Source organism: Passer domesticus, chromosome 32 (assembly GCF_036417665.1).
Source record: "Passer domesticus isolate bPasDom1 chromosome 32, bPasDom1.hap1, whole genome shotgun sequence".
Lineage (NCBI taxonomy): Eukaryota > Metazoa > Chordata > Aves > Passeriformes > Passeridae > Passer > Passer domesticus.
In genome coordinates, this window is record NC_087505.1 from 2,449,484 (window position 1) to 2,510,824 (window position 61,341).

At 59.6% G+C, this 61,341-nt stretch overlaps 5 protein-coding genes across 9 annotated transcripts in view; 4 read left to right on the plus strand and 1 right to left on the minus strand.

Annotated features, from left to right (window-relative positions):
• The window catches only part of LOC135288149 (death-associated protein kinase 2-like), an 11,697-nt gene extending 7,754 nt beyond the window's left edge, over nt 1–3,943 (plus strand). For 2 of the 5 annotated variants that reach the window (XM_064401468.1, XM_064401467.1), the window contains 10 exons: nt 208–429; nt 521–659; nt 806–935; nt 1,050–1,098; nt 1,225–1,251; nt 1,372–1,524; nt 3,000–3,045; nt 3,151–3,240; nt 3,364–3,429; nt 3,680–3,943. In XM_064401468.1, the coding sequence (XP_064257538.1) occupies nt 208–429; nt 521–659; nt 806–935; nt 1,050–1,098; nt 1,225–1,251; nt 1,372–1,524; nt 3,000–3,045; nt 3,151–3,240; nt 3,364–3,429; nt 3,680–3,760 (1,003 nt within the window). In that variant the 3' untranslated portion in view covers nt 3,761–3,943. The remainder of the gene's footprint in view (nt 1–207; nt 430–520; nt 660–805; nt 936–1,049; nt 1,099–1,224; nt 1,252–1,371; nt 1,525–2,999; nt 3,046–3,150; nt 3,241–3,363; nt 3,430–3,679) is intronic. The other 3 variants (XM_064401469.1, XM_064401470.1, XM_064401471.1) reach the window with 3 other exon arrangements.
• Nucleotides 3,944–4,492: 549 nt separating this feature from the next.
• INSRR (insulin receptor related receptor) lies at nt 4,493–16,672 on the plus strand. Its single transcript, XM_064401594.1, has 22 exons — nt 4,493–4,556; nt 6,059–6,610; nt 8,474–8,786; nt 8,872–9,014; nt 9,167–9,311; nt 9,395–9,609; nt 9,679–9,805; nt 9,909–10,147; nt 10,235–10,402; nt 10,509–10,698; nt 10,823–10,864; nt 11,001–11,266; nt 11,380–11,516; nt 11,779–11,944; nt 13,095–13,203; nt 13,315–13,385; nt 14,239–14,468; nt 14,547–14,657; nt 14,757–14,916; nt 15,930–16,059; nt 16,134–16,268; nt 16,402–16,672. The coding sequence occupies exons 1-22, from the start codon at nt 4,502–4,504 to the stop codon at nt 16,670–16,672; spliced, it is 3,975 nt and encodes a 1,324-aa protein (XP_064257664.1). The 5' UTR covers nt 4,493–4,501.
• A 1,598-nt stretch (nt 16,673–18,270) lies between these two features.
• Nucleotides 18,271–27,736, plus strand: NTRK1 (neurotrophic receptor tyrosine kinase 1). Its single transcript, XM_064401366.1, has 17 exons — nt 18,271–18,458; nt 20,192–20,266; nt 20,431–20,502; nt 20,881–20,949; nt 21,216–21,370; nt 21,476–21,627; nt 21,784–21,910; nt 21,991–22,320; nt 22,519–22,536; nt 22,673–22,731; nt 22,977–23,079; nt 23,413–23,559; nt 23,650–23,780; nt 23,853–24,025; nt 25,836–26,076; nt 26,397–26,555; nt 27,551–27,736. The coding sequence occupies exons 1-17, from the start codon at nt 18,271–18,273 to the stop codon at nt 27,734–27,736; spliced, it is 2,385 nt and encodes a 794-aa protein (XP_064257436.1).
• A 3,773-nt stretch (nt 27,737–31,509) lies between these two features.
• PEAR1 (platelet endothelial aggregation receptor 1) lies at nt 31,510–43,705 on the plus strand. Its single transcript, XM_064401682.1, has 22 exons — nt 31,510–31,607; nt 33,138–33,230; nt 33,319–33,423; nt 34,404–34,504; nt 34,586–34,678; nt 35,423–35,669; nt 35,754–35,868; nt 35,944–36,080; nt 36,492–36,704; nt 37,772–37,946; nt 38,890–39,010; nt 39,089–39,252; nt 39,342–39,444; nt 39,521–39,667; nt 39,746–39,874; nt 40,837–40,965; nt 41,043–41,258; nt 41,348–41,451; nt 41,535–41,646; nt 41,792–41,851; nt 42,601–42,789; nt 43,007–43,705. Exons 2-22 carry the CDS (start codon nt 33,139–33,141, stop codon nt 43,156–43,158), a joined length of 2,904 nt encoding a protein of 967 aa, XP_064257752.1. The 5' UTR covers nt 31,510–31,607; nt 33,138; the 3' UTR covers nt 43,159–43,705.
• Nucleotides 43,706–45,210: 1,505 nt separating this feature from the next.
• Nucleotides 45,211–60,583, minus strand: LOC135288331 (uncharacterized). The gene is made up of 31 exons (XM_064401688.1): nt 59,642–60,583; nt 57,479–57,649; nt 57,260–57,361; nt 56,967–57,164; nt 56,816–56,881; nt 56,072–56,285; nt 55,840–55,997; nt 55,601–55,765; nt 55,352–55,519; nt 55,155–55,255; nt 54,942–55,072; nt 54,733–54,848; nt 54,563–54,656; nt 54,290–54,481; nt 53,181–53,338; nt 52,983–53,108; nt 50,569–50,643; nt 50,345–50,473; nt 50,124–50,263; nt 49,476–49,653; nt 49,206–49,349; nt 48,991–49,112; nt 48,757–48,911; nt 48,433–48,532; nt 48,244–48,339; nt 48,043–48,169; nt 47,811–47,927; nt 47,595–47,737; nt 47,408–47,521; nt 47,065–47,318; nt 45,211–45,459 (listed from the first exon to the last, which is right to left on the minus strand). The coding sequence occupies exons 1-30, from the start codon at nt 60,135–60,137 to the stop codon at nt 47,067–47,069; spliced, it is 4,548 nt and encodes a 1,515-aa protein (XP_064257758.1). The 5' UTR covers nt 60,138–60,583; the 3' UTR covers nt 45,211–45,459; nt 47,065–47,066.
• Between the last annotated feature and the right edge of the window lie 758 nt (nt 60,584–61,341).

Sequence of the window (61,341 nt, forward strand, 5' to 3'; positions counted from 1 at the left end):
GGGGACAGCCTGGAGTGGGATCCAGGCAGGTGAGCAGGACCCACCACAGGTGAGCAGGTCGCAGGCAGGCGAGCACAGGGATCCAGGCAGGGGCTCAGGCAGGAGGGATCCCAGCTCCAGGGACCCCCAGGGCTGCCCAGGGATTTCTGGGCTCTTGCCCGGGCCCGGGGTCAGCCCAGCCGAGCCGCAGCCCCGCTCTCGCTGCAGCGGCCACTTCGGCGAGGTGAGGCTGTGCCGCGAGCGCAGCACCGGCGCCTTCTACGCCGCCAAATTCGTGAAGATGCGGCGGGGCCGGGGCGGCCGCCCGGGGCTGGAGCGGGCTCGGGTGCAGCGGGAGGTCTCCATCCTCCGCCAGCTCCAGCACCCCAACATCATCCAGCTCCACGAGCTCTTCTCCAGCACGGCCGAGGCGGTGCTCGTCCTGGAGCTGTGAGTGGGGTCCCGGTGGGGTGGGGGGGACACCCCCTTTTTGTGGCGCGTGTTGGAGGCGGCCGAGCTCCGCCGTCCCCGCCCCGCGCAGGATCCGCGGTGGGGAGCTCTTCGACTTCATTGCGGAGAAGGAGATGCTGTCGGAGGAGGAGGCCATCGAGTTCCTGGGGCAGATCCTGCGCGGGGTGGAATACCTGCACGCCCGCCTCATCGCTCACTTCGACCTCAAGGTGCCCGTGGGGACCCCCCAGCCTCACCCCCTGAGGATGCAAGGAGTGCCAGGCATCTCCAGAGCCCTGGTCCCACTCTTCTCAGCTTCCCGGGGTGCTGCTGTGACCCCCACCACCCCTCGGTCACCTCAGCCCTGTCCCCACAGCCTGAGAACATCATGCTGCAGGAGAAGGATGTCCCCAAGCCCTGGATCAAGATCATTGACTTCGGGCTGGCCCAGCAGCTGGAGCATGGCACCACCTACAAGAGCCTCTGTGGGACCCCCCAGTACATCGGTACGGGGCTGGGGGTCCCTGCACTGCTGGGCTGCTCAGCCAGGGTGGGGATGGGACCCCCAGGCATGCTCCTGTCCCCATGATGTCCCAGCCTGGCTCTGTGTTTGCCCCCAGCTCCTGAAGTGATCAATTATGAGCCGCTGAGCCCCGCGACCGACATGTGGTGAGGAGTCAGGACCTGGGGGGGGCACAACAGGGGGAGCTGGGGGTGGGTGGGACCCCCCTGGGTGCCACAGGGCATGGGGGGTCCCAGGGAGGGCAGCACCTGACCCCCACCTCTGCATTGCAGGAGCATCGGAGTCATCACCTACATTCTGTGAGTGTGGGGCAATGCTCTCTGTGGCTGGGGGAAACTGAGGCACAGCGACGCTGTGGGTGCTGGGGTGGCCGAGCCGGCGCTGTCCCGGCACTCAGCAGCTGTGTTGTGTCCCCACAGGCTCAGTGGCCTGTCCCCCTTCCAGGGTGAGACGGATGCTGAGACCCTCTCCAACGTGGTGGCTGGTGCCTACGAGTTTGAGCAGCGCTGCTTCAGCCAGACCTCGGACATGGCCAAGGACTTCATCCGCAGGCTGCTGGTGAAGGAGCCACAGTGAGGCCCCATCCCCTCCATCTCCTTCCCATCTCTGCCCTCACCTCCACCTCTGTTATCCCCATCCCCATCTCAATCTCATCCTGGGCCCAACCTCATCTTCATCCCCATCCCCACCTCCATCATCCCCATCTCTCTTTCCATCTCCATCTGAGTCTCCATCCCATCCCATCCCATCCCATCCCATCCCATCCCATCCCATCCCATCCCATCCCATCCCATCCCATCCCATCCCATCTCCATCCCATCATTATTTCCATCTCTATCTCATCCACATCTCCATCCTCACCATCTCCACCTCCATCTGGTTCCCTTCTCTGTCCCCACCAGCACCATCCTGAGACTGACCCCGACTGTAACACTATCCCTAAATTAATCTTGACACTAACACTAACCCTAACCCTAACCCTGACCCTGCCCCTGACTCTGACCCTGACCCAGACTCTGACCCTCACCCTAACCCAGATCCTGACCCCAACCCTACCCCTAACCCTGACCCGAACCCTGACTCTGACCCTAACCCTAACCCTAACCCTAACCCTAACCCTAACCCTAACCCTAACCCTAACCCTAACCCTCACCCTAACCCAGATCCTGACCCCAACCCTACCCCTAACCCTGACCCGAACCCTGACTCTGACCCTGACCCTAACCCTGACCCTAACCCTGACCCTGATCCTGACCCTAACCCTGACCCTAATCCTACTCCAAACCCTAACCCTGACTCAGACCGTGATCCTAACCCCAAACACTAACACTAACACTAACCCTAACCCTAACCCTAACCCTAACCCTAACCCTAACCCTAACCCTAACCTAACCCCAAACCCTAACCCTAACCCCAAACCCTGACCCTAACCCTGACCCTAACCTGACCCTGACCCTGACCCTGACCCTGACCCTGACCCTGACCCTAACCCTGACCCTGACCCAAACCCTAACCCACACCCTAACCCTAACCCTGACTTGACCCTGATCCTAACCCTGACCCTAACCTAACCTCAAACCCTAACCCCAAACCCTAACCCTAACCTGACCCTAAGCCTGACCCTAACCCTGACCCCAAACCCTGACCCAGACCGTGACCCCAAACCCTGACCCTGACCCTGACCCTAACCCCAAACCCTGACCCCTAACCCCTAACCTTGATCCTAACCCTAACCCCAAACCCTGACCCAGACCCTGACCCCAAACCCTGACCCTAACTCTGACTGTCACCCTAACCCTAACCCTGACCCTAACCCTAACCCTGACCCCTAACCCTAACCCCAAACCCTGACCCTGACCCTAACCCCAAACCCTGACCCAGACCGTGACCCCTAACACTGACCCTAACCCCAAACCCTGACCCCTAACCCCTAACCTTGATCCTAACCCTAACCCTAACCCCAAACCCTGACCCTGACCCCCTCCCCATCCCCGGTGGGTGTGTGGGGCCGGGACCCCCGACCCCAGCTCCTCCCTTTGTGCCGCAGGCGCCGCATGAGCGCGGCCGAGTGCCTGGTGCACCCCTGGATCAAGGTGAGCGGCACAGGCAGGGCCTGGCAGACCCTGGCAGCGGGGTGGGGACGCGGTGCCAGTGCCGGTGCCAGCGCCGGTGCTGGTGCCACGTCCCTGTCCCCGCAGCCCCTGAGCAGGAAGCAGGCGCTGAGCCGGAGCCGTTCCTCCATCAACATGAGAAACTTCCGCAAGTTCAACGCCCGCAGGAAGTGGAAGGTGCCCGGCTGTGGGGTCCCAGCAGCCCTGAGTCCCCTGGGGAGCCCCCCCTGTGGTGAGGGGGGGGGTTAGAGCTGGGGAGGGACCCCCACCTCGGACCCCCTCCCTTCTGTCCCCCTGTAGCTCTCCTACAACACCGTGTCCGCCTGCAACCGGCTGTGCCGTGTGAGGAGGGAGGATGAGGAGCTGGTGAGCCCCCAGAGCCCACCCAGCATGGGCTGGGGAGGGGGGAGAAGGGATTTGGGGGGGTCTCTCTATGGCAGTGCCCTCTGTGCTGCAGAACCCCCGTTTTGGGCATCCCCCCTATTGCTGGGATGGGATGAGGGGAGTGTGGTGGGGGGCTTGGCCAGAGATGTAGGGCGGGGTGCTGTGCAGTGAGGGGTACCCCCTCCTCTGGGGGAAGCCCTGTCCCTGCCCTGCAGCCCCCCTGTGCCCCCAGCGCTGCTGTGAGAGCGACCAAGAGGAGGAGAGGATCCCCCACGCCGTTCTGCTGCGCCGGCGGAGGAGCAGCTGCTCCTGAGCTCCTCCCAAAAAACACAGGACCTCTGCGAGAGGAGCCTTGGGGGTCCCCCCATGGCCCCATCCAAGGGGCAGGCGCGCTCTCCACTCCTTGTTCCGGGGTGTTGGAGGGTCACTGGGGCATCAGCCAGGGCTGGGACCCTCCTCCCTGCTTTGTCCTAATGAGAAAAATAAATGTCACCTCCTCCTCTGTCCTCTTCTCCTGCTTCTCCTTCCCCTTAAGGGTGGCTGCTCACAGCCAGGCCGGTGCTGCGTGCCCGCAGCTCCCTCCCTCACTGCTGCTGCTCTGTGGGGACCCCAAAGCCGTGGGCTCCCGGCACCCCAGAGTCACCCTGCGAGGCAGAGTCGCCCTTACATTGTCCCTTCTGTGCCGTCCCATGGCTGCTTTGCTGATGTCCCCCCTCCAGAGAAACCTGGAACCTCCTGCTCTCCTGGGGAAACTGAGGCAAGAGGCAGTTCTTGCTTCCCTCCCACTGCGGCGCGGGGGGGCCGCCCTGTTTTCCCCCTCTCTATTTCCCAAACATGCCCTGGCCCTGGCCCTGACAGTTGTCAGGCTAAATATTTTGTGTGCGGCAGCCGAAAACAAAAGTGAAGGGGCCGCAGGGTCCGGGCAGGGTCCGTGGGGCCCCCCCCAGTCCCGGCGCTCCCCCGGTACCGGCCGGACGCGGCGCGGCAGAGCCCGAGAGCGGCGGGGACGGGGCCCTGGGGGTCCCGCTCGAGGATGGGGCCGAGGCTGGGGGTGATGCTGCTGGTCCTTGGCCACCTCCCAGTGCCCCCCGTGTGGGCTCCCAGCGAAAGTAAGTGCTTGGGAGCGGGGTGGGGGGGTGCTTGCTTTGGGGGGCAGTTTTGGGGCGGGGGCTGCCTGTGCTCAGGGGTCTGCAAGAGAAAAACCCCGAGGCAAAGCTCTTGGGGTGTTCCCTGTCTGAGTTTGCCCCCCGGTGCTGCAGACCCCCCGTTTTGGGCAGGAGGGGCAGGGAGTGGCAGCCCCCTGCTGCTGGGGTGGGGTGAGGGGAGGGGAGCGGGGGGCTCGGCCGGGGATGGGTCCCTCAGCCCACCGGGATGGTGGGAAATTGTCACAGGAGTCGGGAGCGCTGCTCCCTGCGCAGCTGCTGCGGTGGGAAAGGTTGGGGAGGGGGTGCCATGGTGGGGAGGGGGGCAGCCGTTTTGGGTCTTATGGCCACAACAGGGGACAGCTGGGGGTACGACGAGGGTCTGTCGTTTGTCCTGCCTTCCCCTCTCCCTGCCACCCGTGCCTCAGTTTCCCTAGTCACCGAGGGGCTGGGGGATGGGAGCGGCGGAGGAAGAGGATGAAACACCAAGAGCTGCCCAAGGGACACACGACACTGTCCCTGCTCCCTCTGGGACCCCCGTCCTCTGTCTGTGCTCCCAGGGCACGGGGGACCCCTCCCCTTACAGGGGGACTTTGCGGGGTCAGGGAGGGATGGTGGCAGTGGGGATGGTAACTCTCACAGGGGGACAGAGGGACCCTCCTGTCCTCAGAGGGAGGGGACAGGGCTCCCAGTGAGGGGCTGAACTTGGGGTGAGGGGCTACGGGCACCTGCCAGAGCCACAGTGCCCACGGGGCCACAGTGCCCAGGGGGCCACGGTGCCCACGGTTCATGGGCGACACCAAAAGGGGAAAATTGCCACCAGACATGAGGTCACAAGGACATGGCCATGAGCCCGGGCTGGCAGCGGGCAGACAGGAGTGGACCATGCCCCTGGTCCCCTCCAGGACCTGGCCCTGGTTTCTGGCTGGGGATGCTGTCAGTGGGAAGCTCTGTGCTCAGTCTGGCTCTGCATCCCTGCCAGGATCAGGAAGCAGGAGGTGCTGGGGCTCGTGGTGTCCATTTCTGGGTGGAAAAGCCCCAGGACAGCCAGTGTGGGGCTGGGCAGTGCCAGTGGTAGCCTTGTGTGCCCCATTACCTTTCTGGGGACAAGGGGGCATTAATGGGGACAGCCTTGCTGGAGCTGCCACTGGGTAACCGTGGGGAAGGAGAAAAACCATCTGCACCCCCAGACAGCTTCCCCCAGGGCTGGGACATGATTGTGGGGCTGACAAGGGGCAGGGCAGCCTGCCAGGCCTCGTTAGCATCGCTGCTGACGGACGCGCCGTGCCCCGGAGAGCCACGGCGCGCCGGCTGCTGCCAGAGCTGCTCACATCTCCAATCCCAGCCACGCTTGACAGGCAGTACTGGGAAATTAAACCCCCCCGAGCATCACCTGGGGGTCCCCGGGTGGGAGCGGGGGCTGCCCCATCCCCGCTGCTGCCCATGGGGTCCCCCTCTCGCCACCCCAGTCTGCGGCAGCATGGACATCCGCAACGACGTGTCCCAGCTGCGGAAGCTGGAGAACTGCTCCATCATCGAAGGCAACCTGCAGATCCTGCTGATGTTCACCACGGGCGCCGAGGACTTCCGGGGGCTCAGCTTCCCTCGCCTGCTCATGATCACAGAGTACCTGCTCCTTTTCCGCGTCTACGGGCTGGAGAGCCTGCGGGACCTCTTCCCCAACCTCTCCGTCATCCGCGGCACCAACCTCTTCTTCAGCTACGCCTTGGTCATCTTCGAGATGCCGCACCTGCGGGACGTGGGGCTGCACAGCCTGGGCCACATCCTGCGCGGTTCCGTGCGCATCGAGCGCAACCAGGAGCTCTGCCACCTCTCCACCATCGACTGGGGGCTGCTGCTGCCCGACAGCGCCGACAGCACCTACATCGTGGGCAATAAGCTGGCCGAGGAGTGTGCCGATGTCTGCCCGGGCATCCTGGATGTGGAGAAGCCGTGCGTGCAGACCAGCGTCAACGGACAGCTGGATTATCGCTGCTGGACCTCCAGCTACTGCCAGAAAGGTGGGTGCTGCTGGCACGGGGCCTGCTTGGGCTGCTTTGCTGGGATGGTGCTGGTTTGCACTGCGGGGCAGACTGGGAGGGCGCTGGAGGAGGCTGCTGGGGCCACCTGGGAATGGCAGGCCCGGCGTGTGGCTCCCCTGCTGCTGTGCAGGCAGCACGGTGGGGTAACCAGATCCGTGCTGTATCATCCTCCGAGGAGAGGCCAGCTCCTGGCTGCTGTGTTTTCCCAGCGGCGAGGTAAATACAGGCCCCTCCTGAGCTCGTTTTCTGTAAACAGGAGAGCTGGTAATGAAATATGTACTATAAACACAGATCCTTATCAGGGCTGCAACCTCAGCTGTGGCCCCGGCCTGGCTGCACTGGGCAGATGGGGTTCAGCATGGGCCAAACCCCACCTTGTCCATCCATCTGTCCTGCTGTCCCTCCATGCAGCCCCTCATCCGCCCATCCAGCTGCTCACTCAGCCACCCACCAACCCACCTGCCCGGCCAGCCACTCATCACATGGCTGTCCATCCGTTCCTCCATCCCTTTGGGCACCCTTTCCATCAGTGCTGCCATGCCTCCATCCACTTCTCCATCAATCCATGCCTGTATTCCTCACTGCATACCTGCATCCTTCCCTTGCTCCCTCCGTTCTTGCATCCCCACATCCCAGCATCCCTCCTTCAGTCCCAGCATCACGTTCTGCCCTTCGTCACACCATCCCTCCCTCCATCACCACATCCCAGCATCCCTCCTTCTGTCCCTGCATCACATTCTGCCCTTTGTCCCTCCATCACCACATCCCAGCATCCCTCCTTCTGTCCCTGCATTGCATTTCTCTCTTAACTCCACCATCCCTCCCTCCCTCCCTCCCTCACCACATTCTTCCATCACCACATCCCAACATCCTTCCTTCTGTCCCTGCATCACATTCTTCCCTGCATCCCTCCCTCCATCCCTCCCTCCATCCCTCCATCCCTGCATCACATTCCTCCTTCATCCCACCATTCTTCCCTCCCTCCATCTCTGCATTCCTCCATCACCAAATCCATCCCCACCATCCCTCCCTCCCTGCATCCCTTCATCCCACAATCCATCCCTCCCTCCATCACCACATTCTTCCATCCCCACATCCCACCATCCCTCCCTCTGTCCCTGCATCACATTTCTCTCTTCATTTCACCATCCCTCCCTCTATCCCTTCATTCCTCCATCACCAAATCCATCCCCACATCCCTCCCTGCATCCCTTCATCCCATCATCCATCCCTCCCTGCATCCCTGCATCCCTCCCTCCATCCCTGCATCGCATTCCTCCCTCCGTCCCTTCATTCCTCCATCACCAAATCCATCCCCACATCCCTCCCTCCATCCCTGCATTGCTCTATCATTGAATCCCTCTGCCCCTGCATCCCTTCATCCCACCATCCATCCCTGCGTTCCTCTATCACCAAATCCATCCCTCCCTCCCTCCCTGCATCACATTCCCCCCTCCCTTCATCCCTCCCTCCATCCCTTCATCCCTCCCTCCCTCCCTGCATCACATTCCTCCCTCCCTCCCTCCCTCCCTCCCTCCCTCCCTCCCTCCCTCCCTCCCTCCCTCCCTCCCTCCCTCCCTCCATCCCTACATCCCTGCATCACGTTCCTCCCTCCTTGCATTCCTCCATCACCAAATCCATCCCCACATCCCTCCCTGCACCCCTTCATCCCACCATCCCTCCCTCCATCTCTCTCTCTACCCCACCCTCCCTCCCGTTTCCCCCCAGCCCTGGAGGACGCCAGCAGCCCCCCGAGCCCTTCCCAGCTCCCTCCTCTCCCCGCTGACCCCCATCCCAGGCCGGGCAGTGCCCCGTGCCCACACGCCGTGTCTCCCCTCGCAGTGTGCCCGTGCGGCGCGGGCTCGGCGTGCACGGCAGCGGGCGAGTGCTGCCACGCCGAGTGCCTGGGGGGCTGCGGCCGCCCCCACGACAGACGGGCCTGCGTGGCCTGCCGCCACTTCCACTTCAACGGGCACTGCCTGCCCTCGTGCCCGCCCCGCACCTACGAGTACGAGGGCTGGCGCTGCGTCACGGCCGAGTACTGCGCCAGCCTGCGCAAGGTCTCCCACAACCCCCGCGACGCCTCCAAGTTCGTCATCCACCAGCGGCAGTGCCTGTCCGAGTGCCCCTCGGGATACACCAGGAACGAGAGCAGGTGCGGGTGTCCCCGGTGCCCCGGCACGGGCGCGGTGGTGGCACGCTGGCTGGCTCACGTCCTGTCTCTGTCGCCCTGCCCGCAGCATGTTCTGTCACAAGTGTGAGGGGCTGTGTCCCAAGGAGTGCAAGGTGGGCACCAAGACCATCGACTCGATGCAGGCGGCGCAGGAGCTGGGGGGCTGCACCCTCGTCGAGGGGAACCTCATCCTCAACATCCGCCGGGGCTGTGAGTGCCTGAGCTGGCCCTGCCGAGCCCACCCCGTGTGGGAGAGCTGCTGTGGAGGGCAGGGGGTGGAGGAAGGGGGGTGTTTTGCCTCGCAGGGTGAATTAATGGGGAGGTTCCCCTCTCCCTGAGCTCATGCGGCGTGTCATTCCCAGATAACCTGGCCTCGGAGCTGCAGAGCAGCCTGGGGCTCATTGAGACCATCACAGGCTTCCTGAAGATCAAGCACTCCTTCGCCCTCGTCTCCTTGTCCTTCTTCAAGAACCTGAAACTGATCCGTGGTGACTCCATGGTGGATGGGTGAGGATGGTGTGGGTTTGGGGGGGACATGTGGCCCTGAGGGTGCCCTTGCCCACTGCCTCCATCCACACCTCCTCCCCCAGGAATTACACCCTGTACGTCCTGGACAACCAGAACCTGCAGCAGCTCTGGGACTGGAGCCACCACATCCTCTCCATCCCCGTGGGCAAGATGTACTTTGCGTTCAATCCCAAGCTGTGCCTGGCCGAGATCTATCGCATGGAGGAGGTGACGGGCACCAAGGGCCGGCAGAACAAGGCGGAGATCAACCCCCGCACCAACGGGGACCGGGCGTCCTGTGAGTACGGGCATGGGGACAGCCAGCAGTGCCACGACCCTCTGCCTGAGCCCTGCCTCCTCCCCACAGGCAAGACCCAGACCCTGCGCTTCATCTCCAACGTCACCGAGTCCGATCGCATCTTCCTCAAGTGGGAGCGGTACCGGCCCCCCGAGTACCGCGACCTCCTCAGCTTCATTGTCTACTACAAGGAGTCGTAAGTGCTGCCTCTTGTAGAGAGCTTGGGAATGCCAGCCTGTGGTGTCCTCTGTCCCTGCTGGACGCTGCCGGGACCGTCCCTGATGCCCGGTGTGGGGCAGACCCTTCCAGAACGTGTCGGAGTACGTGGGGCAGGATGCCTGCGGGGCCCAGAGCTGGAACGTGCTGGATGTGGATCTGCCCCTGAGCAGCGAGCAGGAGCCAGGCGTGACGCTGCTCAACCTCCGTCCCTGGACCCAATACGCCATCTTCGTGCGCGCCATCACCCTCACCACGGCCGAGGAAGGACGCAACTACGGGGCACAGAGCGAGGTGGTTTACATCCGCACCATGCCAGCGGGTAAGGGGCTGGCAGGGGGCTGGCAATGCCCGTGGTAGACCCCCCTTCCACCCCCAGGAAAGCCTGACCACCCCTGTGTCTTCCCAGCCCCGACGGTGCCCCGGGACGTCATCTCCATGTCCAACTCTTCGTCCCACATCGTGGTGCGTTGGAAGCCGCCCACGCAGCGCAACGGCAACATCGCCTACTACCTGGTGCTGTGGCAGCAGCTGGCCGAGGACATGGAGCTCTACATCAACGACTACTGCCACAAAGGTGAGGCCAGGCAGGGCAGGGGCAGCACGGCAGCCAGGAATGCCAGCGGGACATGGGTGGTGCCACTGAGCCAGGCTCTGCCAGCCCTGCCCGTTGCTTCCCACAGGACTGAAGCTGCCCACCAGCAGCGCAGACACGCGTTTCGGGTTTGGGGATGGTCCCGAGGGGGAGCAGGATGCCGAGGAGAGGTGCTGCCCCTGCCGCCCCACTGACGGGCAGCTCCGCATGGAGGGCGAGGCCGAGTCCTTCCAGAAGAAGTTTGAGAACTTCCTCCACAATTCCATCACCATCCCCAGGTGCCATCTGGGGGGGTTCCCTGCTTTGGGGGGCTCCCTCAAGCTGGGTGCGTGGGTCTGCCTGGGTGGGGGGGTCCAGTGGCTGCCCCTGGCAGACCCTTTAACTGATTTCCCGCTGTCTCAGGCCACCCTGGAAGGTGACGTCCATCAATAAGAACCCACAGAGGTGAGCTGGGACCTCCCAAAAAACTCACTTCTTTCTTAACCTACAACAACCAGCCTGGGGGATCTCCCCTCTGCTGACCAATTTTGGGGGACAACCCCCTGCCTCAACTCCCCACCACTTCCTGTCCCCAAAGCAGGACCCCAAAGCAGCGCAGGGACGTGGTGGCCGTCACACCCGCGGCCAACGCTTCCTCAGCGGAGCCGCTGGCCCCGAGCCGCCCGGGAGGCGAGCCCAAGCCTGACTTCCAGATCTTCGAGGACAAGGTGGTGCGTGACCGGGCGGTGCTGTCGCGGCTGCGCCACTTCACCGAGTACCGCATCGACATCCACGCCTGCAACCACGCCGCGCACACCGTGGGCTGCAGCGCCGCCACCTTCGTCTTCGCCAGGACCATGCCCGAGCGTGCGTCCCCAGCCCTTCCAAACGCCGCCCTGGCCGTGCTGGGATGTTGTTGAGATGGGGGTTGGCAGTGGGTGATGCCCCCAGGAGCTGACTCCCTCTGTGCCTCTATCCAGTGCAAGCTGACAACATTCCTGGGAATGTCACGTGGGAGCCGGCTGGCAAGAACAGTGTCCTGCTGCGCTGGGAGGAGCCCAGGAACCCCAACGGGCTCATCCTCAAGTATGAGATTAAGTACAGCCGGGAGAGTGAGGTGAGAACCTGCTGTGGCATCCCCTGCCCAGCCCTGCCAGGTCTGGTTAGAGGGGCACGGCACCCATGCCACACCACACCAAACCACACCATCCCATCTCCATCTCCATCTCCATCCCATCTCCATCCCATCCCATCCCATCCCATCCCATCCCATCCCATCCCATCCCATCCCATCCCATCCCATCCCATCCCTCTCCCAAGGCTTACACATGGCTGGGGGGGATGAAACCCCTCTGCCACCCTCACGTTGTCCCCTCCAGGAGGTCACCACCGTTGTCTGTGTCTCACGCCATCGCTATTCCAAGTACGGGGGTGTCCACCTGGCTCTGCTCCAGCCAGGGAATTACTCAGCCAAGGTCCGGGCCACCTCGCTGGCTGGCAATGGATCGTGGACAGGGCTGGTCAAGTTTTACATCCTGGGGCCAGGTACCTGCAGGGGACAGGGGGACATCAACAGGGACCTTGGCGGGCAGGGAGGGGACAGCTGTGGGGCCGGGGAGCTGGGGCACTCTGGGGAATTGGGCTGTGCTGCTGGGGTGGAGCTGTGGGGCCAGGGGATGCTGCTGGGCCTGGCTGCTGAAGGTGGGAGTGGTTGCTGGACTGGGAATCTGAGGGGTTCAGGGATGATCCTGGCCTGAGGCACTGGAGCATCACAGAATCATTTGGGTTGGAAAAGCCTCCGAGACCAGTGAGTCCAAATGTTCCCTCAGCACTGCCAAGGCTGTCACTGACCGATGTCCCCAAGTGCCACATCCACACCTCTGTTAAATCCCCCAGGGACAAAGACTTCACCAGTGCCCTGCGCAGCCTGCTCCAATGCTTTCCAGTTTTCCCCAATATCCAATCTAAACCTCCCCTGGGGCAACTTGAGGCCATTTCCTCTGGTCCTGTCCCTGTTCCCTGGGAGCAGAGCCCGATCCCCACCTGGCTGTCCCCTCCTGTCAGGGAGTTGTTCAGAGCCAGAAGGTCCCCCCTGAGCCTCCTTTTCTCTAGGATGAGCCGCCCCCCACACCCCTCAGGTGCTCCTGGTGCTCCACACCCTTCCCCAGCTCTGATCCCTTCTCTGGTCACATTCCAGTCCCCCTTTCCTGCCTTGTGGGGTCCAAAACTGACTTGAGGTCCCTCAACAGTGCCCAGCACTCATTTTCTTCTCGGGTCTCTTTTGGGTACTAATGGATTCATAGAAACATTTTTTATTGTCTCTCATGGCAGATTCAGTTCTAGTTGGGTTTTGGTCCTTCTAATTTTCATTCTTGTCCTGAGCTTCCTCAGATCCTCCTGAACTTCCCACCCTCTCTTCCAAAGATCAAAACCTCTCCTTTCTCCCTCAGTTCCAGCCACAGACCTCTGCTCAGCCAGATGGGTCTTCTTCCCATCCTTCATCCAAGGATGCTGCTGGATTGAGGAGCTTGGGGATTGGGGAGGTGGACACTGGGACAAAAGGGTTGAGGGATGCTCTGGGACGGGCACACAGGGATCGGAGGGTGCTGCTGGTCTGGGGAGCTGGACTGGTGGTGTCCCATGTGAGGTGGGATCAGTGTCCAGACCCTGATCCATGGCCACCTGCTCCTGGCAGCCGAGGAAGAGTCCAGCAGCTTCTACGTCCTGCTCACCGTCACGCCCGTGGTGCTCATGGTGCTCATCTCCTGCCTGGCCGTCTTTGTCTTCTTCTACAACAAGAAGAGGTAACGACCCCCCTGCCCCACCAGGGCTGGGCTGGGGTGGGATCTGGTCCAACCAGGCCTGGGAAGGGCTGGGGGGAGGCAGCAGCTCCCAGCGCTGCCCACCCCTGGCAGGAACCATGACGGGTACCCCAGCGGGACGCTCTACGCCTCCGTCAACCCCGAGTACTTCAGCGCCTCGGACAGTACGTGGGGACGTGGGGACAGGCAGAGCCACCCCAAAGGGCCACCGAGCCCTTTCTGTGCTGGGGTCAGGCTGGAGGGGATGGGGAAGGGGTGGGGTGAGAATGGGATGGGAGTGGGATGGGATGGAGATGAGTATCGGGGTGGGGATGGAGACGGAGATGAGGGGAATGGAGGTGGGAATGGGAAAGGGATGGGGACAGGGAGGAGGATGGTGATGGGATGGAGATGATGGGATGGAGATGATGGGATGGAGATGATGGGATGGAGATGATGGGATGGAGATGGGAATGGGAATGGGAATTGGATGGGGATGGAGTGAGGACAGGGAGGAGGATGGTGATGGGATGGAGATGGGAATGAGAATGGGATGAAGATCAAGATGGGGATGGGGTGGGGACAGGGAGGAGGATGGTGATGGGATGGAGATGATGGGGAATGGGAATGGGAATGGTAATGGGAATGGGAATGGGAATGAGAATAGGAATGGGAATGGGCATGGGAATGGGAATGGGAATGGGATGGGGATGGGGACCGGGAGGAGAATGGTGATGGGATGGAGATGATGGGGAATGGGAATGGGAATGGGAATGGGAATGAGAATAGGAATGGGAATGGGAATGGGAATGGGAATGGGAATGGGAATGGGATGGGGATGGGGACTGGCAGGAGGATGGTGATGGGATGGTGAGAAAGGGATGGAGATGAGGATGAGGATGGAGACAAGGACGGGAATGGGATGGAGATGGGAATGGGGACGGGGACTAGGATGGTGATGACACGGAGATGAGGATGGGGATGTGGATGGGGTTAGTCACAGTGACAGGGACGGCGTGATCCCCACTCACCCCACAGTGTACATGCCTGATGAGTGGGAGGTGTCCCGGGAGAAGATCACAGTGATCCGGGAGCTGGGACAGGGCTCCTTTGGGATGGTGTATGAGGGGGTGGCACTGGGGCTGGTCACGGAGGGAGAGGAGACCAAGGTGGCCCTGAAGACAGTCAACGAGCTGGCCACCATGCGGGAGCGCATCGAGTTCCTCAACGAGGCCTCCGTCATGAAAGCCTTCAAGTGCCACCACGTGGTAGGTGGGCAGCTGAGGGGGAGCGAGGGGACATGGCGGGTCTGGCCACTGACACGCCAGCCCTCTTTGTCCCTGCAGGTCCGTCTGCTGGGCGTGGTATCCCAGGGCCAGCCAGCTTTGGTCATCATGGAGCTGATGACACGTGGGGACCTGAAGAGCTACCTGCGTTCACTCAGGCCCGAAGCCGAGGTGAGGGGCTGGTCAGGTGCCAGGAGAAGGGACACTCACCCTGCTCCAGGGGGGTGCTGGCGTGGCCCTGCCCCAGCCCTGACTCTGTGCACGGTGCAGAACAACCCCGGGCTGCCCCCGCCGTCGCTGAAGGACATGATCCAGATGGCGGGCGAGATCGCCGACGGCATGGCCTACCTCAGCGCCAACAAGTTCGTGCACCGGGACCTGGCCGCCCGCAACTGCATGGTGTCCGAGGACTTCACCGTCAAGATTGGAGGTGGGAGTGAGAAATGTACAGAAAATTCTCAAACTGTGACGAAACTGCATCGAGTTCCGGGCCGCTCAGTTTGGGAAGGATGTTTGAGTGCGTCCAGAGGAGGCAACGAGGCTGGAGAGGGGCTGGGAACACAAACCCTGAGAGGATCCACTGAGGGAGCTGCGGGTGTTTAGCCTGGAGAAAAGGAGGCTCAGGGGTGGCCTTATCACTCTACAACTTCCTGGAAGGTGGTTGTAGTCAGGTGGGCTGGTCTCTTTCTCCAGGAACTGACAGAACCAGAGGACACAGCCTTAAGCTTCACCAAGGGTGGATATTAGGAAAGAGATTTTTTCATTTAAAGAGTGATAAAGTTCTGGAATGGCTGCTGGGGAGGTGGTGCAGTCACCATCCCTGGAGGTGTTTAACAAACCCTGGATGTGGCACTGGGTGCCAGGGTTCATTTGAGGTGTTGGGGCTGGGTTGGACTTGATGATCTTGAAGGTCTCTTCCAACCCAGTGATTCTGTGAATTCTGTGAATTCTCTGAGAAGACTCACATCGTGTGCATCTGTATACAAACCTTCAGATAAGATAAGATACTACCTTAGAGATACCATAGAATAAGACAGACATTGTTGAGAGAAAAATTGAACTAGAACCAAGTTTCAAAAGATAGCCTTACAAACAAGACGAGATACTTTAGAGAAACAGAACTATGAAAGATGCATTGTAGCAGGACCCACAAAGAGTAATTTTAGATGATTACTGTAAGGCATTTACAACATAGTGTAGCTAAAGCTGATAGGCCAAGAAACACTTATAGTATATTGTAATTAAGAAATCATTAGCTTCTGATTGTAATGGCATGAATTATAACATCTGTATTGTCTCACCCTTCTCATGAGACTGAAAATAGAATCGAAGTTTTTAAAACACCTCTCAGTTGCCCCATCCCTGGGTCAGCAAAGGGCAACAGTGGCGGTGCCACTGTCTCCTGCTGCCCACACCTTCCTCCTCCTCTTCCTCCTCGGCCAGATTTCGGCATGACCCGGGATATCTACGAGACGGATTATTACCGGAAAGGGGGCAAGGGGCTGCTCCCGGTGCGCTGGATGTCCCCCGAGGCGCTCAAGGACGGCATCTTCAACACGCAGTCTGACGTCTGGTGGGTGCTGGGGTGGGCAGAGCCGGGGGGATTTGGGGACCCCCCCCCCCGGCTGAGCAGCGGTGCCCCGGCAGGTCCTTCGGGGTGGTGCTGTGGGAGATTGCCACGCTGGCCGAGCAGCCCTACCAGGGCATGTCCAACGAGCAGGTCCTGCGCTTCGTCATGGACAACGGGATCCTGGAGCGGCCCGAGAACTGCCCCGACGAGCTGTGAGTGCTGGGGGACAGCCCCTCACACCCCCACCCTGCTGCGGGAGAGGCTGCCAGGGGAAATCCTGCTCTCTGCGCTGCTGGCAGGGCTGTTGGGAGCCCCCCAAAGCCAGCGGGTGCCCTCTCTCCGCAGCCACGAGCTGATGTGCCTGTGCTGGCAGCAGAACCCGCGCCAGCGCCCCTCCTTCGTGCAGCTCCTGGAGCGCATCAAGGACCACATGGCGCCTGCTTTCCGCACCCTCTCCTTCTTCTACAGCCCCGAGAACGGCCACCACGGCTCGGGAGAGCCCTCCAGCACCGAGACGGATCCGCCCCCCGAGGAGGACGAGCCCCCCGCGTCCCCCCTGCCCGCACGCAGGGACCACAGCCCAGGGCAGCTCCCCAACGGGACAGCCTCGCTCTGACCCGGGGTGTCCTCGGAGCCCCGCTGGACTCTGCACCCCACGCCCCTCTCCAGCCGCCCCCCACTTGCTGGGACCCCCCCCCCCCGCATTATTTATTGCTTCCAAGGAGTGGGTGCCTTGGGAGGAGGGTGGCAGCAAGGCAAGGATGCTCCATGGGATGCATTTCCCCTGAAAATAAATTGGGGGTGCTCCGAGTCAGTGGGAGGGAGTGGGGGGCTGCTGGTTGGGAGGAGAACACCCATTTTTCCTTACTTTTTTTCAGGGGGGTGGGATAATGTGGGTATGGGAATGGGTAGCAGGGTTTGGCATTCGGGGTCCCCCATCAACCTGCCCCTGTCATCGCTCCCCAGGTCAGCCACCCCTGTGATCCCCACACCTTTCCCAGGTGGGGAAACTGAGTCACGGGACACAGAGAAGCCTGGGGTTGCCCTGATGTCTCTTCCCAGAGGCCGTGCTGGTGCACGGAAGGGGCGTCACTGCCTAATCTGAGCGGGAATAAAGGGGATGAAGCTCAGCTCTGGCAGTGCCTGGCTTGGGGGGGGTGTCGCGGGGGGGGCGGCACAAGGGGCTTCCCACTCCCCACCCCCCCAGCCCTATCTGCGTCCTGTGGCTTTGCCCTGCGGTGCCCAAACCGGGGGCGTTTCTAGAGAAAAACGTCAAAGCAGTGGAATTCAGGAGGATGTGGCGACAGCCGCTGGCCCGCTCTGCCGGGGGGGGGTGCTGGGGTGTCCAGTGGGGCCCCACGGGAGGTGACCCCAAAGGAATCGAGGCCCCGTGGGTGCCGCTGGGGGCTGGCGGTGGAGATGAGCCATGGGGGGAAGGGTGCGGGCCGGGAACGTGCAGAACTCAGCGCTGGGATGAACCCCCCCCGACGTGATTCCCAGCAAGCTCGGGGACAAAACAGCGTCCGGGTGGGGATGGGGAGCCCTGTCCTGTCCTGCCCCACCTCGGGGAGGAGGACGAGGTGGGTCCTGGTGGGAGGGGACAGTTGGGGACAGGGCCACCGTGCCACCAAACGTCCCCCCGCCTCCAGCATCTCTGCGCCCCGACAGAACGGGGTGCCGGGGAAGGGCTTGATTCGGGCGAGGCCGTCACGCCTCGGGATTTGGGGGCACGGCCGGGGGGGTGTGACAGCTTGGGGGACTGCAGGTGGCCCCCGGGCTGCTGATAAACCCTGTCCCTTCCACTGCAGCCCGCCCCGAGCCGGGTTCTGGAGCGGGTGTGGCGTCTGCGTGTCCCCCGGGAATTTTGGGGGTTCCACTGGTGGGATGGATCCGCTTGGTGGGGCTGGGGGTGCCGGTGTAGGGTGGCAGCGTGCAGGGCACGGGCAGGGCACGGACGGGTTCCATGCTCGGTGCCAGCGTGAGGAATCCCCCTGTCCCGGCTCGGAGCCTTCCCGGTGCCGGTGAATCACGGCCGGGGGGGTCTGGGGCCGGGGCGGGGGCGGTGCCGGGGCGGGGGGAGCCGCCGGCCCCTCCCGGGAGGCCGGTCCGTGCGTTGCTTTTAAGCCCCGCACGGCCCCGTGCTCGGGCTGCCCGGCAAGTGCGAGGGAGGGCGGCACCGGCAGCACCGGGACCGGCACCGGGAGCGGCCCCGCGATGCCGCCGCTGCCCGCCTGGCTCTGCCTGGCCGCGCTGCTCCTGCCGCTGTCCCTGGCAGCCCCAGGCGCTGCCGGTGCCTGCCCCCGCTCCTGCCGCTGCCCCGGGGCCGGGATATTGCTCTGCCGGGAGCCCGACACCGTGAGCAGCCTGGCCTCGCTGCTGGGGGGCCGCAGCTTCACCGACGTGTGAGTGGGGCCGGGGGTCGGGGTGCTGGAGCTCGGACACCGGGCAGAGCCACGGGGAGCGACGGGGCTGGGGGTGATGGGGCTGGGGGCGACAGAGCTCCAGGAGCAGGCGGAGGGGCTGGGGGTGACGGGGCTGGGGCTGGAGGTGACTGGGCTGGGGGTGACGGGGCTTGAGGAGCAGACAGAGGGGCTGGGGGTGATGGAGCTGGGGCTGACAGGGCTGGGAGTGACGGGGCTGGGGGCGACGGGGCTCGGGGAGCAGGCGGAGGGGCTGGGGGTGACAGAGCTCGGGGAGCAGGTGGAGATGGGAGTGATGGGTCTGGGGGTGACAGGGCTGGGGGATGCCGCGATGGGGCTGGTGCAGCGATGGAGTTGGCGGTGACAGAGCTCGGGGACGGAGCTGACGGGGCTGGCAGTGGCGGATTTTGGGGGCCAGGCAGAAGGGCTGGCAGCGATGGGATGGTGGTGGTTGTGGCTGGGGGCAGCAGAGCTGCTGGGCTGGGCGGTGATGGGGATGGACGTGATCAGCTCGGGGGCAGGATGGCGGGGCTGGAGCAGGGATCGCTGGATGGGCTGGGGTCGCTGTGGGGTGAGCGCCTGGGGGCTGCAAAATGGGGTGTGGGGGTGCAGCATCCCCCCAGGGAGCAAGCGAGGAGCTGGGGGCAGCTCTTCACCCCGTCCAGAGGCGATGCCAACAGCGGCAACACGCTGAGGGTGCAGCAGGGACCCCGGGCAGGGAGCGCCCGTTCCGAGCTGGGCAGGGCAGGGCTGTGGGGAGCCGCTTGTCCCCATCCTGTTGGGGCTGTCGCTGTGCCCTGGGGCCTGTGGGTTGGCATGCTGGGGGGACACACCCCAAATTTACTGGTTTGGGGTATCTGCTCCGCTCCCACTCCTTCCCCTGCTGCAGGAGACAAGGGCTGGAGCGAGCAGAGACAGGAGGTGCTGGGGCAGGGTGACGGGGTGCTGCAGGACACCAAAGTGCCCCAATTGCTGGGGTTCCCCCCACCCCGCAGCCCTGCCTGTGCCGCATTGCTGGGGCCTGGCTGCAGTGTCCCCGTGCCTCAGTTTCCCCACGTGGCAGGGGATGCTGCGCCACAGGCGCTGCCAGCTCTTTGTTCGCTGGCTGGTGGGGTGGGGTGGCTGGTAGTGGGGATGGTGTCCCAGAGAGACCCCCGGCCATCCCACTGCCCCAGCTGCTCTTGTCCCATCTTCACCAGAGTCAGCAGGACCAAAACCTTGGTGTGGGTCTGAACCCCAATTAACCAACCCCTGTGATTTGGGGTTCACAGGAGTGGGGTGGGGCAGGGAAAATCCCTGCACCTGCTCCCAAAGGGGCTTTTCTTCATCTCCTGCCTGGAGAAAAGGGTGGGGGACAGTGACAGCGGTGTCGCTGTCACAGTGCAGGACACCCTGGGGTGCGAGAAGAGGTGGGGACCCAAAGGCTGAGTGGGGCTGAGACCCAGCAGACTTATTCAGTGTGGGCTCCAAGGGTGGCTCAGCCCTGATCCCACAGAGTTCACACTGACCAGGGGCTCGGCACCTTCGGGATCACCTGCTGCCATCCCCTCTCCTTCCCAGCTCATCCCAGGGGAAACTGAGGCACAGTGGGGCGGCTCAGCTCCATCCTTGTCCCCATCCCCGGCTGTGGGCACGGCCTGGGGTGTGGGAGGGCTCTCACGCCCCTCGTGAGGGGCCGTGGGCTGCTCCCCTGACCCCCCTCCTTTGCCTTCCAGCGTCATTGAGAACCAGCCGGAGCTCACGACCTTGACCCGAGCTGACACCAGGCTGCTGCGGGACCTCAGGAACCTGTGAGCACCCCGGGGGTGGGGTCCCTGCACCGGGAAATGGGGGCAGCGAGGGGCTGGGGTGGAGGGGGGGATCCCCAAAGCTCAATCCCCCTGCAAGGAGCCTCAGGGGATGCTCCCAGAGCGGAGATTCAGGACTCAGGTGCTCAGCCCTTCCCTCCTTTCAGCACCATCACCAGCTCGGGGCTGCAGCACATCTCTGCCGATGCCTTCCTGGACACCCCCAGGCTGAGCCACGTGTGAGTGTCCCCTTCCCCCGTTCGGGGTGAGCCCCCGGCCCCCGGGGCGCTGTCCCCGCTGCGGGGCGGCCGCTCCCCGTGCCCGGCCGGGATCGATGCTGTCCCGCTGCCCGCGGGCACATCAGCCCGGCCGGGGGGGCTGTGCTGCTGAGTGGGAAACCATCGATCCGGGCATCGATCCCGGCCCCCCCGGCAGCCCTGTGATGCCCCCCGAGAATGGGGGGACCCTGTTGTGGGGTGTGGGGCTGGTGGCACGCCTGGCAGAGCTGGTTTTGCTTGGTCACGGTGTGACAGCGCCGGTGCTGCCACAAGAGCCGCTGCGGGGGCTGGATGGGAGTTTGAGTGGGAAGGGGCGGCTGATGGGGGCTGTCCCAACAGGAATCTCTCCTCCAATGCACTGCAAAGCCTTTCCTGGAAAACCTTCTGGCATCTGCCCCTGCAGGAGCTGTGAGTGATGAGGGAGAGGGGGGAGGTGGGTGCAGAGCATCTCCCACTGGGGATGTGCCCCTCAAGTGACACAGAGCTGGGGCGGCAGTGAGATGGTGGCTGTCACATCCTCAGGTGGCCGGGGGTGGCACATGGGGCATGTGTGGCACAAAGCTGGAGGCTGGGGGTGCCCAGGTGCAGCCTTGGCCGACTCTGCTGGGACACACACAAACGTGTGGGGCCTGGAGCCCTTTTGATCCTGTGTTCTCTTCCCTGCTCCATCTCAGCATCTTGGTGGGAAATCCCTTCAACTGCTCCTGTGGCCTGCGCTGGCTGCAGCTGTGGCACAACAGCAGCCGGGCCGAGCTGGGCAACCAGTCCCTGCGCTGCTGGGAGGGCACTGTGCCCGTGCCCCTGGGCAGCCAGGCTCTCCACGCCTGTGGTACGTGCCTGGTGATGGCTTTGACCCCTGGGTTTGTCCCCTGTCCTGAGCCGTTTGGCTGGGGATGGCAGGGACACGCGTGGCTCAGCCTCCCTGCCCCTGCAGACCCCCCGAGCGTCCTCATCGAGCCCCCCGAGGTGGTGCTGCGCCAAGGGGACAGTGTCAACCTCACCTGCCACATCAGCGCCAGCCCACCGGCCACCGCGGAGTGGGTGGTGCCCGAGGTGGTCCCCGAGGTGGGACCCGAGCTGCTCGCTGTCACCAAGGCAAGCTCAGCCTTCCAGGGGGTGGCCCCAGCAGGGCTGACCCCCCCACCCCAGCATCCTCTCACTGCTGGGTGGGCACAGGGGGATGCAGGGGCTGGCCAGGCTTGGGGGTGGCATCTGCTCATCCCATCCTGGTGTTCCCCGCAGCTCTCAGACTGGGAGATCGTCCTGGAGATCAACAACGTCTCCTCCCACCTCAACCACAAGGACTTGGTGTGCCGGGCAGAGAACGCGGCGGGGCTGGCAGAGGACAGCGTGATGCTGAACGTCACCTGTGAGGAGCCCAGAGGGGGCTGGGCTGGGGGCTGGGCAGGGGGTCTGCCTCAGGAACCCACCCGGCTCTGTCTCTGCCAGTTCCCCCCGTGATTCTGCTGCTGGACACGGCCATCCCGCGCCATTCCTGGTGCATCCCCTTCTCCGTGGATGGCTACCCCGTCCCCAGCATCCACTGGCTCTTCAACGGCACCCACCTGCTGGAGGGGCCCTACATCCACACCCTCATCATGGAGTACGAGCACAACTCCACCATCCTCCACGGCTGCCTCCAGCTCAACCGTCCCACCCACGTCAACAACGGCAACTACACCCTGGTGGTGCACAACGCCCTGGGCTCGGCCTCCCGCAGCGTGCACGTGCGCTTCATGGACAACCCCTTCAGCTTCAGCCCTGAGGAGCCCATCCCCGGTAGGTGCCGGCTGGGGGCTGCCCGGGGTGTCCCCCGTCTTGGCGAGGAGCTGTGTCACACCTGGTGAGCAGGACGGGTTGTGTCGGGCTCTGCCTGTTGTGCCTCAGTTTCCCCAGGGATGAGAGGGGGAAGGATGGGCTGCGCCCACCTGAGGAATAACGAGTGTTTCTCCTTTCTCTCCCTTTGGGCTGCTCCAGTGTCTCTGTCTCCACTGGGTGAGTGGCCAGGATTGCTGCCCCGGCCCCCCCTAAACTGGGCATTCCACCCATCCTGGGGTGTCCAGGTCCTCGCCAGGGCCACTTCGGGGGCATGGGGACCCCACACTCACCCTGCACCTTCTCCCTGCCCCAGGCACCAGGAACAGCTCGCTGGAGGGGCCTGTGGAGACAAAGGATGAGCACACGTTTGGGGTGAGGAGAGGCTCTGCAGTGTGGGATGGGGGGACCGGACACCTGCGAGAGGGTGGGACAAACCCCGTGGGGACCGAGCGGGATGTGGGTTATGCAACGGGGATGAAGGACCGAGTCTCGCTGCCTCAGTTTCCCCTGTGGCATCTCCTGGGGCTTGTAACCATCTCACAGCTTGTTCCCACCCCACGGGCTGAGAAAAGGGACATGGTGGGACTGGTCCCGAGCGCTGTGCTCGCTGCCAGCAGGTCTCGGTGGCCGTGGCGCTGGCTGTGTTCGCCTGCCTCTCCCTCTCTGTCATGCTCATCCTGCTCAACAAGTGCGGGCGCCGCTCCAAGTTCGGCATTAACCGTGAGTCCCCCCAGCCTGGCGGCTCAATATTCGGGCTGTGACACGGGGACAGCCCGGTCCCCGCGTCCCTGCGGCACCTGGGCTGGGTCACAGGTGTGGGAAGAGGGACTCTGGGTGGGGGAACACCCGTGGAGAGGTGCTGGCTCCCCCGGGAGTGTGGGCAGCAGCTGCTAATTCACTCCTGGAATGGATTCAGCCTCTAAATGGTTTTGATCGGGCTGCCTGGCCCCCGGGGGCCGACGAGCAGGGGGTTGCTCGGCAGAGCCTGGCACTGGTTGCACAGGCTGGGGGGGCTGGGGGACCCTCTGATGGCCTTGTCCTTGTCCCCACAAGGCTCAGCGGTGCTGGCCCAAGAGGATGACCTGGCCATGTCCCTGCACTTCATGAACCTGGGCAGCAGCCCCCTTTCCTCGGCCGAGAGCAAGCTGGAGGGGCTGAAGAGCAACTTCATCGAGAACCCCCAGTACTTCTGCAACGCCTGTAAGGCTTGGGCTGGGGACTGCGGTCCCCGAGCACCCCCCCGAGCTCCCACCCGACCCGGGGGGCACTGACGGGTGGGGGTCCCCCCAGGCGTGCACCACGTGCAGCGGCGGGACATCGTGCTGAAGTGGGAGCTGGGCGAGGGCGCCTTCGGGAAGGTTTTCTTGGCCGAGTGCTACAACCTCCTCCCGGAGCAGGAGAAGATGCTGGTGGCTGTGAAGGTGAGGAGGGGGCGCGGGGTGGGGGCCAGGGGGTCTCTTGGGGGGGGTGTCACTGACGCCGTGTCCCGGCAGGCGCTGAAGGAGGTGACAGAGAGCGCCCGCTTGGATTTCCAGCGCGAGGCCGAGCTGCTGACGGTGCTGCAGCACGAGCACATCGTCAAGTTCTACGGCGTGTGCACGGAGGGCGAGCCCCTCATCATGGTCTTCGAGTACATGAAACACGGCGACCTCAACCGCTTCCTCAGGTGGGACGGGGGGGGACACGAGCCCCCCATCTGCCTCTCCATCAGCGCAGCCAGCCTGCTCCCTGCTAATGCAGCCCTCCTTGCAATATTGATTAGATTAGCTGTCTGAGAGGCTTAAATAGAGAGAGATTGGCCATCAGCTGGAATAAGCAGAGACTTTTCGATTGCCCCCCCAGGTATTGCTGCTAGACGGGGGGGGCTGCCAGAGGCATCGCTTTAGTGGCCGCGCGAGGAGCTCTGAGACGTGGCTTTTATGATTATTGTTATGGGAGTTGGCATTAATGGTTCTGCCGAGCAGAGCTGCCCCAGCCCCCGGCCACGGCCGCCCCGGCCGGGCTGTCAGCCGCGCTCGCCATCAAAGGCACCGAGGGGCTGCGGGCGGCCGGAGCCGCGCTGGCCCCCGGCTGGGCTCGCACGCCCCACTTCACACAGGCTGCTGCTTTCACACCCTCCCCGCGTGCCCTGGCACGCCACCTTGCACCCCGACCCACTGCCTCCCACCCTGACCTGCTGCCTTGCACCCTGACACGCCACCTTGCACCCTGACCTGCTGCCTTCTGCAGGGCCCATGTGTGTGCACAGGTGTGTGTGCCCTCCCCTGTGTATGCACAGGTATGTGTGCATTCCCTGTGTGTGCACAGCTGTGCGTGCCCTCCCCGCGTGTGTGCACACGCCTGCCCTCCCCGTGTGTGTGCACAGGCGTGCAAGCCCCCCCTGAGTGTGCACAGGCCCTGCCCCGTGCGCACACACGGGTGTGCACACCCACACACGCCTCTCCCCCGTGAGTGCGTGACTCCCCTGTGCGCACACACGCATGTGAGCACGTTTCCCTCCTGTGTTTCCCTCCTGTGCACGCTCCCTTCCCTGGCACACGTTCCACGCCTCTCCCCAGTGTGCCCGCGTGCCAGGGGAGGATGCACACGTGTGTGTGTGTGTGTGTGTGTGTGTGTGTGTGTGTGTGTGCTCTGACCCCCCCGGAGCGTCCTCAGACCCCCGCTGGACTCTGCACCCCACGCCCTTCCCCAGCCACCCCTCACTGCTGGGACCCCCCTGCATTATTTATTGCAGCCAAGGCGTGGGTGCCTTCCTCCCCCACGTGTGCACACACACACAGACACACACATGCACACCCTTCTCTGGTGTGTGTGAGCACCCGTGCTTGCCTGGACACACGTGAGCACCTTTCCCCACATGCCAGCCCTTTATTTTTTCCCTTTTCCCTTGTCCAGGGGGTATCGAATCAGGGCGTCCCCCATGATGCGCTCTGACTCCTTGGTTCAGAGTGCTGAACAATTGCTTTATTAAGCTGTATTACACTGATCTATACTAAATTACATGCTAAAAAGATACTATACTAAAGAAAAACCTGTCTGCAGACAGTCAGACACAGCTTTGAGTGATTGGCTAACTTTCACCCATGTCCAGTACCCAAATCACTTTGTGTAGACAATCTCCGTAACACATTCCACATGTGCGAAAACAGGAGCAGTGGACAGAGATAAGAATTGTTTTCTCCCCTTCTCTCTGTGTGGTGGAGTCACCATCCCTGGATGCATTTAAAAAAGCCTGGATGCGTTTAAAAAAGCCTGGATGTGGCACTGGGTGCCAGGGTTCAGTTGAGGTGTCAGGGAACAGGTTGGACTCGATGATCTTGGAGGTCTCTTCCAACCTTCTGTGATTCTGTGCTTCTCCCTGCCTCACCAGGAGAAATCCTTGTGGAAGCTGTGCCCGCTGCTCTCCGCGAAGAGAGCAGCGGGCACAGGGGGGCAGAGCCTCTCTGTGCCCTCCAAGCAGCCCCTGTGCCCCGCAGGTCCCACGGCCCAGACGCCAAGATGCTGGAGCAGGGCCCGGGGCAGCCGCGGGGGCCGCTGGCGCTGGGCCACATGCTGCACATCGCCACGCAGATCGCCTCGGGCATGGTCTACCTGGCCTCCCTGCACTTCGTGCACCGTGACCTGGCCACCCGCAACTGCCTGGTGGGCCACGACCTGGTGGTGAAGATCGGCGACTTCGGCATGTCCCGGGACATCTACAGCACTGACTATTACCGGGTGAGCTGCTCTCTGCTCTGGGCTGGGAGGCCACGCTCAGTTTTCCCTCGTGGCTGCTGCCTCCCGCCCCTTCTCCATCCGTGTTTAACCACAGAGTGGGTTGGGTTGGAAAGGATGCTTGGAAACATTCCAAGAACAGGTTGCTTGCTCCAAATCCTGACCTTGAGTATCTCCAGGGATCCAGGGGCAGCCACAGCTTCTCTGGGCAACCTGTGCCCTCAGAGTAAAAAATGTCTCCCTTACATCTAACCTGGGGCTTAAGGGATGGGGGAAGGGAAGCAGGAGGGTCCCCGCCGTGCTGACAGCCCTGCCGTGGGCAGGTGGGGGGCAGGACCATGCTGCCCATCCGCTGGATGCCTCCTGAGAGCATCCTGTACCGCAAATTCACCACCGAGAGTGACATCTGGAGCTTCGGCGTGGTGCTCTGGGAGATCTTCACCTACGGGAAGCAGCCCTGGTACCAACTCTCCAACACTGAGGTGAGCGAGGGGGCAGGGAGGATGGTAACAGCCCCCCAGGGGTACCCAGGGCAGGGCAAGGAGGGTAACAGCCCCTGGGGGTATCCAGACTGGGGGAAAGAGGATGGTAACAGCCCCCCAGGGGTACCCAGAGTGGGAAAAGAGGGTGGTTACAGCCCCCTGGGGGTACCCAGAGTGGGGGAAGGAGGATGGTAACAGCCCCCCAGGGGTACCCAGGGCAGGGCAAGGAGGGTAACAGCCCCTGGGGGTACCCAGGGCAGGGCAAGGAGGGTAACAGCCCCTGGGGGTACCCAGAGCGGGGGAAGGAGGATGGTAACAGCCCCTGGGGGTACCCAGAGTGGGAAAAGAGGGTGGTTACAGCCCCCTGGGGGTACCCAGAGCAGGACAAAGATGGTAACAGCCCCCCCAGAGTAGGGGGATACCCAAGATAAGGCAAGGAGGATGGTAATAGCTCCCCGGGGGTACCCAGAGGGGGGAAGGAGGATGGTAACAGCCCCCTTGGGAGTACCCAGAGTGGGGCAAAGAGGGTGGTTACAGCCCTCTGGGGGTACCCAGAGTGTGGGGGTACCCAGAGTGGGGTACCCAGAGCAGGGTAAGGATGGTAACAGCCCCTGGGGGTACCCAGAGGGATTGAAGGAGGGTGGTTACAGCCCCCACAGGGGTACCCAGAGTGGGGGAAAGAGGATGGTAACAGCCCCAGGGGTACCCAGAGCAGGGCAAGGAGGGTAACAGCCCCCCCAGGGGTACCCAGAGTGGAGGAAAGAGAATGGTAACAGTCCCTGGGTGTACCCAGAGCAGGACAAGGAGGGTAACAGCCCCCTGGGGGTACCCAGAGCGGGGGAAGGAGGATGGTTACAGCCCCCCCAGGGGTACCCAGAGCAGGGCAAGGAGTGTAACAGCCCCCTGGGGGTACCCAGAGGGGGACAAGGAGGATGGTTACAGCCCCCCCAGGGGTACCCAGAGCAGGGGATCCCATCTCCACCCCCTTCCTGCAGGCCATCGAATGCATCACGCAGGGCCGGGAGCTGGAGCGGCCCCGCACGTGCCCCTCCGAGGTCTATGCCATCATGCAGAGCTGCTGGCAGCGGGAGCCCCAGCAGCGCCAGCCCATCAAGGAGATCCACAGCCGCCTCCAGGCCCTCGTCAAGACACCCCCGGTGTATCTGGACATCCTGGGCTGAGCGGGGACCCCCAGGCACCCTCTGCTCCCTGCTGTTCCCCTGCCTGCCCTGCTGCCCAGGGCCACGGCTTTGCCCCACACAGCCCTGGACTGATGCCCCGAGGCGGGAGAAGCCTGAAATCTTATTTATAGTGAGGAATGCCAGCCCTCTCCCGGGGTGGGGGGGCTGGAGGGCCGGGCTGGGGGACCCCCAGGGCTGTGGCCCTGCTGCCTGGCTCCTTGGCATGCCCACCGTGCCAGGATGGAGGCTCTTGGCTGATGTGGGGGGCAGAGCTGGGAGACCCCGGCACGGGGTCGGTGCCAGCAGGAGCTGGGGGGGCTCAGCTCACCTGGGGGAGTTGGCATTGCCCCATGCTCGCCCGCTCTGCAGTGAAATCAGTCACTAATAAACCGTGTCTCCCCTGCACCGGCCCCTGCGTGCTCCGGGGTGTCAGCTGGGCACGGGGAATGGGGGCATTTTGGGGAGAAAAAAGGGGTTTTTCACATCAGGGAAGCTGCCCTGTGTGGGGGAGAGGAGCTGGAGGGGAGCTGCTGTGCCAGGGATCCTCCCAGGATGTGGGTCAAGGCGTCACACATGCCCGGGATGCTGTTTTGTACCCCGGGGCAGGGTGGTGTCCCCATCCCCAGCCCAGCCAGGGATGGTTTTGGCTGTGCCAGGGATTCCTGTGCCACACCCTGGCCTGGGGAGTCTCCTTGCCGAGGGCTCCGGGTGGAAGATGGGATTTTCCAGCACAAAGCCAACACCCACCCCCCCAAAAGAGTGACATCCCCCCTTCCCTGTGTCCTGTCATCGGCACCAGGGGGTTATCACATGCCTTGCAGCATCCACTCCATCATCCTTCCTCAGGCCCTCCAGCCGCCTTGGTAATGGTTGAGACCTGGATTTGACCATAATGGAGCTGAATTGATTTCATCTGGATAATTAGGCAGCACAGGCAGAGCCCTGGCAGCTCCTTTGTTACCCCCTGTGACCCGAGATAAGCAGGAGGAAAGCGAGGTCGCGGGGGAAACTGAGGCACGGCCCAAGGTGGGAGCACTCAGGGGGGCTGTGGTGGGGTTTGGGGCTGCCGTGGCACCTGGCTGTGCCCAGTGGCTGCTGTGGCACCATGACAACTGGAGGAACTGGGAGCTCCCAGCCCGTAATGCAGCCCTGCAGCCGGGTCAGACCCTCTGGATCTTTGCTGAGGGTCCTGCCCGGGAAACGAGGACCTGGCGTGGGCAGGGTGGCTCTGCTGGAGCTCAACCCGGCTGGCAGAGCCCCCCACCTGCTTCCTTGGGGTCTCTAATCGCTGCCCACGCTGATTTATGGCCTTTTTTCCCCCTCTTATCTAATTTGAGGAAGGAACTAGATTACAACCTTGAGCTTTTCCAGCCCCGTGCTGGAGATTGCCGCAGAGCAATGCCCCAAAAGGACCGCGTGCGGTGACACCCCCTCTCCAACCAGGGTGGGCTTCCCTGCATCTGTGCCGCAGATTCCTCCATGGCGCGGCAATGCCTCGTGGGCGTGGCCGTGCCTCAGTTTCCCCCCTCAGAGCGGTCAGGGAAGAGTTAAGGTTCACCCCGCGATCGATTTTATCCCCCCCGCCCCTCCCTCGTAGCGAAGTTTCTCCATTTCACAGCTCCGGGGGGAGCGGTAATGGACTCTGGCAATGAGGTAATTAACGGCTCCGCTCCCTGGCGAGGCTGCCGCCCCAGCGGCACCGGGGCCGGCCCCGCTCTCCCGCTTTCATCGGGGCTGGGGCTTCCCGGGCCCGGTTCTGCTTCGTGGTGGTCGCCACTCACATCGTGCCCCGCGGGTCCCATCCCTCCCGCGCCCCGCTGCCACCAGCTGTGACCCTCTGCCCTTTGGAGGGTCCCACTCCATCCCAAAAGCTCCTGAGGGGACCCCAGGACCCCTCTGAGAGGATCAGTGATGTGTTTGGGGTCCCCCCTCCTGCCGGGGTGCTGTTTAGGGGCGCTGAGGGTGCAGCTGCATCGCGGCTCTGAGATGAGCTCGGCGCATCCACAGCCCCAGCCACACCAAAGTGCACTCGGGGGTCTCCGTCCTCCCCGGCTCTGAGGGTCCCGGGGGGGCTGCAAAGGCATCTCAGCGCTGAAGTGCGGCTGGAATGTCCCCGAGCAATATTCCGCCCCCCGCCCTGGGGACACCTTAAAAAGCATCGGAGGGAGGGGTCACTTCCCCAGCAGCTCCTCGGCTCCGGATGTCCCCAACTTGTCCCATCTCCAATATCCTCTCCCATTGCAGGGCGCCGCAGCCCCCAAGCCCCCTCCCCTGCTCCGGGAAGCGCCGTTTTGGGGTGACCCCAGCTGCGGGTGGGCTTGATCCTAATGGAGACCCGGGGAGAGGAGCGGCGAGGGGGGCGGGCGGCCGAGTCTCCCTGGGACGTGAAAATCGTTGCGAGTGATTAGAGCTGTTCCTGTAACGAGCAGAGCAATTAACGGCGCCTCGGGAGCCGCTAATGTGTGCTGGGGGTGGGGGGCAGCTGGGCGAGGGGCCCATGGGCTGAGCTGCCTGGCCGGGGGTCCCGGGGTCGGGGCAACGCGTGGGGGTGAGGGGAGATGGTCAGGAGTCCGGAGTTAATTGTGATGTGTGGGATGCAGGGGTGGGAATCCGGGGGTGTGGGGGGATCCCAGGATTTGGGGTGGTGTGCTTGGGGATCCTGGGATGCAGGGGAACACACGGCCAGGGATCCTGGGGTGTCTGGGGTGACTCATGCCCGCAGTCCTGGCGTGTGCCCAGGATCCTAAAATGTGGAGATGCCGTGTGCCCGGGATGCAGGGACACCGTGCCTGGAATGGGGGGCATGTGCACCTGAGATTAGGGGATGCAGGGATGATGTCCCTGGGATGCAGGGAGGATGTGCCAGGGACGTTGGGATGCAGGGATGGTGTACCAGGGATGTTGGGATGCTGTGCCCAGGGATGTTGGGATGCAGGGATGATGCCTTGGGATGCGGAGATGCTGTGCCCAGGGTGCTGGGATGCAGGGTTGATGTGTCCCTGGGATACAGGGATGATGTTCTGGGATGCAGGGAGGATGCCCTGGGGTGTTGGGATGCAGGGATGGTGTACCAGGAACGTTGGGTTGCTGTGGCCAGAAATGTTTGGATGCAGGGAGGATGCCTTGGGATGCAGGGATGCTGTGCCAGGGATGTTGGGATGCAGGAATGATATCCTGGGATATTGGGATGCTGTCCTGGGATGCAGGGACCATGTGACCATGGGATGCAGGAATGATGTCCTGGGATGCAGGGATGCTGTGCCCGGGGTGCTGGGATGCAGGGATGCTGTGCCCGGGGTGCTGGGATGCAGGGATGCTGTGCCCGGGGTGCTGGGCACCAACCCCAGGCTCTGCTGTGCTGCCAGCAGCCTCTGCCCTGAAGCCAAAACACACCCTGGTCCCCACATGCCCTCACCACGGAGCAGCTGCCCTTTGCTCAGGGCGTCCCTTCACTTGCCCCAGCCCTGGGGCACAGCCCGGGTCAGGCCCTGCACCCATGGGTGCCACAGAGCCCTGGGGAAGGGGACACCCTGCAGCACCAGCACCCCGCTGAGGGGCTGCCCCAGGATGTCCCCACAGACCCCTCCCCAACCAGGGCTCTGTGAGAGCAGTGCCGGCGGTGCTGCTCTGCCAAAACCCTCTGCTTTCTGGACAGAGGAGAAAAAAAAAAAAAAAGAAAAAAATAATTAAGGGGATTTTTTTTTATTTTTTTCCCTTTTCCGTAGTTGACTCTACGTCCAAACTTCCTGAGAGCAGCTCCAGCCCTCCCTCCGCTTCCGACGGCCGCGCTGCGCCATCCCGGCCGGCCGGGCCAGCCCCGTGGCGGGGCCGCTGCGCCCTGACCCTGCCTGTCCCCGCGGCCCCCGGCCAGGTGAGTGCCACCGTCCCCTCCCGGGGCACCCTGGGGCTGCCTTGGGCGGGTGGCACCGTCCCCTGCTGGGCGCTGTGGGAGGGGGACAGGCCGGTCACTGCGTCCCAGCGCCCCGGGGAGGGGCACGGGATGGTGCAGGTTCCAAGGTGAGGGGACGCTGGTGGCTTGGGGACAGCGGGTGGGGCGTGGGGCAGTGCTGCGGCACCCCAAAGCTGCCCCTGGCCTGCAGCCGTGCCCCCCTCGCCCCCGCCCAGCCCCATCCCTGCGGGTCCGCCGAGGAAACGCGTCAGGCCCCGCGCTGCGGTAGAGGAAGCGCCGGGGCACAGATAGCGGCTGTGGGGCGGCCACCGCCGCGTCCCCCGCAGGGACAGGGCAGGGCAGCTCCCCTGCCCGCGGCCCGCACGCTCCTTTCAGCCCCATCACCCTGGGATGCTCCTCATCCCACCCGCGGGGCTCTTAGAGATGTCAGTGGGGAGAGGAGCGCTGGGTCTGGGGGTGTCTCTTGGTGTTTTGGGGGGGCTGAGCCCCGCGGTGAGGGGCAGAGGTGAGGTGCCGGCACGTTTTGGTGACTCTTTGCTTTTCCTGCCAGCATCTCCCGGTGGTTCCTGTTTTTCCCAGCAATGCTGGGACCCCCCTGGTCCCCCCACGTTGCTGGAAGAGGGGGATGAGGCTGGGGATGAGCTCGGGGCTCCCCTGGCCCTCCACGGGAGGGAATTTTGGCAGCGGATGAGCGATTAATTCCTCACTGCCGGGAGTTGAAGGGAAATGGGGGGGAACTTTCCCACTGCCAGTTTTTCCACCCCAAACCGGATGCTCTGGCCCCAAAACGCAGCGCGGGCTCTGCTGAGGGGGAGGATGAGCCCAGGGAGCGCCTTTGGGGTGTCCTATGGCCGGAGCAGCGAGGAAGCCCCGGCAAATCCAGCTGTGCTGACCAGGAAACCTCTGTTTCCTCCTTGGCACACGGCAGTCCTGCCCCGAAACGCTCATCCCGGTAAACAGCGCTCCCGGCACGGCGGGCCCGGGGCTCGCCCGCCCTCCCAGCCCGGCCCCCGGCTGGAATCGCTCCCAGAGCCGCCCCGGCAGAGCCGGACCCTCTCTGGGTTGAGCAAGAAGCTGCTGGATCCAGGACAGTCAGCTGGGAATAGACACAGAGCGAGTTGAAGTGGGGCCACGCGGCGCCGTGCCAGGGGCGGGAGGCGCCGTGCCCGGCCCCACCCTGGCACCCCGGGCTCCCCCCTTAGCGTGGGGTCCCCAGGAGAGCTCGGGGTGATGCTCCAGATGTGCCCTGGGCTGTCTCGGGATGCTGGGATGAAGCTGGTGGGGCCACCCAGGCTGCCGAGCGGCCGTGCCTCAGTTTCCCCTTGGCACAGGCCGGCGCTCAGGGAGCAGCGGGGCCGGGGCTGTTTTTGGGGCTGGAGGAATGCAAAGCCAGCCCTGCAGGGAGGTCGGATGCGGAGCTGGGGCCGGGGGCGGTGGGTGGGGAGCGGGAATGTGCGGAGGCAGGGGTGCAGCCGTGGTCTGTCCGTGCAGGATGCTGCTGCGCGCCGCGGTGCTGGCGCTGCACGCCGGGCTCCTGGCTGCCCTCCGGCCCGGAGACCCCAACGTCTGCAGCTACTGGGAGAGGTAGGACCGAGGGGACAGGGGAGGGGGACAGCCACAGCGGTGGGGTCTCCCAGGACCCGCAGTCACCCCGAATTCCCCCCACCCGCAGCTTCACGGCGCCGGCGAAGGAATCCTACACCAAAGCGCACGTGGTGTCCTCCAGCGAGCCCTGCCCCGGGGGGCTGGGCCTCCCCCTGCCCTGCCCGCAGCAGAGGTGGGAGCCCCCCCAGCTCCCCAGAGCCCCTCGGGGACCGCAGGGTGTCCCCAGGGCCGTGGGGGTCTGCAGGGGGACTGTCCCACTGCAGGGTGTCCCCAGGGCTGTGAGGGGCTGCAGGGGGAATGTCCCACCCCAGGCTGGGACAAGGACAGTGAGGGGGCTGGGGGAAGGGCTGGAGGGGGCTACCCCAAGCTCAGGGGGGCTGTCCCACTGTCAGTGTCCCCAAGCTCATGGAGGGGCTGCAGAGGGTCTGTCCCCAAGGCGGGAGCTGGAGGAGGGCGGTGCCAAGGGAAGCTGAAGGGGGATTATCCCAGCACAGCGTGTCCCCAAGCCCTGGGGGGACTGGAGAGGGGCTGGGGGCTGTCCCAGTTCAGGGTGTCCCCAAGGGCAGGGGGTACAGGGGGGCTGGGAGGGCTATCCCAGGGAGGGGTGTCCCCAAGGCCAGGAGGGATGTGAGGTCAGGGAATGCTGTCCCAGTTCAGGGTGTCCCCAAGCCCTGGAGGGACAGGGTGGCTGGGGGGGCTGTCCCAGTGCAGCGTGTCCCCAAGGACAGTGGGGGCTGGCAGGGCTGTCCCAGGGAGGGGTGTCCCCCAGCCCTGGGGGGACAGGGGGTCTGGGAGGACTGTCCCAGCACAGCGTGTCCCCAAGGGCAGGAGGGCCAGGGGGCCAGGGAGAGCTGTCTGAGCGCAGGGTGTCCCCAAGGGCAGGGGGGCTGGCAGGACTGTCCCAGTCAGGATGTCCCCAAGCCCTGGGAGGACAGGGGGGCTGGCAGGGCTGTCCCAGTTCAGGGTGTCCCCAAGGTCAGGGGGGCTGGGAGGACTGTCCCAGTCAGGATGTCCCCAAGCCCTGGGAGGACAGGGGGGCTGGCAGGGCTGTCCCAGCACAGCGTGTCCCCAAGGGCAGGGGGGTTAGGGGGGCTGGCAGGGCTGTCCCAGCGCAGCGTGTCCCCGCGGTCACCGTGTCCCCTGGCGGCGCAGGGTGGTGTACCGCACCGAGTACCGCCAGGCCGTCCGCACCGACTACCGGCGGCGCTACCAGTGCTGCCAGGGCTACTACGAGAGCCGCGGCTCCTGTGTCCGTGAGTGGGGCCGGGGCTCGGGGGGGCCCTGGGGCTCTGGGTGTCCCCAGAGCTCCCTGAGGACGCTCCGTGTCCCCCCAGCTCACTGCAGCCAGGAGTGCGTCCACGGCCGCTGCGTGGCTCCCGAGCTGTGCCAGTGCGAGCCGGGCTGGCGCGGCCCCAGCTGCTCCAGCGGTGAGGGCTGGGCACAGCTGGGCACAGCTGGGGTGGCAGATGGGGCAGTGGGCTTCCCTGGAGGGCTGGGCAGCCATGGTGGGGCACCCAAGGGGTTAATGGGGATGGGATGGGATTGGGGGTGCATGGAATGGGAATGGAGATGGGGGTGGGAATGGTGTTGGGTGGGAAGAGAATGGGATGGGGATGGGATGGGGATGGGTTGGGGTGGGGATGGAAATTGGGATGGGCTGGGATGGGGGTGGGATGGGTTGGGTTGGGTTGGGTTGGGGATGGAGACTGGGATGGGTTGGAATAGGGGTGGAGAATGGGATGGGCATGGAGAATGGGATGGGGAGGAATGGGGTGGAGAATGGGATGGGTTGGGAAGGGCATGGAGATTTGGAGGGGGAGGAAGAGGGGATGGGAGCAAGGATAGGATGGTTGGGAATGGGGTAGGGGTAGAGATGGGGTGAGGATGGGATTGGGATGTGGATGAAGATAGGAAAAGGACATGATGGGAATGGACACAGGATGAGCATGGGCTGGGGAGGATGGCATGGCATGGGGACAAGATGGGGAACGAATGGGCATGGATGGAGGGTTGGCAATGCCATGGGGATGGATGGGATGGGATGGGATGGGATGGGATGGGATGGGATGGGATGGGATGGGATGGGATGGGATGGGATGGGATGGGATGGGATGGGATTGATGGGATGGGACAGGATGGAACAGGAAGTTCCTCTGCTCTCCCCCACGCAGAGTGCGATGAGCATTTCTGGGGGCCGGACTGTGGGCAGCGCTGCCCCTGCCACCATGGGGCCCCCTGTGACCCCCTGAGCGGGGTCTGCTCCTGTCCCCCCGGCTTCGCCGACCCCCTGTGCAGCCAGCCGTGCCCACCTGGCACCTACGGGCAGAGCTGTCACCTGCCCTGCCCCTGCCACCACCAGGCCCCCTGCAACGCCTCCACCGGCGCCTGCCTCTGCCCACCGGGGCTGAGCGGCCCCCTGTGAGTTGGGACCCCTCCCTCTGTGCCCTCCCCTCCTCTGCCAGCCCCAGGCAGCGTCCTGCTCACCCCTCACGCCCCCCACAGCTGCGAGGTGCCCTGCCCTGAGGGGATGACCTGTGCCACCCCCTGTCCCTGCCAGAACGGGGGCATCTGCCACCCCTCCAGCAGCAGCACCTGCGTGTGCCCTCACGGATGGATGGTAGGTGGGCTGTGCCCCGCTCCGAACGTGGCCTCTGCCTCAGTTTCCCCCGCTGACCCCGGTGCTCCTTTGCAGGGGGAGATCTGCTCCGTGCCGTGCCCCCCCGGGCGCTTCGGGCCCGGCTGCCAGGGCGAGTGTCACTGCCACAACGGGGGGCACTGTGACCCCCTCGGGGGACAGTGCCAGTGCAGCCCTGGCTTCACCGGAGAGCTGTGAGGGCAAAACTGGGCACGGGCTGGGGGGGAGGAGGGGCACGGGGGTCTGGGGGGGTGGGGGGATGGAGGGGAGGGGCACGAGCGGCACCTGGATTGTGGGGGCTGGGGGTACCAAGGGATGGTGGGGAGGGGAATGGGGGCAGGGGGAGGGGACACTTGGGGACAGGGCATTTTTGGGGTGGGGGTCCATGGTCTGGGAGCAGGTGGAGATGGGGGTGCACAGGGAGGGGCGTCCAGGGACAGGGGACAAGGGACAAGGCCACCACAACCCAGTGCTGCCAGGACCAGGTCTCCATGCAGGCCGGGCACCCCCAGCTCCCCCGGTGGGGCACGCAGTGAGCTGGGTGGCCTCAGCTCGGGGCTAGGGGGGATCCCAGGGCTGTGTCACCCCCTCTGCCCCCCATTCAGGTGCCAGGAGAGGTGCCCAGTGGGGCGCTACGGGCAGGACTGCCGGGAGAGCTGTGACTGTGCCAACGGGGGGCAGTGCTTCCACGTGGACGGGGGCTGCCTGTGCCAGGCTGGCTTCCAGGGCAGCCGCTGCGAGGAGCGGCACTGCCTGCCCGGCCTCTACGGGCTGCACTGCGAGAGCCGCTGCCTGTGCCACCCCCAGCACAGCCTCAGGTACTGGGGCCAGCCCTTCCTGGCATTCCTAGCCCACCCTGGCATGCCCAGCCCACCCTGGCATCCCCAGCACATTCTGGCATTTCCAGCCCGCCCTGGCATTCCCAGCCCATCCTGGCATTCCCAGCCCTTCCTGGCATTCCCATCTCATCCTGGCATCCCCAGCCCACCCTGAGATCTCCATCATACCCTGGGATCCCCATGTCACCCCAGCATTTCCAGCCCATCCTGGCATCCCCAGCCCACACTTGTACCCCCATTCCATCCTGGTACCCCCATTCCATCCCGGCATCCCCATCCCACCCCAGCATTCCCATCCCATTCTGGTATCTCCATCCCACTCCCACATTCCCCATCCCACCCCAGCACTCCAATCCCATCCTGGCACTCCAATCCCATTCTGGCACCCCAATCCCACTCCAAAATCCCCATCCCAACCCAGCATCCCCATCCCCTCCTGGCAGCCCAATCCCACCCCAACATCCCCACTGCACCCCAGCTCCTCCATCCCACCTCAACACCCCCAGCCCGCCCACCCCGACATCCTCATCCCATCCTGGAACTCCAATCCCACCCCAACACTCCCAGCCCATCCCAACACTCCCAGCCCATCCTGGCAGTCCAATCCCACTCCAAAATCCCCATCCCATTCTGGTATCTCCATCCCACTCCTACATCCCCATCCCACCTCAACACCCCCATCCCATTCTGGCACCCCAATCCCACTCCAAAATCCCCATCCCACCCCAGCATTCCCATCCCATTCTGGTATCTCCATCCCACTCCAACATCCCCAATCCCACCCCAGCACCCCCATCCCACCCAGCTCCTTCCACCATCCTCCCCTCTCCCACCACCCTCACCTCCCTCTGCTCCAACCTCCCCTCCCCTCCCTCCCCCCACGACGCCCCCACACCCTCGCCCACCCTGGCGCTGGCTGCACGACCAGGAACCCTCCAACCCCCACCCGGGGCAGGAGTTTTGTGCTCCCCCGTTGGCAAAGCCCCTCCCCAGCACCCCCAGTGCCCTGTACTGGGGGCACTGGGGTTCTGAGCGCGCGCCCCCAGCTGCCACCCGATGCTGGGGGAGTGCCTCTGCCTCCCGGGCTGGGCTGGGCTCCACTGCAATGAGAGCTGCCCCCCCGGCTACTTCGGGCCCGGCTGCCTGCAGAGCTGCCTCTGCCTCCACGGGGGGGTCTGCGATGGGACCACCGGGCACTGCCACTGCCCCCCCGGCTACACGGTGAGGGGCGTGGGGGAGAGGGGGGCTGGGTGGTGCTGGAGGGGTCATGGGGGCTCTGGATAGGTCTGGGGGCAGTGGGGGTGTCTGGGTGGTTTGGAGGGTGGGCAAGCATGGGGTCTGGGCACCCCGGGGGGAAACAGGGGAGTCTGGGAATCTCTGGGGGAAACGGGGGGGTCTGGGCATCCCTGGGGGAAACAGGGGGGTCTGGGAATCTCTGGGGGAAACAGGGGGGTCTGGGCATCCATGGGGGAAACGGAGGGGTCTGGGCATCCCTGGGGGAAACGGGGGGGTCTGGGCATCCCTGGGGGAAACGGGGGGGTCTGGGCATCCCTGGGGGAAACGGGGGGGTCTGGGCATCCCTGGGGGAAACGGGGGGGTCTGGGCATCCATGGGGGAAATGAGGTCTGGGCATCCCTGGGGGAAACGAGGCCTGGGCATCCCTGGGGGAAACGGGGGGGTCTGGGCATCCATGGGGGAAATGAGGTCTGGGCATCCCTGGGGGAAACGAGGCCTGGGCATCCCTGGGGGAAACGGGGGGGTCTGGGTATCCCTGGGGGAGATATAGGGGTCTGGGCATCCCTGGGGGAAACGAGGTGTGGACATCCTTGGGGGAAACAGGGGGGTCTGGGCATCCTTGGGGGAAATGGGAAGGTCTGGGCATCCTTGAGGGAAACAGGGGGGTCTGGGCATCATCCCTGGGGGAGATATGGGAGTTTGGGCATCCTCAGGGATGGGTTGGGGGTCTGGTTATCTCTGAGGGCAGTTTCAGGGTCTGGGCATCTTTGGGGGTCAGTTTGGGGATCTGAGCAATGCTGGGGAGAGCTTGGGGTTCCCGTGTGAGAATGGGGATTTTGGGGTTGTGGTTACCCCCAGACACGTGGGTGCTTTCCCCAGCCCTGGGCAGGGGTCCCGTCTGTCCTGAATTCTTGGTCCCCACACCCAGGACGAGCACTGCTCCTCCCTGTGTCCCCCCAACTCCTTTGGCATGAACTGCTCGGGGCGCTGCTCCTGCCAGCACGCCCTCGCCTGCTCCCCGCTCGACGGCTCCTGCTTCTGCAAGGAAGGTGGGCACACACCGGCTCCTGGGGGTCCCTGTCCCCGTCCCCACACCCACCCCACCATCCCCTCCTGCCATCCCACAGGCTGGCACGGCCCTGACTGCTCCCTGCCGTGTCCTGCTGGTGTTTGGGGTCCCGGCTGCAACCGGAGCTGTGACTGCGCCCACGGCGCGTCCTGCGACCCCCAGAGCGGGAGCTGCCGCTGCCCGCCGGGCTGGCAGGGCCCTCGCTGCCTGCAGCCCTGCCCGGTGAGTGCTGCTGCCTGTGCCGCTGCTGCTGGCAGTGGGCTTTGGTGCCAGCAGCCCGTGCTGAGTGCCAGCCTGTCCCCGTGCTGCAGAACGGGACGTTTGGGGCGGGCTGTGGGGAGCGCTGCGTGTGTGCCCACGCCGACGGCTGTGACCCCGTGACAGGAGAGTGCCACTGCCTGCCCGGCTGGACAGGTAAAGGGGACACCAGGTGCCGGGGGGGCCCCGGTGTGCCCTGAGCCATGAGCTTCACCTCTCACCCTCCCTGCAGGGCGGCAGTGCAAGCAGGGCTGTCCGCAGGGCTCCTGGGGCCGCGGCTGCCGCATGTCCTGCTCCTGCCGCAACGGAGCCTCCTGCTCCCCCCAGGACGGGTCCTGCAGCTGCACCCCGGGCTACCGCGGGCCCAGCTGCCAGCGCCGTGAGTCAGCCCCCCCCAAAAGCCCAGCTGGCTCCCGATCCTTGGGGATCGAGGCCGAGCTCGTTCCTCTGCCCCCAGCCTGTCCCGCCGGCCGCTACGGCAAGCGCTGCTCGCTGAGCTGCTCCTGCGCCAACGGCTCCTCCTGCCACCCCACCAACGGCTCCTGCCTCTGCAGCCCCGGCTGGCGCGGCCCCCGCTGCTCCCTGCGTGAGTGGGGGGTCAGCGGGAGCGGGGGGCGAGGTGCCCTTGGTTCAGATGGGGGGAGCAAGAGAGACCTGCCCGTGGCCGCCTGGGTGACCCCTGCGTGGTTCTGGCCTGGGCAGTGTGGAGCCATGCAGGCCCCTGTGACCTCCATGGTCCTGGCCACCCTGTGGCTGGCTGGCCCCAGTATGGGGCTACTGGACCACCTTGTGGCTCAATGGTCCCAGTATGGGGCTACTGGACCACCTTGTGCCTGACTGGTCCCAGTGTGGAGCTATTGGACCACCTTGTGCCTCACTGGTCCCAGTCTGGGACTATAGGAATGGCTTGTGACTGACTGGTCCCAGTAAGGGACTATTGGACCACCTTGTGGCTGGCTGGTCCCAGTATGAGGCCGTTGGACCACCTCGTGGCTGACTGGTCCCAGTATGAGGCTGTTGGACCAGCTTGTGCCTCACTGGTCCCAGTGTGGGACTATAGGAATGGCTTGTGACTGACTGGTCCCAGTAAGGGACTATTGGACCACTTGTGGTCCCAGTATGGGGCTATTGCACCAGCTTGTGCCTCACTGGTCCCAGTAAGGGAATATTGGACCACATTCTGGTCCCAGTATGGAGTTATTGGCCCACCTTGTGGTCCCTGTATGGGGCTACTGGACCAGCTTGTGGCTGACTGGTCCCAGTATGAGGCTGTTGGGCCACCTTGTGGCTGACTGGTCCCAGTGTGGGGCTATTGGACTGGTTTGTGCCTCACTGGTCCCAGTATGGAGCTGTTGGACCATTTGTGGTCCCAGTATGGGGCTATTGCACCAGCTTGTGGCTAACTGGTCCCAGTGTGGGGCTATTGGACCATCTTGTGTCTGGCTGGTCCCAGTGTGGGACTACTGGACCACCTTCTGGTCCCAGTATGGAGCTATTGGACCACTTGTGGTCCCAGTGTGGAGCTGTAGGGTACCGCTGTGTCCCCAGCCTGCGCCCCCGGGACCTTTGGGCTGCAGTGTGACCAGCTCTGCCGCTGTCCCCACAACGCCACCTGTGACCCCACCAACGGGACGTGTCCCTGCGCCCCAGGCACGGCTGGGCCCCGCTGTGAGGCTGGTGAGCGGGGGCGGGGCGGGGGGTCCCCAGGGTGCCTCCCCCACCCTAGGGACTGACACTCCTCCCCTCCCCACCAGGGGATCCTGACCTGCCCTACACCATCGAGCCAGCCCCCCCTGTGGCCTCCAGCCCCCTGGGCGTGGTGCTGGCGCTGGTGGCCCTGGTGGCGCTGCTGGTGGCTGTGGTGGTCACAACGCTCTGCTGGCACCGCCGGCAGAAGGACAAGGAGCGGCGGCACCTGGCCGTGGCCTACCGTGCAGGACAGACGGACACCTCAGACTACATGGTGCCAGGTCAGTGCAGCATGCTGGCGGGGTGGCCCCAGCCCTGGTGGCCCTCTGGCACCAGGCTGTCACCTCAGGCAGCACTCGTGTCCCTCCAGATGTACCCCCCAGCCACCATGCCCACTACTACTCCAACCCCAGCTACCACACGCTGTCCCAGTGCCCGCTGCCAGCCCCCCAGGACAGAGCCAGCTCCCTCAAGGTACGGCAGGCTGTGGCACAGGGCAGCATGGGGCACCACTGCCACCACCTTCGAGGCCAACCCGTCCCCTTTGTGGGCTCCAGGTGCCTGGCACCCAGCTCTTCCCTGGCATGGAGAGACCCTACAGCCCCGAAGGCAATGCCACGCTGCCTCCTGACTGGAAACACCTCGGGGCATCAGCCCTGGGCACCAGGGGTAAGGAGGGGGTGCAGGGGCACATCCAGAGGGGCTTGAGTCCCCCCTGCTCAGGATCCCCTGGGAAGGGGCTGGAGAACTTTTGTGCTGGGTGCTGGGGGGGGAGGATGAAGCAGAGGAGACCCCAAATGTGCCCTCTCAACAGGGAGGCAGCTGGACAGGAGCTACACCTACAGCCACGGCCTGAGGAAGGGTGACAGCAAAGGTGGGAGCGGGGTGGAGAGAGGGAACAGACGGGGATGGGATGGGGAAGGGATAAACTGGGATTGGGGCAGGGATGGGAAAAGGTTTGGGGTTGGGTTGGATAAGGGATTGGGATTGGGATGGGACTGGGATTGGGATGGGATTGGGATTGGGAGGGGATGGGAGGGGATGGGATTGGGATTGGGATTGGGATTGGGATGGGATTGGGATTGGGATTGGGATGGGATTGGGATAGGGATAGGGATTGGAATGGGATGGGATGGGATTGGGATGGGATGGGATTGGGATGGATGGGATGGATGGGATGGGATTGGGATTGGGATTGGGATGGATGGGATGGATGGGATGGGATTGGGATTGGGATGGGATGGGGAAGAGGCAGGGATGGTTTGGGGGTGGGTTGGAACAGGACTGGATTAGGATGGGGATGGGGAAGGGACAGGTATGGGAAGAGGGTTGGAAAAAGGCTTGGGTTAGGGATGGAATTGGGATTGGGATGGGATGGGATCCATGGGATGGGATGGGATTTAGGGAGGACAGGGATGGGTTGGGATGGGGAAGAGACAGGGCTGGCATGGTGAAGAGGGATGGTTTGGGGGTGGGTTGGAACAGGACTGGATTAGGATGGGGATGGGGAAGGGACAGGGATGGGGTAGGAAAAGGATGAGGCAGGGACTTGCCTGAGACACAGCTGCTCCTTGTCCCCTGTGCTCCCTGCCATGGGGGGACCCCCAACTCCTTCTCCCCCAGAGCACCCCTGGGAGGGGCTGAGGGCCAGCACCAGCTCCCTGGCCAGCGAGAACCCCTACGCCACCATCAAGGAGCTGCCCCCTGGCACGGCCAAGGCCCACGAGGGCAGCTACATGGAGATGAAATCCCCTGTGCAGCGGGAGATGTCCTACGCCGAGATCGGGATCCTCGAGGAGCCACCACAGGAGGGTACGGCTGGCCATCCCCTGCCCTGGTGGCCCTGGTGGCCCTGGTGGCCCTGGGCAGTGCGGTCACAACTGGGGAGTGCATAGCCCCAGGAAGGAGACAGCCTTGGTGACAGCCCTGGGGGGACAGGGGCTGTCTGTCCCCAGGGGGACATCGGTGACGGGGCCTTCATGACCCTGGGGGGGACGCGTCCCCTTGCAGCCTTCTCTTGTCCCCACAGAGAGTTGTCCTGAGGGGCCCGAAGGCCCCCCCAGCAGAGACCCCCCCAGCCACTACGACTCCCCCAAGAACAGCCACATCCCCAGTCACTACGACGTGCCACCTGCCCGCCACTACCCCCCGTCCCCACCGCTGCGCAGGAAGGACCGCTGAGGGACCCCAAGGACCACTGAGGGACCCCAAGGACCTCTGAGGGACCTCAGGATTCACTGAGAGACCTCAAAGACCGCTGAGGGACCCCAAGGACCTCTGAGGGACCTCAAAGATCACTGAGGGACCTCAGGGACCACTGAGGGACCTCAAGGACTGCTGAGGGACCTCAAAGATCACTGAGGGACCTCAGGGACCACTGAGGGACCTCAAGGACTGCTGAGGGACCTCAAAGATCACTGAGGGACCTCAAGGACCTCTGAGAGACCCCAAGGACCACTGAGGGACCTCAGGGACCTCTGAGGGACCTCAAAGATCACTGAGGGACCTCAAGGACCACTAAGAAACCCCAAGGTCCACTGAGGGATCTCAGGGACAACTGAGGGACCCCAAGGACCACTGAGAGACCTCAAGGGCTGCTGAAGGACCTCAAGTACTGCTGAGGGACCTCAAGGACCACTGAGGGACCAGCCATGAGGGGACACAGGGTCCCTGTGGGGACTGGAGTTGCTGTCCCAGCAGGTGGTGAATAAAGGGTGTTTGGTGTGGATTTGGCATTTGTTTGATGTGGATTTGGTGTTTGGTGTGGGTTTGGTGTTTGGTGTGGATTCGGTGTTTGGTGTTGGATGCTCAGCGTGGCACTGTCTGTGCCAGGGAACCCTACGGCCCTGGCACCGTGGTGGGAGGAAGGGGGAGACTTGTGAGGTCCCCAAACTTGCTGTGGGTTCCCCCCCAGCTCCCTGCTTGCTCCAGGGTGTGCAGGAGGTGGGAACACAAAAGCTTTTGGGTTCTACTCCAAGTACGGCAGTGCCCATTGGACAGGGAAAGGCTGATGGAGCCCACGGTGTGCCAGGAGTCAGGGTGGGCTCAGCTGTGGGCCTGCAGGAAGCCCAGGCAAGGGAGAAGCCCTGAAGTGCCCCAGGAGGAAGATGGGATCATCTGGCCTGCAGAAAGGCTGGCAGAGCCCCCAGAGCTCTGCTGATGGAGCCCCCTGGGTGCAGGTGCTCCTGTGGGCTGGGCAGAGCGTGGGGAGATCTGCAGCTGACTCAGAATAGAGCAGGGGCCTGTGTGGACATGGGCAGAGCCCAGCAGAAGCCGTGGTGCTCCTGGGAGGGTCCACGCTGCTCTGGAAACTCCATCAGATCCCACTGGGAAGGAGCAGTGATGCCATGGAAAATTCTGGGCACCCTGGGAGGGAGCAGGGGGCCCAGAAAGCCCAGCTAAGCCTGTCCCACACCCTGGGAAGGAGAATAATCCCTGCACAGCCCAGCTGGGCCTGCCATGGACCAGCAGTGGGAGCAGGGACCTGCCTTGTCCCACACCCAACCCCGACCGGGGTTCATCGGGAACTGGAGGGACAGGACAAGGAGGAAAGGCTTCAAGCTGACAGAGAGCAGGGTTAGGTTGGAAATTCTTCCTGTGAGGGTAGGGAAGCCCTGGGGTGGGTTGCCCAGAGCAGTTGTGGCTGCTCCACCCCTGGAAATGTCCATGGTCAGGTTGGACAGGGCTTGGAGCACCCTGGCATGGCAGAAGAAGTCCCTGCCATGGCAGGGGGTGGAATGAGATGAGCTTTAAGGTCCCTTCTAACCCAAACCATCCCATGATTCTGTGACTCTGCCTTCAGAATGACTTTGGGGCTTGAAGCAGGTTTCTCTGCCAGAAGTGCAATAATGAGACACCAGCAGGCTGGGGGAAATTCAGCTTGGCAAGTACACGCTGTGAGCAACAGGACTAGATGTGCTCCTGGAGAATGAAACCCGTGCTTCAGCAGGCTGTGAAGATGACACTGCAGAATGCACCAGAGTTAGAAACACTGTGATCAGAGGAACCAGGGATATGTGGGATAATAAACTTCACAGCAATGCTGTGTCCACAACGCTGCTGCTTCCGTGGAAGAAGCCTAAGCCAAGGTGAACAAAAGTGCTGAGCAAACCTCGGGATGGTTCTGGTCATGGACTGGTTTGGTGGATGGAGTCCTGAACCATGAATTGTCCTGTCCTGCTGTTGTAGCCCCTGGGGCTCCCAGGGTGGGGAAACGGCTGATGCAAACAGGAGTGATGTTGCCAGTGGGATTTATATTTATAAGGATTGGCGTTGCTGTTATTCATTGTAGAATTCCTCACTTGCTCTCTTCTGTCTCATCTCTTCCTTCTGTTCACCAAGCTGGAAGAATTCCCGGGAAGGAGATTTAAAGGCTCCGAGCCACGGGGGGGTGGTGCTGTCCCAGAACAGGTTCTTTCACCACAGGGCGAGGTATTTGATTTATTTACTGCTCTGGGCAGAGAGCAGGGCTGGGCAACCTGTCTGGAGACAACAGAGTGGGACTGGAAGATGAAATGGGAGTGCCTCAAATATTCGGCCCTGGGAAGGGCAGGAGGGGCTTCGCTGAGGCCGGGCCTGCATCCCTGCCCGAGGGAAAGGCAGAGTTTATGGGTGTGGTGGTGAAATCTCAGATCTGCCCGGCCACAGCTCAGCTCAGGGACTTTAAAAGGCTCCGTTCGGGGAAAAAGGGTGATCCCAGCAGCGGAGCACAGCCAGAGAGAGTGAGAGAGTGAGCACACCACGGGATCCAAGGGAGGGCAGAGCTTGCCTTCCTTTCTTCTTTCTTTCTTTTTCTTTCTTTCTTTCTTTCTTTCTTTCTTTCTTTCTTTCTTTCTTTCTTTCTTTCTTTCTTTCTTTCTTTCTTTCTTTCTTTCTTTCTTTCTTTCTTTCTTTCTTTCTTTCTTTCTTTCTTTCTTTCTTTCTTTTCTTTCTTTCTTTCCTTTCTTTCTTTTCCTTCCTCCCTTCCTTCTTCCTTCTTTTCTTTCTTCCTTTCTGCCTTTCTTTCTTCTTCCTTTCTGCCTTTCTTTCTTCTTCCTTTCCTTTCCTTTCCTTTCCTTTCCTTTCCTTTCCTTTCCTTTCCTTTCCTTTCCTTTCCTTTCCTTTCCTTTCCTTTCCTTTCCTTTCCTTTCCTTTCCTTTCCTTTCCTTTCCTTTCCTTTCCTTTCCTTTCCTTTCCTTTCCTTTCCTTTCCTTTCCTTTCCTTTTCCTTTCCTTTCCTTTCCTTTCCTTTCCTTTCCTTTCCTTTCCTTTCCTTTCCTTTCCTCCTTACTTTAATAATGTTGTTTGCAAGTTTCACTCAGTGCCAAATCCAAGCCACTTCACTCGTTGCCAATAACTACTGTTCTATTTGCACAGACCTCTGGATCACCATTATTATCCCTCTCATTACAGCACAGAATTGAAAACAACCCCCTCCCTCTTCCCCTGGATGGCAGCGGGGTGGCAGCCATGGGAGGCTGCCCCAGTGCCAGCCCCACAGGGCACCCCAGCAGCATCTGGGCCAGTGGGGCTGGGGCTGTACAGGCAGCTGAGAGCTTCTGCCCCCCAGCTACGACTGAGAGACCATTTCCAGCACCTGGCTATGCCACCTGCATGACAGAAGTGCCCGTGCCCCTCATCAGCCACCTGGTCTGCCTGCCCGTGCAGCTCAGGTTCCTCTGCCAGTGCTCCAGGGTGATGTGTGGGAGCCATGCCCTGACCCTGGGGGGGCACAGCGATGCCTGGGGATGCCAGCTCTGCTGCCACCACCCACTCCATCCCTGCAGCCATGAACTGCTGCTGCAAGGAGAAGATGCCAGGGGGCTGCAGCTCCAGGTGAACAGCTCCATACACAGCGCCAGCCTGGAATTCAGGGCCAGCATCCTCTACTTGGGGTGTGCCTGGGCACCCTGTGGGTGCCTGTCCCCGTGCCCAAGAGCAGGGTGGGGTTCAGATGTGAGAGACTGGAATGTTAAAGGCTATTAACTCAAAACTGACATTTCCAAAAGCAGCAGGTGCTCCACCTTCAGCATCCCCCTGGCAGACACACCCCCAGACCCCACTTCACACCGTGCACGGGGGTGCGATTGAAACATTTATTCCCAAATACCTTCATCCCGCGTATCCCTCCTCCTCCTCATCCTCGCTGCTCTCCTGGGCGAGGTCGGGGTCTGCAGGGCCGCAGGCGAGGCAGGTGGCCCCCACCAACTTCCAGCACAACTCGCAGTACAGGGCAAAGCAGTCGGGATTGGGGCAGGGCTGGTGCTGGGGGGTCTCGGGGGTCCCACACAAGGTGCACTTCTGGCGCAAGCAGCGGCGCAGCCAAGGCCAGCGCCGGCGGCACCGCCGCAGCAGCACCGTCCCCTGCAGCGAGGACAGGCCCGTGTGAGGCTGCAGGGGTCAGGGGACAGTGGCAACCCCTCCCAGCACCCCGTGTCCCTGTCCCCACTCACCAGCTCGGGCGGCTGCCGGGCTTGCCGGGCCACGCGCCCGCGCTGCAGGTACAAGAAATTCTTCCGCTGCCGCAGCAGCTTGTTGTACAAAAACAGCACTCGAGTCTTCTCCCTCTGTGCCAGCAAAGAGCGTGAGGGTCAGCAGAACCCACCCCGGAAGGCACCCCCAGCCCCTCGGGCTGCTCACCTTGGGGAAGTAGAAGGCAGCGATGGCGCGGCGCAGGCGGAACGGGTACACCTGGGCCAGGCAGAGCAGGGCCAGTGCGCCCAGGGGCAGGCAGGTGCTCACGTACTGCTGCCTCGTCATCCTCGTGGGCTGTGGCAGGCAGGCTGGGGACAGGGCACCGCTGTCAGCCCCCTGGGGCAGCCTCTGGCTGGGGGGTCCCATCCACGAGGGGCTTACCGAGGTTGGAGGTCTCCACTTCGGTGTCGTGGGAGGTGTTGAGGGCCCCGATGGTGCCCCGCAGCAGCTGTGCCATCAGGGATGTGCCCATCACGTTCACGGACAAGTGGTGGCTGGCTGTGGGGTGGCAGGATAGGGAGGCTGAGGAGGGCCTGGGAGGGCTGAGGGGGTCCCTGCATTGCTGAGGGGCAGGGTGGGACCACGGGCCGGCCCTCCAGGGCCGTGAGCTCACTTTGGTAGGAATACTCGATGAAGGAATGATGCTGGATGACGCTGAGAACGGTGAAGATGAAGTGGTCCAGGCCACAGACAAAGAGGAGCAAGAGCAGGAGTGGGATGCACCTGAGCAGCTCCATCACCTGCAGGGAGCAGGGGAGCTGTCACAGCCTGCTGTGCCCAGCTCTGAGCCCCCTGATTACCCCCAGCCCCTCACCATGTGCAGCCGCTCAGGCCGCTGCAGGGCCGGCTTGCACGGGAAGATGAAAGACGAGGCCTCCTCCTTGAGCAGGGGCAGCAACGTCTGCTTGTTCTGGGTGAGGGGCAGGGGTTGTCTCAGTGCAGCCCCTGGGACACCCCATGGTGGGGGACAGGGCTGCCCTGCACCCCTTTCCCCCTGCCCAACCTGCTCTCTGCGCCGGGCATCGATTTGGCGGAAATAGGTGGTGATGTAGCAGTTGTCAAAGCCGATTTTGTGACAGTACTTATAGGTGTAGTGGAAAGCCCTGGTGGGAGAGGATAGGTCTGGGGTGAAGGAGGCACTGGGTGAAGCCCCCAGGACCACCCTTGTCTTCATGTCCCCCCTCAGGCCTTCTGCCTGACCCCTCTGCACCCCGCACTGGTGTCACCCCCACCCCCCAACCGGCTGCCAAAGAAGGCCCCCACCCCTCTGTGCCCCGCAGCTGGCACAGGGGTGTCACCCCCACCCCCCGACCATCGCAAGGCTCACGAGAAGAAGACGAAGAGGAAGGTGAAGGACAGCAGCAGGCGGAAGAAGGAGACGGCCAGGCCCAGGCGGGCGCCTTCCTGCTGCAGCTGCGAGGTCACGTCCTCCCGCAGCTGCGCCGCCACCTCGGCGCCCACCAGCATCTTGTGGTGCTCCTCCTGTGGCAGAGGGGCCATGGGGCAAGGGCAGGGCCATGGGTACAAGGGATGGGCACCCACAGGGTGCCCAGGCACCCACCTGGTAGGTGATGCTGGCGCTGAACTCCTGGCTGAGGCTGTTGACGGAGTCGTTCACCTGGTCGTACATGTGCCCAAAGTTCCCATCCACGGGGATCCTCTTCTCACACCAGCGCCTCATGACTGCAGAGATGGCACAGGGACAGTGCATGCCAGGGGCTGCAGGGCAGAACTGGATCTGCCCCTCCAAGGGAGAACGGGGTCAGGGTCACCTACATTTGATCATGTGGCAGAGGAACCCAAACTGCATGGGCAGGCAGATGAGGTGGTTGAAGAGGGGCAGCCTCACTTGTGTCATGCATTTCTTGTACATTCTGTAGAAGTGTGATGTACAGCGCACCAGGCCCATCTGGATCACAGCTGGGGGGCATGAGGAGCCCTCAGCTGCCTGTGCAGCCCACTGGCCCAGCTCCCAGCTGGGGACAGCAGTGGGATCTGGGGCAGCCCCCTCCCCACGTGCTGCCAGTCCCTGCCCACCCCCCTCACTTTCACAGCGAAGTTTGGTCTTTGTCGCGTAGAGCTCCTGGGTGCTGGGGGCTCTCTCTGTGCCCGTGCCTGGGCGTTGCTTCAGGTCGTAGCCTTCGTCGTTGGCCACCTGCTCGTTCAGGTCCACGAAGGCTCGGGAGACGTTGTGTATCTCGGAGTTGAGCGTCTCCGCGCTCTCCTGCCAGGGCACACACACACACAGACACAGGCAGATGTCACAGATGTATTTTACGAAAAATCCTTTTGCCGGGATCTTTTCTCCTGAGAAGCTGGGAAGCTTCAGCGTCTCCATGTTTTGCTGCTTTGGAATGTGATTTGGAGAATTGTTTACCCAGCATGTGAATTGTTTTCACTTGATGACCAGTCACAGCCACCTGTGTCGAGGCTGTGAGCAGACACAAGATTTTATTATCATTCCTTTCCTTTTCTTTCCACACTTCTGATGGATCCTTTCTCTCTATTCTTTTTAGTATAGTTTTAGTATATCATTTTAATATAATAGCATAATATAATAAATCAGCCTTCAGAGACATGAAGCCAAGAGTCTCATCTCTTCCCTCATCCTGGGACCCTCAAACACAACCATAGGCAGAGGCTTGATCCTGCTCCCCCAGCCCCCCAAGACCCCCGCCCCAGACCCCTCCTCACCACCAGCTGCTCCATGACCTGGCGCAGGGGGGCTGTAGATGCCTTCCAGAGAATTCCCGTGTGGTTCACCTGGAGCTCCACCACGCACTCCATCGAGCGCTTCGTCTCCATCAGGTTGTACCAGAGGTTGGCCACGGGCCCTGCTGGCAGCAGGGCTGGCTCAGAGCCCACCAGCTCCCAGGAGCCCACCGGGGGACACGGGGATAAGGGGGGGACCCTACCGTTGTAGATGGCAGCGAAGACAAAGGAGACAACGTAGAGCCGACCCTCCTTTCCCAGGAACTTGGGCACCATCAGCAGGTTGGCACAGCGAAAGTGGGGGGACGTGGCCCAGCCCAGGGCAGTCATGACTGTGCAGAGCAGAGAGCTGAGCCCACGGCCCCACAGAGAACCCCCCGGGGCTTCTGGTGGTCCCACCTCTGTCCCCTCCCTGCCCCATCCTCACCGGTCAGCCACCAGGTAAGATTCAGCTTCCGCGTCTCTGACACGTCCAGAGGCATGATGAGGAGGTGGCAGAGCCCTGGAACACACAACAATGTTCCTCATTCTTCCTGATGTTCCAGTTCTTCCATTCTTCCAACGTATATATATAATTCTTCCAATGTATATATATATATATATAAAATTCTTCCAATTTATATATATAATTCTTCCTCAAAGACTTAAAAACGCACCAACAATTTGCCAATAGTTGGTAACACAAACCTTCTCTCCAGCTCAAAAGAGACATCCGCAAAAAATAATTACACCTTACGTAGATAATCTACTCATTAGAGCACCAACACACAAAGAAATACAAAAGACTCGTGGCAGTGTAATTACAGAACTTCAGAATACAAGACTAGAAGTCTCTACGTCAAAAGTAAAAAAAATCTCACCATAGAAATATTTAAAATTAAAAATCACACAACAAACAAACTACAAAATATACAACTCAAAACAATGTCAACAATTTACAGGATTTAAAAGCAATCAATTAAATCAGGCCACTTTCAGAGATCACCAATGATAAACTTACACCACTTATCAACTTCTTAAGAAGACACTACCACATCCAATCTCCCAGAACCCTCACACCTAAAGCCCAAAAAGCCCTTAAGAAAGTTACTAAAGCCCTTCAACAGAAACAAGCACATCGTTGTGCAATGCCACAACATGTACAAAATGTACAAAAAATGTTTTTCATGTACAAAATAACGAAAGGGACGGGACTGCTGGGGAACACATCTCCAGCTGATTATTTTCCAGCATCACTCTCATTACAAGGTTATGACAGTGAGAAGATGCCAGCAGCTCACGTCCTTGGCAGCATGAAAAGAATTTAATGTTGCAACTCACTTTAGAAGTTTTTTGACCCAATCACACAAAGCAAAATCATATTGACAGTAGTTCCCTCCAACCACTATAAGCACACGTACCTTTGGTTAAAACAATGCTTGCTTATTTCAAATACAAAACCTGTTTGTGAGCATTAAAACACAATGCACAGAGCTCCTTTATTAAGCTCATAACTTCCTAATATCTCTCTAGATAGACTTTTCTGTAGCTTAGGGAGTTATTCTGGCCAAGCGTTAATACCTTTGTTTTATTTGTCCTTACTTTGGAAAATTATAATTTTTATTATTTATTATTTATATATTTAATATAGTATTTCTATATTTTATATATTATTTATATAAATATTGTTTATTATTATTGTTTGTTATTATATATATTCTTTATTATTATTTTTCTATTTTTTGTCCTAAATTTTCTATTTTTTGTCCTCGATTTTCTCCCAAAGTTTTCCCCAAATTATCTCCAAATTAAGGAGCATTATTCTATTTATTTGTCCTTACTTTCTACATCTCACATAACTTTTCTGCTGACAAATCCTCTGGCTACTGCTTAGCTCTAATTGTTCTGTTGTCATGTGTGGAGGTGGGGAGACGAGTGCTGGGGAACAGCAGTGCAGTGTGTGGGAAAAGGATTGGAAAATTGCATAGAAAATTTATAATATAGAAAAAAAATAAGATAGAATAGATAGATAGATATAGATTGATATAGATTATATAGATATAGATATAAAGATAGATATAGATACAGATATATGGATATGTGGATAGATAGATAGATTAGATAGATAGATAGATAGATAGATAGATAGATAGATATTAGATAGATATAGATGAAATAGAAATAACTATAGATATATAGATTATATAGATTATATAGATTATATAGATTATATAGATTATATAGATATAGATATAGATATAGATGTAGATATAGATATAGATATAGATATAGATATAGATATAGATATAGATGATATAGATTATATAGATATAGATATATAGATGATATAGATATATATATAGGTATAGATTATATAGATATAGATATAGATATAGATATAGATATAGATATAGATATAGATATAGATATAGATGATACAGATATATATAGATGATTAGATATAGATATAGATATAGATATAGATATAGATATAGATATAGATAGATGTAAATGTAGATGTAGATGTAGATATGGAGATAGATATAGATATAGATAGATAGCTATAGATAGCTATAGATATAGAGATAGATAGATAGATAGATAGATAGAAAGACAGAAAGATATAGATATATAGATATATATAGATACAAATATATATATAGAAATATATAGAGATAGATGATAGATATAGGTGCATATAGATATATATGTAGAAATAGATAGAAATATTTAGATACAGATATAGATATATGTATGTATAACATATATAATGTAGAAAATTCATAGCAGTCCTGCCGTGTCCAAGACCTGCCTTTTGCAGCTCTCCGCAGCCCCTGTGACTTGAGGGATTCCCACACTCACCGAAGCCGAGGAGCATCCCGAAGCCGGCTCCCAGGAAGGCTTTCCTGCAGCGATACTGGTCGGGCCGGCTCCAGAGGAAGCGGCTGCACGGGCCGGGCAGCACCGCGACCACCACTCGCTTCAGGGCTGGGAGGGGACACGGGTGTCACCCCGCCGTGCCACCGCCCTGCCCGGGACAGGACAGGCAGCGCGGCTCACTGGAGTTGGGACGTTTCCGAGCACGGGGTTCCGCTCCGGGGTTGGTGCCCGTGGGATGCTCCGATGGAGAGGGAACGCGGCTGGGGGTCTCTGCGACCACCACCTCCTGCAGCTCGCTGTCCCTTGGCGCAGCTTGATCCTCGTCGTCAAAGTCGGGTCTGGAGGTGGGGGGATGAGTGTTGGGGGAGCAGCAGTGCCAGCGTGGGGGAAATGGATTTATAGAGAATGTTATAGAAAGTTTGAAATGGAAAAATATAGAATTTATAATAGAAAAAATTGTCATATTATATATATACACATATATATGTGATTTATAATACAGAAATAGAATGTAGAAAATTTAATAGAAAATATATACCATATAAAAAAGTAATATATAATATATATAAAAGTATATATTATATATTATATATTATATACTATATATTATATACTATATATTATATACTATATATTATATATTACTATTATACTATCTATATTATATATAGTATATTATATATACATTATATTATATATAATATATATTTTTATATATTTATATATAAGTATATAAATATAATTTTCTACATCTAGAAATGTAGAAAATTTTATAAAAAATTATCATGTAGGATATTTTTCATATAGAATGTATATAAAAATATATACGTGTATAATATATAAAATATAGAAAAAGAATATAGAAAATTTATAATATAGAAATTAAATATAGAAAATTCTATAGAAAATTTATAATCTATAAAAAATTAATCTAGAATATATATATATATATATATAACATAATATAGAAACAGGTGAATTGTTTCATTGGTTTCATGTGAATTGTTATTACTTAATGGCCAATCACCGCCAAGCTGTGTCGGGACTCTGGAAGGAGTCACGAGTTTTCTTTAGTATATTTTAGCCTTCTGTCTGTATCCTTTCTCTATTCTTTAGTATAGTTTAGTTCACTATTCTTTAGTTTAGTATTTTTTTAATATCCTTTCTCTGTTCTTTAGTATAATTTAGTTTTGATACTATCATAAAATAATAAATTAGCCTTCTGAGAGTCAGATCCATCATTCCTCCCTTCATCGGGGGTCTCAGACAAACACCACAGCAGCCCTCACCTGGAGAGCAGCCCCTCTCTCTCCTCCTCCTCCAGCTGCTCCTGCAGCCTCCTGGCCGTTCTGAAGGGGAGCCCCCGGCCCTTGAGGATGTCCCTGATGCGCTGCAGCAGCCGCCGCCCTCGCTCCTGGCCCTGCGGCGCCCGCGCAGCGCCCAGCCGCAGCCCCACTGTCTCCTCCTCGTCACTCGAGTCCCTGCAGGGGCACAGAGGGCAGGGCTGAGCTGCAGCCCCCCCCTGCACACCCCCTGCAGCCCCCCAGCACCCCTCTGCTCACCGCTCCTCGTCCCCGGTGGCCGGGTAGCTCAGGGGGGCCTTGCAGACGGAGCAGATGTTGTTCATGGTTTTGTAGCACTGGCTGCAATACAGCCCTGTGGAAAATGAGGCTGTCAGGGAGGAATGCAGGATTTTATGGGGAGGGCGTCCCCAAACTGTGGGGGCTCCTACCTTTGCAGTTGGGTGTGATGCAGGCGGTGAAATCTGGCTTCTCTTCTGCCCCACAGGTCAGGCAGTGTTTGCGCTGGATGCCCACGCGGCGAGCGAGGCGAGCTAGGAGAGGGCACCTGCAAGCACGCGGGGCAATGCCATCCCAGGGGTCCTTGCCACAGACCCCCAGGGATGATGCTGCCCCTTTTCCATCTTCTGGAAGAGCTTACCTGGAGATGAGGATAAGGAAGAACCTGCTTTTCCCAGTATCTTCCAATTGTCGTGTGCCCACTTGGCTCAGGGCAAACAGCGCCCATTCCCGCCGTGCCCGGATGATGTTGTGGAGGTAGGTCAGGCGCTCCTGGCATGGAGGGGATGGGGTGAGGGCAGCTGGTGGCTCAGGGGGTGTAGAGGGGCACACACATGCACAGGGGGCTTCTCACCTGCTCACGGGTTGGGAAGTAGTAAGCACACACTGCCCGGCGCAGGCGTGCCAGGTAGGAACCGAAGACAGAGATGAAGAGCCAGATACCGTACAGGATTCCTGGTGGGAAGAAAATAAGTAGGGGTGGGGGGCACTCCCCTTCACCCCCTCCACCCACCTGGGTCGCTGAGGGTGCAGTGGCCCCGGTGTGCACACCTATGGTGATGTAGGTGCCGTGGTCAGGCTCCATGGGCTCGATGAGGCAGACCTGGGACAGCACCGAGACCTCGCCCTCCTGCAGCGCGTTGAAGGCAGAGACCAGATCCTGGTAGATCTCGCTGGTGTAGCCAGTCCCGTTGACGCTGATGGTCATTATCGACGGCGCTGTGGGCGAGCAGCTCAGACCTGGGGCCATCCCACAGGCCCTGACCCTCAGCCAGCAGAGCACCCAAGGGTGCTGCTCACCCCTGGCAACGATCTCGGCGCTCAGCTGGTGCCGGAACAGGCCAAGCAGCCAGAAGATGGTGTAGTCAGCCAGGAGGATGCTGAACCCCAGCAGCGTATGGCGCAGGAACGAAAAGAGCTGCAGCCCGTACTGCTGTCGCTCCGCCTTTGACAGCCACAGAGCACCTGCACGGGAGCGCCGTGAGGCCGTGCTGGGCGCTCAGCTTGGGCTGGGGGATACCCTCGGGGGTGGGGCTGACCTGGGGGGATGTAGCGGCCCCTCTCCCGCCCCGACAGGGGCAGCACGGTGGGCTTGCCCTGCTCCGCACAGCGCAGGTCCATCTCCACGAAGCGCCGCGTGATGTAAACGTTGTCGAAGGTGTCGTCCCGCAGGTAGAGGCGCCGGTAGCGAACCGCGCTGGGGGCACGGGAGGGAGCTGAGCACCTCCACGCCACGTCCCTGTCCCCATGGGTCACCAGAGCACTACTCACCGGTACCACAAGAAGAGCACGACCAAGAAGGAGACGTAGGAGAAGAGCTCCAGGGCACGGTGGTAGGGCTCCATGCTGTGCTGCACGGCCTCCATTATATCGGCAGACACCTCGCCCAGGCTCTTGCTGGCGTTGAGGTTGACGCTGAAGTGGTGCGTGACCGAGATGTTGAACTCAAACTCGGCGCGGACACGGTTCAGGGCATCCGTGAGGGCTGCAGAGGGCACGAGAGGTGCTGTGCATTGCGGCCAGAACCAGAAGAGGGGCACAGAGAAGGACCCGTGTAGTGGTTTTGGGTTGTTAATTTGAGATTTTGTTAATTTTGAGATTTTTTGTGGTTAATGTTCTAAAGAGTGTGGTGGGTTTGGTGTTGGCTAATTACTAATGTACTTATTTCTTGGTGTGAAGTAGGGTTAGGAGAAAGGTAAAGTAGGTTTAAAACTTTAAAAGGGTATAAAGAAAAATGTATTAATAGTAATTTAAAGAGTAATAAGAATTAGAACAAAACTTTTAGAATACTTTTTTTCTTCTTCTTATAACTTTTTTTTTTTCCTTACTGATATGGTAAAGAAATAAAATTTCTTTACCATATCAGTAAGGGAAAAAAAAAAGTTAGTTTGCTACTAATAGCCTTTTTTTAGTTTATTTAGGAAGAGTGGTTAAAAGCTTTGTATCACTTCCATAGATGTCTCTCATGCAAAACAATGACAACCCCCAACCCCCACATGGCACTGGGATACTCACGAGCTGCCACGCTGGCCCGGATGAAGCTCTGGATGTACGCTGGGATGGTGCAGAACAAGAAAGTAACTGCAGAGAGAGGGATCTCTGTAGGGCTGGGCATCATCCCCCCATCACCCCATTAGCCCCCCGGGGCGGAGGGGCAGGGACTCACAAGTACTGATCACGCCGCAGAGCGCCTTGAAGCTGAGGACCACGTAGCAGATGTGGAAGAGGACGGGCAGGGCGCGCTCACACCTGTCCTTGGCCCTGTCCATGTAGCGAAAGCAGCTGGTCTTGGGATCCCCCAGCTCACGGTTGCAGATGTTGCCAGCCCTCGACAGCCACAGCCAAACGGTGCGCAGGGCCCGGGCTGCGGGCACGGAGCGGGCATTGGAGACGGGGATGGTCTGAGAGGAGGGGAGGGGGTGCTGGGGCTGGGGACACCCCCGGGGGTCCAAGGCTCACCAATGTGTCTGGTGGAGTCGATGATGGAGCGGACGAACTTACGGACACGGTCACCCAGCACCTTGGCATTCTGGCCAATCTCCTTGATTTTCCTCTGCATGTCTGCAGAGAGAGGGGACACCTGAGCATACCCCAAAGGGTGAGGGTAGCCTGAGGCTGTCTGTTCCCCCCCAGGAAGGGCCCCTCCAGTCCCTCCACCTCCCCCAGCCCCCTGCTCACTCAGCAGTGGCTCCTTGGCACGTTGCACTCTCTCAGCTGTCTGGTTTTGGGCCAGTTCAGCCCCACATGACAGCGCCTTGGCGACCTGGGAGACGTTTTGCAGGAGATTGGTGCCAGGGCCTTGCAAGGTCAGGCACAGCGCCAGCATCATGACCACCATCTTCCCCTCCTCTGCAAAGACAGGGCAAGAATCAGTCTCCTAATCTGACAGCAAAGAATCAGTCTCATAATCTGTCAGGGCAAGAATCAGTCTCATAATTTTACAGGGAAAAATCAGTCTCACAATCTGACAGGGAAAAATCAGTATCGTAATCTGACAGCAAAGAATTAGTCTCATAATCTGACAGCAAAGAATCAGTCTCATAATTTTACAGGGAAAAATCAGTCTCACAATCTGACAGCAAAGAATCAGTCTCATAATCAGACAGGGAAAAATCAGTCTCATAATCTGACAGGGAAAAATCAGTCAGTCTCACAATCTGACAGTAAAGAATCAGTCTCATAATCTGACAGGGCAAGAACCAGTCTCATAATCTGACAGGGAAAAATCAGTTTTATAATCAGACGGGGAAAATCAATCAGTCTCACAATCTAACAGGTAAGAATCAGTCTCATAATCTGACAGCAAAGAATCAGTTTTCTAATCTGACAGGGAAAAGTTAGTTTCATAATCGGACTGGGAAGAATCAGTCTCATAATTTGATAGTGAAGAATCGGTCTCATAATTTGACAGGGAAAAATCACTCTCAAAATCTGACAGGGAAAATCAGTCTCACAATCTGAAGGTTGTGAATTCAATCCTCACACAGGGCACCACTAATGTTGATTTTTACCTTCTTTTTTGTTTCTGTTAGGGTTGGGATTGAAAGCGCTCAAGATGGTATTTTGTGTCTGGATTTAGATGTTTATTATTTTTTATCTATATTACAGTCTTATAAATTGTGAGTTCTACAGTATTTTACTAATAAATTACAAAATGGTTTGTATATATTTTTACAAGGTCTTTAAAGGAAAAAATATCTAATTAAGAAATGACAAATTATTTTTATTTTTAACTCAATAACTAATCACTTGTGTTTTGCAATGTGGACTTTTTTGTTTAATTATAAAATACTACTTAAACTTATGAAGAAGAAGGTGAAGAAGAAGAATTAGCTACAGTCTTAAAATTTCTATCTTAGTTTAATATATATTACTATATTTTAAAACTTTAAACTCTAAATTTCCTGCTACATGATATTACCTACTCCTATTTAAACTACACGCTTATAACCTTATTATTAATCTGTTATATATAACTAACATGTATATGTAATTTATAATCTTATTATTAATCTATTATACATAACTAATTTGCTATATATAACTCATAATCTTATTATTAATCTCCTATATAGAACTAATCTGTTACATATCATTTACAATGTTATTATTAATCTGTTATATATAACTAATCTGTTATATATAACTCATATTCTTATTATTAATCTGCTATATATAACCCATAATCTTATTATTAATCTATTATATATACCTAATCCGCTATATATAATTTATAATCTTATTATTAATCTGCTACATATAATTTATAATCTTATTATTAATCTATTATATATAACTAATCTGCTATATATAATTTGTAATCTTATTATTATTAATCCATTATATATAACTAATCTGCTATATATAACCCATAATCTTATTATTAATCTATTATATATAACTAATGTGCTATATAATTTGTAATATTATTATTAATCCATTATATATAACTAATCTGCTATATATAATTTATAATCTTATTATTAATCTGTTCCATATAACTAATCTGCTATATATAATTTATAATCTTATTATGAATTGTCTATATATAACCCATAATCTTATCATTAATCTATTATATATAACTAATCTGCCATATATAATCTGTAATATTATTATTAATCCATTATATATAACTAATCTGCTATGCATAATTTATAATCTTATCAATCTGTTATTAATTAATTTTGGAAGCTTTTTTTATGGCTTTAAGTTCTCTTGAGGGTCTGCGTTTTTTAACACAGAAAATTTCAATTTTTTAGTATCTAGGGTTCTAACACAGCCCTGGTGCTCAGCCAGGAGCCGGCATCCCCCGGCCCCCCGGCACCCACGGCTGCTCACTGGTGAAGAAATGCGGCAGTGCCAGCAGCACGATCATCCGTATCTTCATGGAGAAGGCCATGCCCAGGCCCAGCGCGGCGCCCATGAGGACGGTGATGCTCAGGCAGTACCAGACGTTGTGGCCCTGCACCAGCAGCACCAGGGCCCCATAAACGCTGGCCAGCAGCAGGCCCAGGGCGAGGCCGCCCAGGCTGCGGGCGAACTCCCGGGCCTTGCTGGGCTTCTCCGGCCTGCGCTTGCCTCTGGGCCGCTGGGCCTGCTTCTCCCCCGGGCCCCGCCGGGCCCGCAGGGCCCTGCCCAAGCCCGAGACCAGCCTCATGGCCAGGGTCCTGCTGCTCCCTCCAGCTTGGGCTCGGCGGGATGGCAGCAGAGCAAGCGAGCAGTTTGCAACGAGCTGCACCCGCAACGGTTGGCAGGTGCTGCGTGACGGTTTCCGTTGCATTCGGAACCCCTCGGCAGTTTCAGCTGTGTTCTGCTGCGGTGGGCGTGTTGGCATGAAAAATGTGTGTTATATCATTGGCTTTTTGCAAATATTAAAGATGGTTCCTGTTGCATTCAGGACCCCTCGCAGTTTCAGCTGTGTTCTGCTGCGGTGGGTGTGTTGCTGTCAAAAATGCGTGTTACATGATTGGCTTTTCCCAAATATTAAAGATGGTTTCCCTTGTATTCAGGACCCCTTGGCAGTTTTGGTTGCGTTCTGCTGTGCTGGTGTGAAAAATGCGTGTTACATGATTGGCTTTTTGCAAATAGTAAAGATGATTTCCATTGCATTCGGAACCCCTCAGCAGTTTCAGTTGTGCTCTGCTGCGGTGGGTGTGTTGGTGTAAAAAGTGCGTGTTATATTATTGGGTTTTCACAAATATTAGACGGTTTCCATTGCATTCGGAAGCCCTCAGCAGTTTCAGTTGTGCTCTGCTGCAGTGGGTGTGTTGCTGTCAAAAATGCGTGTTACATGATTGGGTTTTCCCAAATATTAAAGATGGTTTCCATTGCATTCAGGACCCCTTGGCAGTTTCAGTTGTGCTCTGCTGCAGTGGGTGTGTTAGTGTCAAAAATGCGTGTTATATTGCTACAGATAGGTAATAAGATGATTGGCTCTCGCAATTAAAAGCTAACTATTGTGTGAATATTAAGAGAAGCTTTAGTGATCTGTAGTTATGTTGTTGTAGTTCAGATGTCCTCTGTTCTCCCCACAGTTCCCTTTTCCCCCTGTATTGTGACCATCAGACAGCCTGGGCTGTCTAGGACAGGTAAAAAGAAGATGTGCACATGTGCCCCTTACCTGGGGCAGGTGGGAATGGAAAAGCTTGCTGCTTAGGGGATGAGGCATGGCAACACCTGATCTCCAGTCAAGTTACAAGAAAGCAGTTTCCACTGATAAATGGCAAAGAAGAGCTGACTGACAGACTGTGAGAGGAGCCAGGGCTGGCTGATGCAAACCCCAGGGGTGTAAAAGACTGAGCACCCATCTAGAAGATGAACTGGCCACATGGTATGCACGAGGGGAGTTCCCAGTGCTTCAGCTTTTTCCTTCTGTAGTCCTTTGCTGTATTTTTGCTAAGGTTTAATAAACCTTTTTAAATTTTCAAAGCGAGCAGTTGTGTCTCACAATATGATTGGCTTTTCGCAAACATTAAAATTAATATTATGTGTGTTATGTTAGGAAGTTGTGCTCTATTGATTCTCTTATGTAGTGTGTT

Coding starts and splice junctions, on each gene's coding strand:
- INSRR (XM_064401594.1), top strand. CDS start 4,502: ATGCTGCTGGTCCTTGGCCACCTCCCAGTGCCCCCCGTGTGGGCTCCC. Junction 8,787..8,871: donor TACACCAGGAACGAGAGCAG/GTGCGGGTGTCC, acceptor CCCTGCCCGCAG/CATGTTCTGTCACAAGTGTG. Junction 10,148..10,234: donor CATCCGCACCATGCCAGCGG/GTAAGGGGCTGG, acceptor GTGTCTTCCCAG/CCCCGACGGTGCCCCGGGAC.
- NTRK1 (XM_064401366.1), top strand. CDS start 18,271: ATGCCGCCGCTGCCCGCCTGGCTCTGCCTGGCCGCGCTGCTCCTGCCG. Junction 20,950..21,215: donor CATCTGCCCCTGCAGGAGCT/GTGAGTGATGAG, acceptor GCTCCATCTCAG/CATCTTGGTGGGAAATCCCT. Junction 21,371..21,475: donor CCAGGCTCTCCACGCCTGTG/GTACGTGCCTGG, acceptor CTGCCCCTGCAG/ACCCCCCGAGCGTCCTCATC.
- PEAR1 (XM_064401682.1), top strand. CDS start 33,139: ATGCTGCTGCGCGCCGCGGTGCTGGCGCTGCACGCCGGGCTCCTGGCT. Junction 39,253..39,341: donor GCTGCCTGCAGCCCTGCCCG/GTGAGTGCTGCT, acceptor CCCGTGCTGCAG/AACGGGACGTTTGGGGCGGG. Junction 39,445..39,520: donor CTGCCTGCCCGGCTGGACAG/GTAAAGGGGACA, acceptor CCCTCCCTGCAG/GGCGGCAGTGCAAGCAGGGC.
- LOC135288331 (XM_064401688.1), bottom strand. CDS start 60,137: ATGCCAACACGCCCACCGCAGCAGAACACAGCTGAAACTGCCGAGGGG. Junction 53,109..53,180: donor TCGGAAACGTCCCAACTCCA/GTGAGCCGCGCT, acceptor GTCCCCTCCCAG/CCCTGAAGCGAGTGGTGGTC. Junction 48,340..48,432: donor ATGCCCGGCGCAGAGAGCAG/GTTGGGCAGGGG, acceptor CCCCTCACCCAG/AACAAGCAGACGTTGCTGCC.